Here is a 72,089-nt window from a genome sequence, read left to right on the forward strand (position 1 = left end):
ATGTTTAGCAAATGCTTTCTTATTTTAATCTCTCATTATGATTTATAGAAGGATTCAAAGTTTGTCCCAGCGACCAGGCCCAGCAACCCCAGCCTGTGGAGATAAATATCCTTACTGACTTGTAGCTGCGTTTGGCAACCTATTCATGGCTAATTTTTACTGCGCCCCTAAGGAAATAAGAGCACTGTGTATTCTAGGGAAAAAAAACACTCCTTTCAAACACTCCTTTTTCCGCGGCCATGTGTGTGTGTTGTGCGAGCTTTACTTGGTGGCACGGAACAGTGTGGCTTTCTGTGCAGCCGCCGCTCCTGTCTCGGGCTGCAGACTCCGTGTCTGTGTGGGGAATTCCTGCCCCTGGCCCAAGCCCACAGGCCCTGCTCGAGAGCAGCCAGGGCGGCCGGAGCACACACCCTCTTTCTCCTGCTTGGATGAGGATCTGTGCTCCTGAGACTCCTCCACACAGCCCAGCAAGGAAAAGAGAAAGCAGCTTTCTCTCCATCCCTGACTAGGAAACTCAACTCGGTCTTCTTAAAGCAAACTTTCTTCGGGCTCCTTCCACTGGGTAGTAGACACAGATAAAAGCCGACCTAGTAGCCTTTGCGTTTCTTGAGACTGAGCTAGCTATGGAAACCATAATTCAGAATTCATGTCGACAGCCCTGGGAAGGCTGTTCTCACAACATGTTTCGCACTTTTTCCTCTCCCCAGGGCCGTATCTGAGTGACCCTGCTCTCTGCAACCAACCGAGGCCCTGTCTAAAGAAGACTTCTTGGCTTTACATTTAAATCGACCCACCCGGGAAACCTAGGGCTCCAGAGCTGCCTATTCCTGTCACAAAAGAGAGTATGTCTTTATGAAGTGGAGGGCTTTGGACATAAGGCAGGCGTACATCTTTAATCATCTGTGGCTTGTAAATAAAACACCTCCAACCCCCTCTTCAGATGAGATTATTAACCCCTCATGGGCAGCGTGCTAAAAGGGACACAGGGCTGGGGGTCTGGAGTCAGTTTCCGCCGGTAGGCTTTGTTGGTAGCCAACTAAAAGATAAAGAAATCAGGTGAGACTGTGGCTCCCAACATTCTCTTGGCTCATCAGAAGTATCTGGGGACTCTTTGAAACATAAAGTCCCCTAACCCCTGAGCTCAGAGAGTCTGATTAACACACATGGTTGTGAAGTCTCCCAGGAAAGTGCATTTCATAAAAATTCCAGGTATGCTTCTGCCTCCAGCCAGATTTGGGAACACTTTTATTTTGATGAGTTCTGATGTCCTGTGATAAACAGGAGACAGGAAAGACCCAGAAGAGGAATCCTTCTGAGTCCAGCCAGAGCCACATGTCCCTTTCTATTTGTGATAAACTGTTGGAAGCATCATAGATGCAAAGCCTAAGTAGCCGATGGGCTGCCATTTCCACGGGGACCCTTATGTCTACTGACCTGAAGAGCTGGGGTGGGGGGGCTCTTCTGTCTGAGGCTCACTTGCACTTCCCTCAGCACAAGAGCACTGGGGGTGTTTATATGGAGACTTTATCCTGGTAACCTTGAGGAATGCACTGATTCTTACCTAAATTTTAGAAATTCCTCTCTGCAGACCCTAACACCTTGAGTATTCAAAACAAAAAACATCTTCGTTAAATTGAATTCTTTTCCGAATCTTGTTCACATATACTTTGTAAGACACGACACCGACTCTCTGAGAACACACCTGATATGTTTCAACGCTTCTCTTACCTGTACATTAAGGAGACATGGGGAGGGGGACTTCTTGTTAGATAATGAGTTGACTGCTTTCAATAATCATTTAAGTTTACTGGTCCTATTTTAGTAAAATGTAAAGTACATTTATACAAGCTCTTGAGCCCCCAGGCAGAAATAAAAGAGGCAGCAACAGGGCACAGTGCTGGACAGATTAACTGTAACGCTCACTAATATGTATTGATATTGAATCAAAATGCATTGATCCAGTAAGCATGTGACCTGAGACCCAGGGCAGCTCAGTTTAAGTATTTGACTTATTTGTATTTCTTTCCTGACGTATTATTTAATGCAACTTATTTGTTTAGGGGAGCTAGACTGAATCATTCATTAATTACCCTGATGTATTTAGGATTGTTTGGTTGAATTACTAACTTAATGTCTCTCTGCTTCATTCAGAAAATTGGGAGTTCACTGTAAAACTGGGAAAATATTAATTCCTTACTTCTCAGAAACACCATGACCCTTGTTTAGAAAACAACAAGTTAAACCAAACAATCAAAAACGAAAACCCGAAATCCACTCGCACTGTGAGAGGAAGGGGTGGGCAGACAGGGGAGCGTGACTGGCAGTGGCAAGCTGGACCGCGGTTGCAGGGTCCCTCTCTAACCTGAGGCATGGGAAAGAAGACGTCTCCTCTCTTCAGACCTTATTTCAGGAGGATGAATCAGATGTACTTTTTCCTTTTTCTCCCACCAAGTACGGCTAAAGTTAATAAGCATTACATATCAAACAAACACAAGAAGACTCTGGAAGGTGGGGAGAAAGCTGTAGATGAGCTGGGCATTCAGGACCAGAGACACGATGTGCTGTGAGTTCCCTGGGTTTTCTTTCTGTTTCCCATGGCTCAGATCTGGAGTAGAAGAGCCTGGGAACCTGGAGGTGCAAGTGAGGACCAGGGACGGGGCAGCTTACCAAGACAGAAAACTTTTAGACAATGACTACTCCCTTCTATCTAAATGCCACAGAGAAATCACAGCCCAGCCCAGAAGCTGAGGAGGGAGCTTGGACGTTCACCCTTGCCAGGCTGCAGGGGCCCTACAGGCTGAGTCGATGCCACAGAGAGACATTTGTGTCACTGCCATCAGAGCCTCAGGAGGACAGGAGAATGAAGGCAGGGCAGAAGGAGAAAGTAAAAATGGGGAAAACACAATATGCTCTCCTTCTCTTACTGAGTTCTCTAAATTATACCTGACAGTTGAAGCAAAAAATATAAAACTTCCCAATATGTCTTTAATGTGAGAAGAGGGAATATTTAAGACAACTATGTTTTTAGAGAAGAAGGAATAGGTAATATAAAAGAGAGGCACGCTTTCCACACCTGACTCAGATTGGTGAAATATCTATACCAGTCGACTGCGGGGAGTATATACACATGTCTGTAAAAGAGATGCAAAGAGACACATTCGAACTGGAATTCTAGGAATATGTTTAAGTAAGCTACAGGAAGATGGGAGACGGGAAAATGAAAAACAGAATAAAAGAAAACAAAATAAAATGGAAGGCTTAAGCCTTAGTAATTCAACAATCACATTAATTAAATGATCTAAATGTATAAATTAGATTCTCAGAATAATTTTTTAATGACCTCACTGCATACTGGCTGTAAGAAACTAGTTTCAAATGAGTTAGGTAAGTAGAAAGAAAAGAGAGACAATATGCAAACATTAAAAGAAAGGAGCTATCCACATTAATGGCCAAGAGACAGCAAGTGAGCAAGAGAGAGAAAAACAAACAAAAAAGAGAACAAACTGATGGTTACCAGAGGGGAGGTGTGTGGAGAGATGGATAAAAAAGGTGAAGGGGATTAAGAGTACACTTATCTTGATGAGCACTGAATAATGTACAGATTGTTGAATCACTGTATTGTACACTTGAAATGAATAAGACACTGTATGCTAACTATACTTGAATAAAAAAATAAAAATTCATATAGAAAAAAATATATATGACAGTATCCTGGGTCAGCAAACAAAAGCAACAGATGTAACAGGATTGAAATCATATGGATGTGTTTGTTGTCCACATTGGAGTCAAATGAGAAATCAGAAATGGAAAAATGTCCCCCAAACACTTAGAAACTAACCACTGCACTTTTAAATGTCCCTCAGTCAAAGAGGAGTCAGAGAAATAAACCATACATTGCTCTTAATGGGAATGAAAATGCCACCTATAGGGGTGCCTGGGTGGCTCAGTAGGTTAAGCGTCTGACTTCAGCTCAGGTCATGATCTCATGGTTCAGTTCATGGGTTTGAGCCCCGCATCGGGCTCTGTGCTAACAGCTCAGAGCCTGGAACCTGCTTCAGATTCTGTGTCTCCCTCTCTCTCTGCCCCTGCACTTTTAAATGTCCCTCAGTCAAAGAGGAGTCAGAGAAATAAACCATACATTGCTCTTAATGAGAATGAAAATGCCACCTATAGGGGTGCCTGGGTGGCTCAGTAGGTTAAGCGTCTGACTTCAGCTCAGGTCATGATCTCATGGTTCAGTTCATGGGTTTGAGCCCCGCATCGGGCTCTGTGCTAACAGCTCAGAGCCTGGAACCTGCTTCAGATTCTGTGTCTCCCTCTCTCTCTGCCCCTCCCTGACTCATGCTCTGTCTCTCTCTGTCTCTCAAAAATAGATAAACATAAAAAAAATTTTTTAGAAGGAAAAAAAAAAAGAAAATGCCACCTATAGAAAGCGTGGGACAGGGCCCCAGCAGCACTGGAGGGAACAGACCACACTAAATGTAGACATTAGAAGATAAGCATTTTCACGTCAGAGACCTAGGCTTCCACCTGGAGAACCTAGAAAAGTCAACACAGAGCAAGCAGAGGGAAAATTACAGAGAGAACAGAAACCAGGGAGATTAAAAGCACAAGAACAATAGAGGAAATCAATGAAATGCAAAGCCTTTCTTTGAGAGGATCAACAAAACTGACATCTCTCTGTCTCTGTGTCTCTCTGTCTCTGTCTCTCTCTCTCACACACACACACACACACACACATGCACAAAAGAGAGGGCACAGAGAACCAGTACCAGGAATGCAGCAGAGGATATTACTATGGATCCTGTGGATATCAAGGTGGTGACGAATGAGTAAAATGGACCATTCTGCACACATAAACTTGACAACTTAGATTGGACCAATTAGAATGGACCAATTCCTTGAAAAGCACAAACTACCAAACTTACCATTATGAAGTATGTAATGTGAATAGCCTTTTAACTATTCAGGAAATCTAATTTGTATCTAAAAGCAATCCAAAAACATAATCTCTAGGCACAGATTGTTTCCATGGAGAGTGCTACCAAAACTTGAAAGAAGAATTAACACTAATTGTATAAAATCTATTCTAGAAGTTACCCCTAGGCAGAAGGAATAGCAAAGTCTGAGCAAGTGCCAGGTACCAAGAAGACACAGGCTTCTTCTGAGTTCCACAGCTTCAGGAAGCAATATGCTAGGCCTCTTGAATAACTAAAAGTAATCTCAGGGTTTATTGAGAAAGGCAGATAAAGAACACAATGATTAACACAGACTCTGATAAGCATTCCAAGGTGAGAATGGTACCTATAGGGATATGGAGCAGATAGGGATAAGATCTGAAATAGCAAACACTCTGGATTATAATAATTTTTTAATGTTTATTTTATTTTTGAGAGAGAGAGGATGTGAGTGAGGGAGGGACAGAGGGAGAGGCAGACACAGAATCCGAAGCAGGCTCCAGGCTCTGAGCTGTCAGCACAGAGCCCGACACGGTTCTCAAAACCATGAACCATGAGATCATGCCATGAGCTGAAGTTGGTCGCTGAACCAACTCAGCCACACAGGGGACCCTGGATTTAATTTCTAAACAACCTTAGTATCAGTTCTTTCAAATGATTGTACATCAAATAATTTGATCTGTTAAAAGGTTGGAGGATGTTAATGAATAATCAAGTCTACACTGTAATGAACACATTGATTTTGAAGAGAAGATATATACTGAAGGACACAGAGATGTTTTCTTCAATATACTCTGTGTAAGCCCCAAGCCCTGCTTGTGTATTAATTTTAAGCAAATAATTCCCCTTGTTAAGTACCAACTTAAATTTTAGCCAAGCTCTGTGACATAAAGCAGTCTGACTCGATGAGGTTTTGTTATCAACAGATTATTTTTTGGATCTATTTTTAAAAAGATGATTCCTTGCTACTAAGTGAGGTCAAGTCTAAGGCATAATATATAATGTGATAAAGCATACAAAGTAAACAAGTATGCTCATATACCCTCAAGTACACAAATATATGTTTATTTCTCAGATATATAGATTTTACTCTTCACCTTTAACTTCTCTTTGCAGAAAGAAGTCTGCTTTATAATGCACATAAGTAATATAAATAATCTTCCCCTGAGCCAGGAAGTCAAAGCATTTTACAAAGCAGACTCAGAGCAGGACCTGGTGCTCAAATCACAGCACATCCATGTCTGCTGAAAACACTCAGCAGAGAGGCGTGTGGAAAAAGAACACTCTCTTTACCCAAAATGCAGTGTCCACATCCATCTTCCAAGGGAAATAGCTTTCCAGGGACCGTAGGCTGATAAGAAATGGCACGTGATAAATGAAGCACTAGCGTCAAAGGACAAATGGCCCCCCGAGGATGGGAAAACGAGTTAAATTCTGACAGGAGTTATGCAGGCACATGTGTGCTTGCCAAAAACATCAAACACACATGTGCATGCACACACACACACACACATGCAGTCAGGCAAGCGTACACATACACACACATACATACAGCACATAAACAATCAGTCCATTTGGAAAGGAAACTGAAGCCCCCTTTGCGTGCAAAATTAAAGCAATTTACTTAAGCACCTGAGCCTCGATTTCCTCAAATGTACAACGGAGAAAATAATATTGCCTCCCTCATAGGGTTCACATGAGGTTAGATGCTTTAAGACATATAAAACGCTAAGAACAATGTCTAGCCTACAGTAAGGACTTAATAACTTTAACTCATTCTTAAAAGCAAGATGTAGATTTTCACTGCAAATTTCCTGGTGTCCATCCTCCACCTCCAACCTTCTACCTGTTAAAAGAAGAGTCCCTGATTATAAATGCTAGTAAATTCCAGTTAATCAAGCTCAAAATTTGTTCTTAAGACAAACCGTTATCCTTAACCGACTTGTCCAGTCACCTCGGCTGTGTTTTCGGACGCTTGCTCAACACTAACATTTCCAACTTAAGCAAAGAGGGGGAGACCCTCCCTTCCTGCTGGGCTCTTTGTCCCCTCTACCTCCAGGCATAAATATCTGGGCACCAGCAGAAATGAGGAAACCCTGTCCGGGCAGTTCCGGAGGCTAGCGGGCCTCCTCCCTCCTGCAGGCTCAGGGGTGGTGGCCCGCCTCCTTCCCAGCCTTCAGGAGCAATGCATCTTAGGCATGAGGTGAATGGCTAACAGTTCCAAGTCTCCTCTTGGAAAAGCACCAGCTATTTTTGAAACAAAGTACTTCCTCAAGACCAAGAAAGTCCATATTAGTAAAAACACTGGGGAGCTGCCTCTCTGGCTCTTCCTCTAGATTCTCTCTCTGGTTATTTTAAGTAGTTCCTTTCTCCCCGACCAAAAGTAAGGAAGCGGGGAGTATTCCCAGGGCGATACCTCTGACTTCACATCTCCTGGTAGCTCTGGGCCATGGCCAGGATCTCAGTGGCCACAGAGGGTCACAGTGAGAGGCTCAGTCTGCAAGCATGGGTGGAAACCCCGCTCCGCTGTTTATGGCATCTTGGGAAAGTCACTTTACCTCTGTAGGCGTGGGTGTCCTCGCCCTGTTGTGCTGCTCTGCCCAGTGCCAGTGAGACCTAAATACGGGTTTTACATTTAGTAATGGTTAGTGTTCTGCCTTGCTACTAGTTATATAATACTCACCCAGGTGATCTATTTGATTATTTTCTAATATAGCTGGCCAAAACCTGAGGAAGTAACCTTAACAAGGTGACTAGCACCTGTGAGTTCCAAATGAATGGGCCCCAGCACTTCTAACCTTGTCATTCTCATTTACTCTCTAAGTGGACAGGCTTAAAGGTGGCCACAGTGATCTGTCCCACCCTACCAAAATGACCCTTGCAGTGTGGCTTGGCCACTCCTCCCAATAAGAAGTGCAACTTACTTCTTCATCCCTTGAGTTTGTACTGGCCTGTGTGTGACAATTGCAAAGTGGCAAACAGAGTCTGGGGGACTTTGGAGGTGTGCTTGGAGAGCTAGCTCCTCCTGCTGCTGGCCACATCTGTGTCAAGAAGCCTGAGCTAGCTTCATCGAAGGTGTGAGACCACCTGGCCAACAGCCAGCACCAGTCCCTAGCACCATCCCCATCTCAGACCACCTCACTCCTGATGAGCCATCACTTCATGAGACCAAAAGGAAAATTGTTTGGCTGAGCTGAACCCAGGTTGCCAAACCACAGAATTAGAAACTAATAATCATTTGTAGTTTTAAGCCACTAGGATTTGAGGTGACTTTTTCCATAGAAACAAACAGCTGATACAACTCTGCTATATCAGAAGGCACAATGGCCTCCTCGCAGATTCACAACCATGCCAGGCTTCATTCTAACTCAGGACCGTTGCACTGGCTGCTCTGTCTCCCTGGGGTGCTTTCCTCCAATGTGTCTTCTTCATGGCTAGCTCTCTCATGTTCTTCAGTTGTGTATGCAAGTCTCTTTCCCAGTGAGACTTCCCCCTACTCAGTCTAGAATTGCCATCCTTTCCTGACACCTTTATCTTCCTTTCTGGCACCCAGGTCCCCTGTGACACTAAACCCTATCTAACTCAGCACATATCTAACTACTTGGGTCATTTGCTGTCTGTCTCCTGCAGGAGCCTGAGATCCCCATGAGGGCAGTTCCCATTGGTTTGATCCTAGAACACTACCTAGCACGGTAAGCTGTGTTAGCTTGGCCAAGCTTGCTTACTGTAACAAAGAGATCCAATGACAATCTAGTGACTCCAAACACATCTGTAATTATTTCTTTCAGATCTGAGGTGAGCTTTCCAGGCCAGCAGTTGTCTGTGTTCCACGGGGCCCTTCAGGCAACTAGAGTCTTCCATGTAAATGCTCCATCAAACTCCCTGCATAGTTCAGTTTGGATGGCAGTCATCCTCTCTGTCCCACTCATGGCAAGCAAAAACTGAACCTTCTTGGATCTCTTAAGTCACAGGCCCCAAGGCAGTACTAATGTCTCCTGCTCATAAGGTCATTCATAGTCATATGAAAGGCTGAGGTCAGAGTCTGTCTGGGCAGGCTTGTGCCCAGTAACAAGCCCATTACATGTGGAGGTAACAAAGAGGCTTAGTGTACTAGCAGTGGGCTTGGCCACCATTCCATCAGAAGTGGACGGTTTTCACAGGAATTGTTCTTAAGAAACTTATACCACAATAAAGTTGGAGTAAACAGTTTGGAAGGAGAGATAAATTACATGCATATGCCACTTTTTCTGAGGCTCCTCAGGCTTAGCTGAGAGACATAACAGATTAGCTGGTGAGATCCACAGCAGAAAGAAAACAAGCACCAATCTCATACCAGTCAGGGAATCGAGGGACAGAGAAAGCTGTGATGCCGGAGGTGTGTGATGAACGCATAGCACACTGGCCATGCTCCACCCAGTGTCTGCTCTGAGCAAAACTCTACAGCCCAGTTGTGGAAGAGACATGCTGAAGGCCTCACCAGAGCCAGCTAGACGGCAGCCTCCCTGCAGAGAAGTTTACATTTCCCTTTGAGGTTCTCATTAAATAATTATTTTTCAGCAACTGTAAAGAGACTAATCCCAAAATGCATTTGCTTACATCAAACTCACAGCTCTACTACTAGAGCTGGCATTATTTTTAAAGCAAAGCCTTACAGAAGATCATGTGCAAACCCCAAAGAATGGAATGTGAGTACATTTAACTGTGTGCTGTCGCTAAATAAGTCAGTTTTTCTTTTGCTGCATTTGTCCATTATCTGGATCTTTGTTAGCTTTGAAATGAACCATTTTTAAATCTAAATAAGAATAACATGTTTATCTAGTTCCTGTTATATTGATATATGTGTACACAATGATAAAGTAAGTTTTAGTATGAGTATGAAAGATACCAACAATTCAAACAAAAGATTTTGAAAGAAAGGCATTTAAAAACTTGAAATCCAAAACAAGAAGAAACACTTTAGAATTTAATTACCAAAGAGGCTTTTCAACACTGGCTCAGTATTTGTTTAAATGCAGGGCTTTCTGACCACTAAAAACAGACAGTATTTAAGTTCTTAGATTTAATTTGAAATTATAAGATCTCTAATGAACTTACTGCAGCACGGGAAAATCCCAAAGACCTTCTTAGACCTTAAACTGAATCACTGTCTTCCCATCGAGATCTACTGGTCTCCTCTCATTCTTATCCAACTAACTCCACATAACTTATCAGGTGTCCACAATACCCGATAAGCCTGCCCATTCCCACATTCCCAACCACAATTGCCGGTTTCTCAAAAGCATCGTTGTCACCTGCAGAAAACCCATCAGTTAATGCCCTAGCGATTATAAAACAATGCTTAGTCAGTGATTTGGACTTTCTGTCCTAAATCATCCCCAGCCGTTGTCTTGTTAACCATGTCCTCTAAAAGCAGCCTTAGTCACACTTAGTTTCATCGATCCCCAGTTCTGCTCCAGGGGATTCCAAAATGATGCATCAATTGTGAAGTTTTACTGACACAGAGTCAGTTGATACAGTTTCCCACGTGCTGGATACTTTGAGGAAAAGCAGCAAAAACAACATCAGTCTTTGGACCTTGACCTCCTGCCTATTGTGACTCTTGAACAGTCATGTGCATGCAATCAAAGCTTTAATAAGAGACTCTTAGATTTGCTCAAGGAAAACCTTGATATCAATCAGGAACTGATTTCACCAGAGATGAATGAAGAAGAAAAATGTATTTGAATCTTCCTAAGCTCTCCCTAAACAAAATAAAGTCAAATGTGTAAAACTGATATTTTATTAAAGAATCTTTCGGCTCTAACTCTTGAAGTGAAGCTAAACTGTATATATGGCTATAAGAAAACAGAAGACCAGCAATGCTATTTCTCTTCATGGTAGAACTCATTCTGAAATATAAAAGAGAAAGTGAAGGTCTAGTTTTTCTTAAGGCTAACTTGCCACCGAGGCCTAAAGAATAGATGACGAACAACTACAAAATAGTAGGAAACTAATTATCTACAAATTCAAACCAAACTTTGACATGTCAAATGATGTCATTATAACTAAAGCTCTCTTTGGAACATTTTATTGTTTAACATGATATCTCTTTAGCACAGGACATGATATCACCTAACAGAATACAATAGAGTTCAAGGTAGACAGATGCTCAAAGACAATAGAAATGAAAAAAAAAAGTAGAAAACTAATTTCAAAGTTTCAAGGATGTCATTGAAAAGCATGCTTTAATAGGAGCTAAAAAACTGAAGGGAATTTGATATGCTTTTTCGGAATATTATTAAGATTATTCTTCTTGTCAGAGAGAAAATACTTCTTCCCTTAGACAGGAAAGAAAGAGTAGATGAAATTTCTCAGGGTAGGAGGAAAAAAGGTAATGAGTTAGAAACTTCTCATAGGATACCCTCTATTTTCTGTTTGAAGTAGGAAAAGAGAATGCAGGCACAGAGGTGTGATACCTACAGAGTATCATGAACAAAGAAATGTAGAAATAGATCTCAGAAATTACCATGAAGAAGAATTTCCCCAGGATGAGTTATTAAATTAGAATTGTGTTGTTGTGAAGTACATCCTTATGCAGGTTCTCAAAATAATGTGCTCTGGTTGTAGAATAGTCATGTGAATATTCTAACACAGGCATTCCAAAAAAGTGGGGGAGCTAATGGTGTCCCCTTCATTTGTTTATTTGCTTTTACAGTGTCATGGGTTTTGGAGTTGATCTGAGCTTAGTTAAGCTAATTTATGGATTAAATTATCTGGTTTTACTAAACTATCCCTGGATAAAAAGGGCCAGTAGGTTAAAAATCATTCCTTCATAGAACCCACATGTTGAGGGCAATACTATTAAGGAAGGCACACGAGCACCAGGAGGAAAGCAGAGCTGCCCCTGCCCCTTCCCGGTCAACCATACGATAACCTACAGCCTGCAGTGATCTAGTCAGATCTGCAAGAGCTAGCCAGGAAAAAAATGTTAATTAGAAAGGTTATTTGAATTATGAAATTACAAATGAATCATTGGAGAGGAAACTTGAATTTAGTGTGCATTGTAATTTAAAATATAAACTAATGGTGGCATGATGACTAAGATGATTAGAAATAAATATATAGAATATGGAGAAAATATAATTATAATAATTACAATTTTTATATTATTTTACATTAATAATATAAAATTATAAATTTTATATTATGATAATTATAATTTTTATTTATATTTAAATAAATATAAAGAGACATTTAAGGCTGTGAATAGTCAACAAAGTACTTTAGAAATTTTTAATTAAGGTAGTAAGAAATATTTGTGACTGAGTCTTGCTTGGTCTCTTAAGAGTGAAAGAAAAAAAAAAAGCCAAGTATCTTTGGGAAACACTTGCTCTCCCTTCTGTTGTAAAATGTGTTGCAGTAAGACATGGAAAAAAAATAGGTCAACAATATAGAAATCATTTGTTCTTAAGCAAAAGTACTAGGAGATGCTTATAAAATAGGATGTTGATTTAAAACATTAAGAGACAGTGAATCCTGTCACTGAGTTGGGAGATTTGGCACATCGTGTTGTTACATAGATTTATATTAGTCAGATAGGTGATCTGTATCATACAACTCCCAATCCCAACGTTGTGGAACAATGGGGATATACTTCTTATTCATTCAATGTCCACCGAAATTCTTTTGACAGGACACTCTGTCCTCCAAGGATTAACTGTGAAGGCCCAGACTGCTAACATTCTATGCAGAGCAGGAACCAAGCAATCAAGAGAGATGTTGTGTGGCCAGGCCTAAATGAAGTTCCTTTCAATTCTGTCTATGCTTGACTAAGATCTAGCTAATTGTACACCTTGATGTAAAGGAGCTGAGGAGCTGAGAAGTATAGTCTACCTGTGTAATTAGTAGGGAATATTATAAGTGTGTCTGAAACTGTCACGATATATTTCTAAAAGGTCTAAGCCCATGTGTTTTGCCAATTCTGCTTCCAGAAAGAAATTTAGTAAGCCTCTAAAAAAAAAACCCAAGCATACCAAAGTATCTATATTCTAATACAAAAGGAAGTAAAATATTTTTAAAAAATATTTTATTGAAAAACTGTGAAGCTTTTACCAGAATGAATAAACAACACAAAACAAAAATCACCAAGTAAGGCTATCAAGATGGCATAAAATGAATCTATTGCATAATTCACAGGCAAAGTACTTCAGTCAGGAAGTCAAATTCAAAGTGAACAAAATCAGTAATTTAGCCAATTTTATTAAAAAAAAAAAACACAGTCTTTAAAATATTATGAAACCCTGACAATTCACAATGAGAGGGTGAGTGGTTACAAACCCTTTCGTGCCACACTGATGTTTACTGATCAGAGCATGGCAGTGTGTACAAAAGGTGTCAAATTTCAGAATGAGTTGTGAATCATTTATTTTACAAAAGACAAGCATTCCAGATTTGTGAATGTGTTCTGTGATATGCAGCTCCCACCTAAGAGATGCTTGTGCCACTTCCAGCAATGGTGGATGAGCAAAAAAAATATTCAACAACCCACTAATGATAAACACTCTCAGGAAGTTTGAAATGGAAGACAACTTCCTAATCTGATAGAGTATCTGTGAAAAATCTACAGCTAACATCATATTTAATGGTGAAATATTGAGCATGTTCCCTCCAACACAATGAAGACAGCAAGGATTTCTACCTCTACCACCCTGACATTACACTAAAAGTGGTAAAAGTAGAAATCCTTGCTGTGTTTCATGTGTTGGAAGGAATGTGCCCAATATTTCACCATAAAAAGGAAAATCAAGAAAATAAAAGTCATAGAAATTGAAAAAACAGTAAATCTTCCTTTATTGGTAGACAATGTGACAATCAATGTAGAAAACCTTAAGTAATCTACAAATAAGCCCATAGAAGTAATATATAAGTTTAGCATTATAAACATAGTAAATACTATAAATATAGTAAACATTACATTTATATTAGCATCAAAAATATTTATGAAAACAAATAGCAAAAATGCTCAGATGTCTACACTTAAAACCTCAAAATAATGCTGAGAGAGAAATTAATGAAGACCTAAATAAATAAGAGGTATACCATGTCCATAGATCAGAAAAATCAGTATTTTTAAGATGTCAATTCCATCCTAATTTCTATACAGGTATGATTCAATATCAATCGAAATCTCAGCAGGATTATTTGGGCCTTTTCAGGATTTTTTTTGGAAAGTGACAAGCTGATTCTTTTTTCTTTTTTTTTCTTTTTTAATTTTAGAGAAAACAAGAGAGAGAGTACCCGCGAGTTGGGGACAGGAGCAGAGGGAGAGAGAATCTTAAGTAGGCTCCATGTGTAGGGCTCGATCCCATGACCCTGGGATCATGATCTGAGCCAAAATCAAGAATGAGATGTTCACCCAACTGAGCCATTCAGGTGCCCCAAGCTGATTCTAAAATCAATATGAAATGAAAAGTATACTAGCTAAATCAAAACCATTTTGAAAAAGAACAACATTAAAGAATTTACACTTCATGATTTGAAGACTCACTATAAAACTACAGAAATCAACACAGTGTGCTCTTAGCATAAAGATAGACATAGTGATCAATCAAACAGAATAGAGAGATCAAAAGTAAGCCCACACTTATATAACCCTTTGAAAAACTGCTAAGGCAATTTGAGAGAAAATGGAGAGTATTTGATATAAATTGATATTCATATAAAAAATAATGAATATTAACCTTTACCTCAAGAACATGCAAAAATTAATTGATGGGACCAGAGATCTAAGTGTAAGAAACAAACCATAAACTACATTAAAAAATACAAGAAAAACATCTTTGTGGCTTTGTAGTAGGCAAATCTTCTTTGATAGGACACAAAAAGCAGAAACCATAAAATTAAAATTTGATAAATTGGATTTCATCAAAATTTAAAATCCTGTTTTTCAAAAGCCACCAGTAACAGAATAAAAGAAAACTAATTGACTGGTATCTAATAAAGGTATTCCATCCATAATGTAAAAAGAACACTTAACTATATTCAATTAAAAAAAAAAAAGAACATGTACAACCCAGTATTAAAAAGACATACAATCCTCTAGTTAATAGGCGAATGCACATTAAAACCACAGTGGGGTACCAACACACACCCACTAGAATGACAAAATTAAGAAGACTGGTAATATTAAGTCCTGGTGAGGATTGGGAGTAAATGGAACTCTTAATACATTACTGGTGTGGATACAAAATATTATGGCTGGCATAGAAAACAGTTTAATAGCTCTTGATATAAGTAAGCTTATATTTATCATATGACCTGGCAGCAATCCCTCCCAGGTGTTTACCCAACAGAAATAAGCACATATGATCTCACAAACTTTTTGTTTGAATGTCCATAGTGCCTTTATTATAATAGCCCAAACTAGGAACAGTGTACATGTCCATGGACTGCTGAAGGGATGTTCCATACAACAGAACCATTCAGCCATAAAAACAAACAAACAAACAAACAAACCTGATATCTGAAACAGCATGAAAGAAAAGCAAAAACATTTATGCTACGGGCGCCTGTGTGGCTCAGTGGGTTAAGCGTCCGACTTCGGCTCAGGTCATGATCTTGCAGTCTGTGCTAACAGCTCAGAGCTTGGAGCCTGCTTCAGATTCTATGCCTCTGTCTCTCTCAGCCCCTCCCCTGCTTGCACTCTGTCTCTTTCTCTCTCACTCAAAAATAAATGTTAAAAAAAAATTTAAAGCATTTATGCTAAGTGAAATAAGCCAGGTACAAAACTATATGGTACCATTTATATGGCATAGAGGAGAAAACAATGGGACAATATGCAGATCAGTGTTTGGCACGGTGGTAGGGAAGTAGTTCGCTGCCAAGGGGCAGGGAGGACTCTATGGGGTAACAGGACATTCTATAGCATGGTTATTGTAGAGGATCACATGAACACATCCATTTCAAAATTCATTATATACTTAAAATTGGTGATTTTTATTTTCTGTAAATTACATCTCAATAAAACTTTTCAATATTTCTTTGGGATTTGGATGTTTATTATTTTATTAGTACAACGCCTGCTAAAGGTTTTCTTAAAAAAATTGAAAATGATGCTATATTTATTTTCTATTGCTATGTAATACATTACCACAAACTTAGCAGCTTAAAACAAGAACACAAAGTTCTGGCAGGCTCCACCGGGTTCTCTGTTCCAGGTCTCACAGGTCAGAATGAAAGTTGTCAGCCATCTGGAGGCTCCGGGGGAAAATCTCCTTCCAGGCTCTATCAGGTTGTTGGCAGCATTAATTTCTTCATGGTGTAGGGCTTTGGGTCTCATTTCCCCAACACGTATCCACCTCCATCTCCCAGCCAACAATGGCTCATGCTGTCCTTACTGTGCTTTGAATCTCTCTGCCTTCCCCTTCCATGTCCTCATCTGTTTTTAAGGCTCCTGTGATTACATCCGACCTACCTAGTAATCCAGGGTAAGCTCCCTGTTTTAAGATCAGCAGATTAGTAACATTAATGACATCCACAATGCCCCTCTTGCCATTTAAGGTAATGTATTCACAGTCCTGGGATTGAGATGTGAATCTTGGGGACCATGACACTGCCCCCACAGAGAGGCACTACCACTGATAATGGTGACAGCTAAGGGGCATTGAGTACAGCCAACTGTGTGCCCGACAGCAGGCTAATTGCTCCAAAGTCATCACTGCAGTTTGTGTTCCTGCCTGCCTTACGAGGTGGGTGCTATTTGTGTGGTCATTGTCCAGTGTGGCAAACGAGTATGGAAAGCTCCGAAAAGTGCCAGGATCACACATTAGTTAATGACAGAACAGACATTAGATTAAAATTTATCTGGGTCCCAAAGTGCTAGACTAATGGTGGCTCTATTTTGGTCACTGTTTTTGTTAGCTGATTTTATTTTATTTTATTTTTTATTAAAATTGTTTATGTTTTATTTATTTCTGAGAGAGAGAGAGAGAGCATGAACAGGGGAGGGTCAGAGAGAGAGGGAGATACAGAATCTAAAACAGGCTCCAGGATCTAAGCTAGCTGTCAGCACAGAGCCCGACGTGGGGCTCGAACCCACAAACTGTGAGATCATGACCTGAGCTGAAGTCAGATACTTAACCAACTGAGCCACCCAGGCACCCCACTGATTTTATTTTAATAAAAAGTAACTACAGCCTCACACCAGCATCCAGAACTGCTTGTATTTTTCCTTCATAAGATGTTGCACCACGTGTTGTTATGTATGTTTTCAATTATTTAATGAGCAGCTGTCTTTTCACTAAGTGACAGGTGTTTTCATCTAGTATCTCCATGTCCCAGCTGATTCTTGGTTCATGGTAAGGGCTTAATATGTGGCTATTGACTGACCAAATGAATGAATGAATGAGCAAGTGCATAGTATGTAAGTATACACCCCTCTTCAGCCATCTTCTCCAAATGCTGACCATTACTCTTTGCCTTTAAAATGACAGGACAGAAGGATGAGAGTAAGTGCAAGCTAAAGGCATGCATTGTGTGCAGGCTTGCTTCCTGCCAGATTAATTGTGACCTCCTACCAGTGCATCTCTGGAAAGGACTGCTAGGGCCCACTATCTCTCTGTGCTACTCACTTCTGCAGACAGCCCTTTGTGTCATAATAATACAGGTCATATCTCATAATCATATTTGGATGAGTGAACAAATTGAGCCCTTCCTAATGCTAGATTTTAGGAATTACTGCCTGGACTAGCATGTCCCAGGGAATGAATTTCTTTACGGAGGCACACAGCTCAGAGTACATCTTCCCAGACTAGCACATCTACCACTTTACTGAGTGACTTTATGCCATGGATGTTCAGAGCCTACCAGGCAGGAACTGGGCATAGTTCTGGAATACCTACTGTGATGCACCTGGCACATAGTGGGCACCCAAAATACTGATTAAATGAATGAATAAATGCAACGAGTATGCCACATGGAAACTGATACAAATGAACCTCCTGGGATTTGTGTCATTAAAAAAAAAAAAAAGCTCTCCTCTCTGAAACAGAATGAAAAATATCCACAAGTATAAATATAATAATGTTGGACAAATCCTTTCTACAATTTTGAGAGTGAAATTGCCTTTCTTGATTTGCTTTTGTTTCTACTTCTACAAAGACAATGCCCTTTTGATGTTCCTAAATGTAACCCCATGTCAACGATTAGATCAGAGCAGGAAGGGTTTTCTGTGAACATAGTTGCAATGCTCAAGTGCTAAACCAAGTGTGTTACAAGTGGCTTGATTGCCTGTTAAAATATTAATTTTAATGAAAAACCAGAAAATACCTCTCTGCAGTTGTCTCTGTCATCCCCAAGCAGTGAGAACAGAGCAGTGCCTGCTGCAAGTACAGCCTATCCTAGCTCAGCACCAATATGGGAAACAAGTTTAAAGAAAACTATTCCAAATTCCTTCCAAGAGCATACCACCAATCTAGAAGAGGAATCACAGAGAATTTGGATGACCAAAAGATGATGTAGCCACTTTGACTGTACAGATGAAATCTTGGTTTTTGCTTAGATAATCTGAAATATTGAACAAGCATACACAGATATCATGGCACATTAAATTGATATGGGATCAGTTTTTTTGTTAGTCAACAAGTTCAACTGCTAACATTTTCATAAGGTTCTGTGAAAATAGATGGAAATCAAATTTTATTTTTGTTTCAAGAATCTCAGAACCAGAAGGATCTTTAGAGAGAAGGAATTCCAACTTTCTTATTTTAAAGCTTATGTTTATAGGATTATTGACTGAAAGTAATTGGAAACCAACAAATATCTATAAGATAAATGAGATAAAAGTTTCTTTTACATTCCTGTTCAGGTAATGTAAGAGAGACAGCCCCTTCTAGTTTACCCTTTCACTCTGAGTGACCCCAAGTTCCCAGTGAACCTCATGGTATAAGATAGCTGCTAAAGGTCCAGACATCAAATACATAGGGACTGGTCAGAGAAAAGGCTTACATAATAAGCAGAGGCCAGATCTTGTAGAGTTATGGAAACTGTACTATTTAGGCATGGACATTGTCTTACGGGCCCTGAGAATCATTGAGCAGAAGGAAGACATGGTAGAATTTGTGTAAATCCTCCTGGCAGCCCTGTGGGTGTCTTGGAGAAGCATGGGATGGAAGAGAGAAGGCTAATGCAGTAGCTGGGTGGGGGAAGAGCCAATGGAAGAGACAGGAGGTGCACAGCGAGGCAGTGAGCACAGCCTGCACTTTCTGAAAAGGAAAGTCCACTTTCTGAAAAAGAAAGGAAAGAGCAATACAGTAAGGAAGAGATGATGCTGGCCAACAGGACTGACTTCCTTCTGTCGGTGAGCAAGTAGGCATGAGAACACAGGCAGCCTGTTCTGTGGGTGTCTACAGAAGAAGCAGGCTTCAGAGAAGAAAAGGGGAAAATAAGGCTCTGTGCACAGATGGATTTTGTAAGATGAACATTCACAGTTGAAAAGAAATTTGTTGAGCATGGGTCAAAGGTGTTAGAGAGATCTAGGCCAAGAAAGAGAGTCTGAAGGGGGTAAGATTCTTTAGAGATAGGCAATTCTTGGAGATTTCTTCTCTCTCTGAGTGATCAAGAACAACAGAGGTAGAGAATGTGGTTCCAGGGCCTGGTTTCAAATATTTGGATTGGCTCAGGTCATTTTCTGGTCAGTACTGGCTCACAGGGCCAGGGGTGCAGCTGTGGTCTGAGGGAATAAGCTTGGCCCTTTTTGCATAGGAGGTGTATGACAGCTGCACAGGGCCATGATTTGTTCCAGAATGCCACCTGGAACTTCTAGGATCCCTTGGAAAGCAATGAGCATCTACTGTTCCTGTTGTGGTTATGTAAATAGTACAGCCCCCATGACCTAGCTCTGTGTACCTATGACCTAGAACTCAGTAAGGAGCATGGCAGGTCCATTGGGATTTCTTGGTTAGCTCTACAAGTTGTAGAGAAACAGCTTCCTTATTCAACCTGATGACATTATTGCTGTTGCAATGATTACTTATCATGTGCCACATCTTAATTTACAACTTCATAAGTTCTATGTAAGAATAAGATAAGAATCTATCCTTAGTAAATCTTAGGCATTTGTATTACCCACCAATCACTTGATTGTGTTTTTTAAAAAATCTTATCTAGAAATGTGTTAACATCAGTGAATACAACTGTATTTTGGGAAAGTTTTTCTTTACTACATAGCCCACTTTAAAGGCCCTGCTATCTCTTCAAAAGGGCTCTTCCTAATGGGGTGTTCCAGGGGAACTCAGGGCTCATTCCCTACTCAGGTAAATTCTCACACCCCCTCCCTTAATACAGACAATAGAACATTGACCGTGTTGCCAAACTTCAAATATATAGATAGAAAAATGATAAATACAGAAAGCCAGAGACAAAAATAGACATGAGTATATATTTAGAGAGAGATTATGTAATTTACAGTCTAGTGGGGAGGAGAGATCAGAGAAAGAAAGTAATCACTCACTGTAGTAAGCACTAGAAAAAAAATGGTCCTGAGGCAGTGAATGGTCCTGGGGTAGAAAGGGATTCACTTTACACACTGAAGTCAAAAACTCTTCAAGGGGAGTTGCCTTTGGAGATGGGTGAGGCATGTGCAGAGGTCCTGGGGCAGAGAGCTGGGTGGTTGAGGTACTGAAGCCAGCTGGTCACACAGAAAACCAGTAAAGGCAAAATGGCAAGGACAGTAGTAGAGATTTAACACTCAAGCCGTTGGTCAAAATCACCTCTGAATTTCTCATCATTCTCTGTACATAATAAAATTGGAAAAATTGAATTTAAGTTATGTAGACAACTAACCTTTATATTTTTCTTGCATTAAAGTAATTTCATAATAGATTTGTAATTTACTTGGAAATCAATTCCATGATGCCATTTCCTAAACAGCTTCCAAATGCCTTTATCATAAAAGGTCCACATGAAGTAAAAGACTTTCATCAATTCAAGGTTCAGGTTATTTATCCTGGCAAAATTCCAATTAATTGTGAGTCAAAGGGAAGACTGTTTTGCACACAAAATTAAAGGAAACATTTATAGAACTGATAGTCAGTATAATGTACTTTTTTATTTATAAAAGCATCCATCTCAAAGTTGAATTTTGGAAAGTTCTGTCATGCGCAGCAAAATTTGTATACAGTACAGATTAAATGCAGTTTTTAAAAATTATTCTATTATTGATTGATTTGATATGAGGTAACTGTTGGGGTTTAATTGCCTTACTCTGAAAAAGCCCATGTGTCTACTCAACACAAGCAACTAAAAACTGCAAACAGGAATTTCAATTTGCTTTGAAATGTGATTAACTGACTCTATCAGGCCTAGAGCTTGTTTCTAAAGTCTAAAAATATTAAATTCAAAAACGTCACAAGAATGTAATGAACCCACTGAAGTTTTCCAATATGTTGACAAAACACTCTCGTAACGAATATCCTGCCCAATGTCTTAGAGAAGTAAGTTTCACATAATAATGCCTTGGGAAATTTTTCACTAAAAGAACAGCATGGAAGAAAGAACTTGGGGAGGGGGAGATTTGGGAGAAAAGTACCTCACAAAGTTTTCTTTTCAGGTTAAAGAGTTTTTGCCTGGTAGAACAGATTTGACTCTTTTAATCTCAACCTTCTGTCGTATTGCCCTTATACCATTTTTTCGACTTTAAGGGAAGATGGTCCTAATTAGCTCTGATTAGCTCACCCATAGATGTTCACCAACGAGCTCTCAGTGCATGATGTCTGCAGAAACATCTGGACATGTCCATCAGTGTTCTCCCCACTGCTGGAGGCCCACTCCCAAGATGTGCCTGCAGGACATCTGGTCAGAACACATAAGGTGGTTTTTAATAGATCTGCCAACACAACACAGATGGGTCCCATGGAATCTCTTAATTTCTACTTACAGCCACTCTTTTGGCTCCTTGTCTTTTAAAATGAGTCCTGCAATAATCTCTATACATGAAATATTTGCTATCATGCTGTCATCTAACAAAAGCCACTACTGTCTCACAGGTGAGTGTATATTAGAATATGTCTAGTCCTTTCAATTTATTCTTTACAATCAGATTAGAAGTGTCACAGCTGGGGACACCTGGGTGGCTCAGTCAGTTAAGTGACTGCCTCTTGATTTCAGCTCAGGTCATGATCTCACCGTTCGTGGAATCAAGCCCTGCATCAGGCTCTATGCTGATAGAGCAGAGCCTTCTCAGGATTCTCTCTCTCCGTTTCTCTCTGCTCATCCTCCATCCCAAAATAAATAAACTTAAAACAATAAATATCACAGCTGTTAGAAAAGAGGACATAAAAGAATACTATTTAACCAGAGAACTATTGCAAACTGATAATACAATCATTTCATACTGTTCTCGGAGAATTTGTTTTAGGATAATATAGTCCCTGCCTTCACCAAGCACCCTTGACTCTGGTTTCAAACACCATCCCAATCCTTCATTTGATAAACAGAGAGAAAATCAGAGACTCCAACCCTGGAACTATTTCATTCTGGATTGTTATTCATGGTAGGCAGAATTTTTCTGCTTTCAGCGAGACAATTACATTATACATATATATTATGAAATAATTTGTTTTCAAATGCATTTTCCCCTCTGGTGTAAAACAAGTAGACGCACTGGAGAATACTGGAGGTTTTGTGTTCCTGACTGGGCTAACCCATTTTATTGCTGTCTTAATTCAAAGAGGGTATCCCATCTGTGATTAAGAAGAGCAGAAAACCATCCCACATTAAAGGACACAGAACTTGTCTTTCAAATAAGTAAAGGACCAGTTTTACTGGGATATTTTTCAGAAAAGCAAGATTGGGTTTTTACCCCACAGCCAAGTGGCAGTTGTCAACCCGTTTGTTTGGGAAGCTGCCTCTTTAACTCGCTTAAACATTGCCGGTAGCTTGTTTCAGATTCCCCTGACAGCCTCCACCCCCCACCTCCAAGAATGAAGGAGGGTGGAGAAAACTTTTCCAAATTACTTTTGCTCCCAGTAACATTACCAAAATCGTGAAGATATCTTGTTCCAGGCTCCCTCCGGGCATTACAGCAAAAAGACTGACAACCAAGAGCGGCTCCGCTTTAAGGGCAGGCTCCTCACCCTCCTACACCCCGAAAAACATTCGTTGGGATAACACACCTGCTGATTCTTGAGGCTTCTTCGAGTTTCCTCAGATCTCCCTGATGATCTTACGCCTCGCCTGGTGTAACGCGCACCATCCCAAACACCCCTTTTTGCAGCGTGCACAACATATTTCTACACTTCGGTGATTCGCAGTGCAGTCCATCAGAGGGACTGTGAACCCAAAAGACACCAACAGAATTAAAACACCGACGTCAACAAACAGAAGTCTTCCAACTCCCCACTTGGACCCTCCAAGTGGGACCGCGCGCCCAGCCCCAGGAGCCAATAGGTAGCGGTCCGGCCGTTGCCATGGCCACGGTGTGTGTTAGGGCCGCGCACGCACCCCGCGCGCGCCCGGGAGCCAATCAGCAGCCGGCCCAGGCGTTGCCATGGCCCCTCTGTGTGTTAGGGCCGCGCGCACACCAGGTGGGGCAGAGCTGGCCCAGCTGCCCCAGGCCCAGGGCAAGCAAGGGTCCAGGCAGCCTCGCGCCCCCAGATAGCCTCCGCGGCCCAGTTCCCTAGAGCCCAGCATGAGCCGCAAGAAGATGCAGAAGTTGACCGACACTTTAACTAAAAATTGCAAGCATTGTAAGTAAGAATAAAGTATTGGAGGAGCAGAAGCTCCTGGGAAGGGCTCCTCTCCTATCTGGTACTAATGTCCTAGCTGGCACTACCTGCTCAGTCTGCTTTCCGTCTCCAGCCTGAATGCCCGTGGGGCCCCCACTTTACATCCCTTAAAGAGAAGTCTGGAAGGGAGTCCCTGAGGCTACCTTGAGCTGGTGACCCATGCTTGCCCATGATCTTAACGACTAGTATACAGGTATCCAGACGTCTAGAACTACACTCCCATAAATGCACTAACTTGCTTCTGAAACTCTCTTCTTACCTTGCCTTTCCGTTATACAAATGTTACTTATATACTGACAGGACACGTGTGGTTTTAGCCTCAGACACATGTATAAAATAAGTACTGAAACCCACCAGGTTAAAGAAAACTAGTACAACCAACTTGTACCTGCTTTCTAGCTCTTTTTAGAGCAAGTAAACTGGCGAGATCTACGTTCTGGAAACTTACCAGGAAATCCGTAAGGGAAAGACAGCTGAACATCCTTAGGAAAGCTGAGTTGAGTAGCACAAAAACCTCAGAGCAAGGAAATGTGTCTGGAAACCAAAGAGCTCCACAATGCTAAACACACAGTAAAGAACCTGCCCCCGACTCCAGACTTAGACTTTGCAGTTGCTGCTGGGGTTGCAAGGTAAAAGGTGACTGCAGGCGACAAAATGAGCACTTAATAAAGAGAGCTGCTCCGATCACACGTTCTAAAACATGGCCCTAGAATTTCACAGGCAACTTTAGAATTGTATCCAGACTGGAAACAACAACAACAACAACAACAACAACAACAACAACAACACAGCATTGTACTGGAGCGAGGAGGCATGGAAGCTATAGAGATGGTTTACAATGAGAAACATATGTCTGATGGACAAGCTTATAAATTGTTTCGCTGATTGCAAAACTAATTGCCGCTTGAGAAAACAGGAGACGCCATAATCCCAGGACCACCCCCATTGTGCAAAGGAGGAGCAAACAGGTTTAATGTAGTCCTAGAGATTTAGGACCTAGTGTCTTCTAGTTGTATTTAGTATCTAATGTAATGAAGGGTGAGATATGCTCCTTTACTGGACCAGCACTTAACTACAAGTTAGTGTGTGTATAAACATCTGAAGTTTCTTAGGAAAAAAGCCATCCTATAATGTAAGGGATTATTATGGTTATTATAATCTGATGAGAGTTTTGTTCTGTTGTTGTTTTTCTCAAAATAATTCCACTTCAGGGGGGAAAAACAGATCTTAAAACACCTAGTGAACATTGTGAATAAGCAATGCAATGACTGCTATACACAATGCTGAATTTGATTTAGTCTCTGTTCAGTAAGTTTGCAGTGTACTGGAACAGTCATTCTGTGAACAATCAAAAGGTGGGATGTATTAAAAGGTAAGTGAAAACCTGGCAGGTAAAATAGTCATCTCTTTTTACTTTTGTCCTTACATAAAATTTTTAAAATGAGCCTTAAAAACCTTGATGATCACTAGTTAAATTCTATAGAAATAGTTACAAGTCATGGACATTATAATTAAAACGTTGTTTTAAACAGAGAACCTTTCCCCTAAAGTCATAATTTCTTTTACTTTCCAGTTGATAATCTACCAGGATGAAATGGAATAATTCTGTAGAATCAGAGAAAAAAATATCTTAAGTGATTGCCCAGCTAACCTCCCATTCTACAAATATGATGTACAGAACACATATAGACCAATCCAAAAAGATGAAAATCAATTCTTGAATCTCCCTCAGTTTCATTTAGTATTTTATTCTAGAATTTAAGAAACATTGCAGCAAGAAAAACTTTCTTATGGATAATCTTGGATCTTTTGGGTAATAAATTAAGCTAGTATTCGTTAATTTTTATTTCACCCATAAATGAAAAAATGGCTAATCAACATCCTCTCTGCTAACATTTCATATACATGAACATTATTCTTCATGCATGCTTTTCTCTGTTTTTTTTTCATGCTTATTTGACAGAGAGACAGAGTATGAGTGGAGAAGGGGCAGAGGGGGGAATCCAAAGCAGGTTCCAGCCTGTTTTGTCAGCTGTCAGCACAGAGCCTGACATGGGGCTCAACCCCACCAACTGTGAGATCATGGCCTGAGTTGAAGCACGTAACCAACTGAGCCACCCAGGCACCCCTATGAAGGCTTTTCTTCTCCAGCCACTAACAGCTCTTTATTTTTAGAGGTTTATGTGTGTGTGGTTAAATATATATAACATAAAATTTACCATTTTAAGTGTACAACTCTGTGGTGTTAAATGTGTTCACATTGTTGTGCAGCCATTACCACCATCAATCTCTAGAACTTTTTCATCTTTCTCAGCTGAAACTGTATCCATTAAACTATAGCTCCTCATTTCCCCTTCCACCAGCCCCTGGCAACTGCCATTCTACTTAATGTGTCTGAATTGTACCACTCTAGGTACATCACATAAGTGAAATTATACAATATTTGTCCTTTTATATCAGACTTATCTCAACAGAATGTTATCAAGTTTCATCCACCTTGTAGCCTGTGTCAAAATTTATTTCCTTTTAAAGACTGAATACTATTCCATTGTATGCATACACTCCATTTTATTTATCCATTCATCCATCAATGGTCACTTGACTTGAGGTCACATAGCCTTTTGGCTATGGTGAATAACATTGTTATGAACATTGATATACAAGCACCTGAACCCCTGCTTTCAGTTCTTTTAAGTATATCCCCAGAAGTGGAGTCACTGGGGCACATAGTTTAATATCTATATTTAATGTTTTTTTGAAGAACTGGTATGCCATTTTCTATAGAAACTAACCACTCTTTTTTTTAAGATTATTTATTTTGAAAGAGAGAGAAAGTGGGGGAGGGGCAGGCAAGGGAGAGAGAAAAAATCCCAAGCAGGCTTCACACTGTCAGTACAAAGCCCCATGACCTGAGCCTAAATCACAAGTCAAACGCTTAACTTACTGAGTCATCCAGATGGCCCATAACAGCTCTTTTAAAAGTTATAACCATTATATTATTTTCTACTATTTAATCAATTAAAGAAAAAAATTTTTAACATTTATACAGGGAGACAGAGCATGAGAGGGGGAGGGGAAGAGAGAGAGAGAGAGAGAGAGAGAGAGAGAAGAGAATCTGAAGCAGGCTCCCGGTTCCTAGCTGTCAGTACAGAGACTGGCTTGGGGCTCAAACTCATGGAGCACCGGATCATGACCTCAGCCAAAGCTGGACATTTAACTGGCTGAGCCACCCAGGTGCCCTCTAAACAACTTTTTACCAAATTTTTTTTTTATTTTTGAAAAATTTTAAATGTTTTATTAATTTCTGGGAGAAAGAGAGAGAGGCAGTGTGGGCAGGGGAGGGTCAGAGAGAGATGGAGATACAGAATCTGAAACAGGCTCCAGGCTCTGAGCTGGCTGTCAGCACAGAGCCCAGCGAGGGGCTTGAACCCATTAACCGTGAGATCAGAGCCAAAGTCTGACGCTTAACCAACTGAGCCATCCAGTAGCTCCATAAATATTTAATTTCTCCTAATTTTCAACATTCCTCCTAAATTGTGGTACCCAAAACCAGATATCATATATCCTGTCTTGACTTGTAGGATGAGGGCATGATTTTTCATTCCTACCTGCTGTCTTCCTTTATATTCAAACAGGTTTCATCCTTGTGTTTTAAAAATGCTGAACCATAATTTTGTTTTGTTTTGACATAGATCTTTCTCATCCTCCACCTATACTTCATTTTAAACTCACTTTTATATTCTTTTTTTTTAATATTTTATTTATTTCTAGGAGAGAGAGAGAGAGAGAAAGAGAGACAGCGTGAGCAGGGGAGGGTCAGAGAGAGAGGGAGTCACATACTGAAACAGGCTTCAGGCTCTGAGCTGGCAGTCAGCACAGAGCCCGACGCAGGGCTAGAACCCACGAAGCGCTAAATCATGACCTAAGCGAAAGTCGGACGCTTAACCGACTAAGCCGCCCAGGCACCCCTAAACTCACTTTTATATTCTTAATGCCAGGCAAGAACACTTCTACCTATGTACCTCAAATGAGAATTAGAACACAAATAATTAGCTGAGGATTTATAAACACCCTTCATGCAATTTTATGCCTGGGCCAGTATACATGTCTGTGTATCTATTTTAAATCTATTTTAAAAATTCTCTTCATCCAAAATACTACTGAATACTTGCATGTTAATTTTCAGATCATATACAATAAGGACCATAATGAGTGCTAGAAGGGTAAATGCTTCTTTATTGTGATTCTGATGTCCAAAATTCTGGCTTAATGATTTCACTAAGGCGGATGTGAAGTGAAAATTATTGCATGGTGCTCAGGAGCCTGGTATCTATTTCCAGGGAAAAGTTAAGTTATAAATCTCATAAATGCCTATAATAAAAATGCTAGGGAAAAATTACCCTTCTTAAACATTACCTTGCTCACTTTAATTGCACCTCTGCTACCTTTAAAGTTTAAGATCTGACCCCACAATCGTTCTTCAGGTAACTTGACTAATATCCTTTTCTTCCTATACATGACTGAGTTTACATCTGTTTAATATTCAAGTCCTATTGGGTGGGAAGGCTGTTTCTTTTCTTTTAATGAAGAATCCTGTGCAGTGGCCATCGCTATTAATTTAAGTGTCATGAATCTTAAAACAGGATAGTTTGTTGAAACCTAAGTATTTGATGGCCTCGATGTTGTTTATAAACTCATTAATACAAAATTTAAGTTAGAAATTAAAGATTAAAATGCATTTTTGTTATATTTTAATTTTATTTTCTCACAGTTAATACATTTGAAGTCGACTGTCTTATAAATCTTTTTTATAAGTTGGTGGGTGATGTAACAGAGCGGCAAGGTATGGTAACTGGACTAGATCGTAATGCATTTCGAAACATCCTACATATGACATTTGGAATGACAGATGACATGATTATGGACAGAGGTAAGAAGACACAATATTCACATCTAGCCATAACTGGACAAAAAAGTTTGGGTTTGGACATATTCTTGGTAGAAAGCTTAATGTTCTGAATCTGCAATTTCACTTAAATGTTAAAAATTAATTTGTATATTCATTGGGATGGATCATAAGAAAGGAGATTCTACCCTCTCTGTCTTTTTTAGAAAAGGGCAAAGTCTAGCTTGAACAATTAGGTTTTCCTTACTTTATATCGGAAAACAAAACTATTTCTATTTATTAAATATAATAATGAAAAGAATAGTTTTAAAAGACATACAAACTTCTTTACATCATGAAAAGTATTTCAATAAAGATTAAGTTATAGTCTTAATGTCATGTAATAGCATTACTGTTGAGTAAGAAAAATATAAAATAATGTATTTTATCTTGCTAATATATCAACATATTTAATGTACTTATATATTCATATGTTAATAATTATTGATTAATATATATAGATACTCAGAATTTACTTTGCTTCCACAAAGTATGAAGGGAAACTGTCAAAGTTTAAATAAAAGAGTTTCCAATATTATGTCTTAGCTCCTTCCTTTGTCAAGTGAGAATGTTGGACCATCTGATCCTGAAATTTTGTCTAAATTTTAAAAGTGAGTACCACTAGTGTAAATATACTACTGAGGAAAAAAAAAATACAGCATAAGTATAATGTTGTGCTTCTCTCATCTCTCAGTATTCCGAGGTTTTGATAAGGACAATGATGGCTGTGTAAATGTATCAGAGTGGATTTATGGATTATCAGTATTTCTTCGAGGAACTTTGGAAGAAAAAATGAAATGTAAGATTTATGGTTATTCTATTGCTTTGGGCATTAGGATTAACATATCTAAAGAACTTACCTCTATGTCTTCCAACCTGGCCAGTGAAAAGGTTTGTCTTTTGGTTGGTTGGTTTGAATCCCTCTTAGTAAGTTTAAGTCAATGCTAAAGGCTGAGAAAATTAATACAAAGGAAAGTCAAGAGATTCTGAGGAGTAATTCATGCTGAGCAAGTGTGCATAAGCGAATACTATACTATACATGCTAACTATGTACATATGCATTTATGTTCAGGGTATTAAGTATCTACATATTTAATTACCTGAGTTGTTAACCATAGAAGTAGTGAACATTGATTCAAGTGTTCTGTTTCTTAGTTAATTCTTAATTCATTCTGATAAACTCTGCTTAAGGATCATATTTCAATCAGTTTTCCAAGAGTTTCAAGATGAAATGTTCAAGTCATTGTTCCTTGGCACGGTTGTTCCTTACCGAAGGAGTGTAAGGAGTTACTTTCTAAGCGTTGTTGACTATATTCAGCAAGTGTGCACTAAGCATTTACTATGGAAACTAGATTGCACCCCGGCCTGCGGGATTAACATGAACATCCACAATACAGATGCTGGCCTTGAAAACTGTAACAGAACAAATGGTTCCCTTTTGTTCATAATTGGTTATTTTTTTAAAAGATTGCTTTGAAGTGTTTGATTTGAATGGTGATGGATTCATTTCAAAGGAGGAAATGTTCCATATGTTGAAGAACAGCCTTCTCAAACAGCCATCTGAAGAAGACCCTGATGAAGGAATTAAAGATTTGGTTGAAATAACTCTTAAAAAAATGGTAAATATGGGAAATTTAGGATTTTATGTTGAAATTTACAGGCCAGATATGGGATAGAAATAAGAATTCAAATTACAGTAACTATCACTTTCCTGCTTGGTAAAATAAAACACTTGTATTGTTGCTTTTTTATTATAATATTAAAAGTTCTTTTCAATGTCATTATTTAGTCTCTCATTTTCCCAACACCTTTCTTCTATTTACACTTGACCAACAAGATACAGTTTGTGTTTGCAGTAAGTATTTTACATGTTGACTGATGTGTGGCTGGTCACTCCCTAGGACTATGATCATGATGGGAAGCTGTCTTTCTCAGATTATGAACATGCTGTGAGAGAAGAGACCCTTCTACTGGAAGCTTTTGGACCATGTCTACCTGATCCGAAGGTAATATCACTTTCACTGAACAGTGACCAAGAGTGACCGATATATAGTGTATATATTATATATATACTTGTAGGTTTGGTGAGTGAAGGATCAGATTAATTATATTCACCTACAAAGAATAGCTTCTAAGTAGAGAAAGCCCACTGAAGAAGAACCTGCTGGTTCATCTCATAGTACTGTTGTAGCCTAAAGCTATTTTTCCCATTTATTAACTCATTAATTCATGTAAGAAACAATTATTGAAGCATAACATATTCCAGAAACACAGATAAAAGGCTCCATGTCTGCACTCAAGGGCTAATATTTTTCTGGGAAAGGCCAGCATGAAAATAATTACACAACAGTGTGATAAGTATTACTATAATAATAATGACTTGTTCGTGTTTCATCAAGGCCAGGCAATGTTTTAAGCACTGCCCCATATTACCTCATTTAATCTCCCCAACAATGCTATGAAGGAGGTAGTATTATTATCCTCATTTTACAGATGAAGAAACTGAGAATCAGAGAGTTTAGTCAAGTTGCCCCAGGTCAGTCTCCAGTTATGGACTACCGTGGGTGCCCTGGTGCTCAAGTCCATAGAGATATGTGCAATAGAGTGTCACGGTGGTCAGGGGCATCAAATCCAGCTGGATGGAATCACTGGTGAATGGCTGGTGGGACAGAGAAGGTTTAGCTGGGTTTTAAGGCCACAGTGGTTAATAAGATCAAAATGGAGAAGAGCAGTCTAAGGAAGGGAATGGCATATGCGTGAGAGGGGAAAGAAGGGGAGAGAAAGAAAGACTGTGTCAGAAGAGCATTCAGTGTGGTATGAGACTGATGTTGAGGCTGGACATGCATAGAAGAGCCAAATCCTATGGAGCTTAGAGCTTGGATTTTGTCTTGAAGATCATGAGGATTCATTGGAAGATTTTAAGCAGGTAGAGTGACGTGATATATAAACATTACCATATGCCCACTCTCCCAATCTCTAGTTGGTTTTTCCAGCTGCCTACTCAACATTCCAGTAGATAATCTTATTGCCATGTAGTATCCATTGTATAGATAATCTCAATGAACTCTTGATTTTCCTCCAAAAATCATTTCTCTCCCATATTCCCTACCTCAACAAATGACATGGCTGTACCCTCAGTTCCAGTCAAAAACCTAAGTCACCTTTAATTTCCCTCTTATAGCAGCCCCTTCTTCAAAATATGTCTTTGGGGCACCTAGGTGGCTCAGTCAGTTCATGATGTCAGTTCATGTCATGATCTTGCAGTTTTTGAGTTTGAGCTCTGCATCAGGCTCACTGCTGTCAGCAAGGAGCCCACTTCAGGTCCTATATCCTCCTTGCTCTTTGTCTCTCTCTTTCTCTTTCTCTCTCTCAAAAATAAAAAAAAAAAATATGTCCTTGAATATAACTTCTCCACATGTCTGATTGCCAACTAAATCAAGCTGCCACCCTGACACCCAGCCTAATTCACTGGCTTTCTTGCTTCTGTTGTTGCCCCCTACAAACTGTTCTCCACAACATCCAGTATATTTGAAAATACAAATGCTGTCATGCCCCTCTCTTGCTTGGAACCCCCAGTGTGTTCTGATGTCTGTTCAGACCCCAGGTCTCTCTCTAAACCATGGTCTCCTACTACCTTCCCAATGGATGATTCCTGCCCCTGGAGCCATTCCAGCCACCTAGCTGCTTTCTCTACAGTAGGTGACTCTGCACTTGCTGCAGCTTTGTCTGAAGCGTCCTGTCCTCAGACCTCAATATGCCTCAGTTGCTTACTCCACTCAGTTTCTGTGCAGATGCTATCCACTGTCTTAACTACTCACTCCTCCCCCTCCTACCCTGACTACTGCTTCTTTTGCTTTGTAGTTCTTAACACTATATACAATATAACTACTCATTTATTTATTGTCTATCTTAACACATGGATATAAGCTCCATGAGCACAGGAAGTTGGTCTTTTTTTCACCATATTTCCCCATGTGTAGCACATGTTATATAGTAGGTGCTCAGTAAATGCTGAGTGTATGGATGAATGAATGGATGGATCTCAGAAATGTTCAATAGTGAGCTCTAGATCTACCTCTTTCTATCTCCTCAGGGACTACTTTATCACTTACCATTCTCTTACCCTATATCTTCAACCTCTTACCTCACTACTAAATTTTTCCCTTCAGAATTTAAATTTAGTCTCATCTGAACAATGGAGAGAGAGAGAGAGAGAGAGAGAGAGAGAGAAATAAGGCAAGGGAAGGGAAAGGAAAGGAAAAGGAAAGGAAAAGGAAAAGAAAGGAAAGGAACGGGAAAGAAAACATAGAGGGAAGAAGGAAAAGAAAGGAAAAAGAAGGAAGGAAGGAAAGTACTTTAATCCCACACATATTTCTATTTCCTGTCCAATGGCTTTCTTTTTCACAGTCAAATGTCCTGAGAGAGTGGTCTATATTTGTGACTTACACTACCATGGCTTCTTGTAGCCTACTCCTGAAACTGCTGTTGCTGAGGTCACAACACCCTACTTGTTAGTAAATCCCAAGCATAAGGCTCTTGGTTTCTTGTCTTGCTGACCCACATCCATTCCCCACTCCAGCTCTCAGTGCAGCTTTTTAGCTTCAGCCACAGCCTGGCCATGACACCACGAAGCCTCCTGGACTCCAGAGCCCCCATGCACACACCCTATAGCACTGTCCTGTCATGAGTTAAGCTCAGTTCCTGGCCAACTGCCCACCGGCTGGAGGCTCCTTGAGAGCTGTGTCATGTGATCTTGCTCATCTCTGTGGCTCAAGACCAAGTGTCATGTTGGAAAACAATCAGCACTGTCCCTGCCTGTGAGTGGAAAATGCATGAGTGTCGCATGTTCTTGGTCCCCACTCTTCTTCAGTTATCCTGTAGCTCTTCAAATATTAAGGAGATATACAGAACATTTTGTTTTTTCTTACCTTTTTGGAAGTCTGTACTAATTAGAGCCCATTTTTTACAGAGCCAGATGGAATTTGAAGCCCAAGTTTTCAAAGATCCAAATGAATTCAATGATATATGAATACTTAAATGTCTGTATTGTCTCAAGTGAGAAAAAAAGGAGGTGCATACGTATTGTTTATTTTTTCTACTTAGCTCAGAAAGATGATGTTAAATTGTGTGTTTGGGGTGGGGGATAAGGCTCACCAACACGTGTCATTCTGCTTTGGTGGAAGATGCAAGTGAATAAATGGAAGACAAGAAGCCCCATACTAAATGTTGGGTTTGGCAAGACAAGTTAACATTGCCAGATATCTTATCACCTAGCCTATCTGTTGAACTATGATAAAACAGAGAAATTACATAATCATGCATTTTGAGGCAAATATTCTTCATGTCAGAAAGATGCTGGGTATACATTTAAAAATCAGTGAGACTACTGAATTTCCTTTGGAGCACTAAATAAAGACCACATCAAAAGAAGAAAAGGATAATGGCATTTAGCACTTAAACACCTCTATGCTAGGCATGGAGGGATGTTCAGAGAGCTGAGAGCAACATGGAACCCACTTCAACATGATGCATATTATTGTTTGAGGCTTTGCCAGAATAGCCTGTGGAGACAGTAGGCATCTGAAGACAAGGGTCCTGCACCCATCTTTATGTCTGTCACAGCGGTTAGGACAGTTCCCTGCACAGAATGGGTGCTCAGTAAACACCGTGGATGGAAAAGTACAAAGTGCTACAAGATAAATTCAAACCCTTGGTGAGCAGAGAATGAAGAAAGGGATATTTCTGTACATAGTGCATGATGTTGCCACAGCTTTCAGTCTATCTCTGGAGTCACCCCGAGACTCCTCACCCCATTATAGTTGGTTGCAAAGCTCTTCCCTGGCTCCCTCTGCCTCTCCACTTCAGCCCTGTCCCTGTCTCCATGTCCCCACGTGGGTGAACCTCAGTGGATCCCCCCACCTCTTGGCATCCCATCATGCATCCCTTAACAGGGAGCGCATCACATTGCATCCTACCAGCCATGAACTTCCGAAGGCAAAGCTGCTTCCTCTCTGCCTCCTACTATCCACCAGGTGCCTGTAGGCACTGGATGCAACATGAGAAAAGGGGCCCACTTAGGCTCTGGTAGCTACTGTTCACCATTTCTTATATGCATGCAAGCAGCTGAGAGAGTATTATGCAGATATCCGCTATGTCCATATTTAAACACCCAGAGGCTACTTGGGGCATTAAATCCCTTTTGTTAACATATGTATTAAGTTTAAGCAAAAGAGTACCTTGTGTAAAAAAAAAAAAAATGGACTGTTAACAAATAGATGGAATAAGTGACTCCATGAAATAAAAGGTATTTTACTGACTAAGTATTTTCTTAAAATTTTAGATTCTTACATAGATGGACTTGATGCAATTTTTCTGTCTTGAGTAGGAAACGGTGGAACACATAATGCTTTGAATTTTTAAAAATTATATTTTTCCCGGGGCGCCTGGGTGGCTTAGTCGGTTAAGCGTCCGGCTTTCGCTTGGGTCATGATCTCGTGGTTCGTGGGTTCGAGCCCCGCGTCGGGCTCTGTGCTGACTGCCGGCTCAGAGCCTGGAGCCTGTTTCAGTCTGTGACTCCCTCTCTCTCTGACCCTCCCCTGCTCACTCTCTCTCTCTCTCTCTCTCTCCTAGAAATAAATAAAACATTAAAAAAAAAATTAAAAAAAATTATATTTTTCCGATTACAAAGCAATAGAGCTTCCCTGAAGACTATTTCAGAAGTTTAGAAAATTAAAAAATAAAATTAAAATATTCGTTAGTACTCTGGTATAGATTCTTTCAGGCTTTCTTAAGTCATTTATAAGTACAGCTATAATTTGCCCCGAGTATACCTATATTTTTTTAGATGATAGCATTGAAAATGCTCTTTTGTAAGCTGCTTTGTTTATGAACCACATCTCATGGCATTTTCTCAGATCAACTTATATTTGTCTACAGCCTGACTTGTAATGGACACCTGCTTCATCACAACACACTTGATTAAGCCTCTTCCTGTCATTGACATTTCGATTGTTCCCACATTTTTTTTTACAAATAATTTCCAAAGTGAACTGTCCTCATAACTGAATCTCATCACATGATCAGTACTTGCTTCCTTAGGGTAAGTCTGTGAAAGTGCATGTTAGGTTACAAGCCTGGCTTTGAAGTTTCTGCTGTGCATGGCACACGGGCTGCCAAGTCTGCTTCTCTGTGGTACATATTCTTCTAACGTCCTTGCTGATGTTGTGGACCATAACTGACCACAGTTTTAATTTATCATGTAAAGAGCTAGTCTTATACATCTGCACCTGAACTTTTTGTTGTAGATTGTATAAAAATTGACTTCCTTGTGAATAACCCTAGTTTATTACTTGACGTTATTTAACACTTTTTTTAAAAAAGCCTTTTTAGAAAAGTCTAAATAATTTTAGTGAATGTTAAGATGCTGCCCGTACTTGACTGTAAGAACTTGTGAGATCTGTTTGAGAGCTTCCCCTAATATTATAGAACACCCCCCACCCCAGCCCCCCACTGTTGCTCTTCCTATCTGCCCAAATAATTTCCTTCTGTAGGACTATATCTGGACTTCCGGATTCTCTTAATTGTACTACTGTAACAACTCATAAATGATTTTAACACTGAAAATTCTCTCAACTTAATAGCAGGGTCACCCGAGTACACAGAGCGCCTTTGAGGAAAAGCCCTCTTTCCTCTTGCTCTGAGCTTGGCGGCCTCCTCTGGGCCTTGCCTGCCTGCTGCCAGCTTGCCCTGACTCCAATCCCCAGGTATAGCCAACTTTGCTCCATCCCATTTTGCCTGCCTTTGGGTGGCTCGGATAGGACTACGGATGAGCAGTTTTAATTTGGAGGATTTAATATAGCTTTCCTCTCTCTGGCTTCTCAAAACAATGGCTTCCCTTCTCCCAGTGCCCTAGGACGACCAGCAGAAAGCCAGCCAGGCCCCTCTGGGAGAGATACACATTGCCTCGCTCACAGTGTGGAGAGAGTCTGTTTGAGAAACAATCAAGTACATGTTTTAAACTACAGGATTTAAAAACTACCACTGAAAACTGGTCATCCTGCATTCTTCACCTGCAGATGTCTTTGTGTACAAGATTGCACTTGTTAAGAAGCCACGCCTGCAATTGCCTGCATCATAAAGTCATCCAAAACATTTACCAGGTTCCCACTTTGTGAGGCCAAGCACAGCGAGAGTTCGGTTACCCTGCCCTCACCTGACTTGTGTTGTAAAAGGAGGACTCTATGCCATGTGATGGCTGTGTCATCCCCTTCCCTGTCTGGAAGCACAGTGACAGTCCCTCTCCTGCCCTTCTCCACCCCTCCAAAGTTATATCATTTTTAATTAAAGGATGTTGTTAAACGGAATTAAAATGAAATATACTTTGAAACTGTGGAGACAACCATGTCTGGGAAAGGCTTTCTGAACCACTCCTTAGAGTGGTTAGATCAGTGGTCATTCAGAGTGGATAGAAACATTCCCTCGGTCATCCAGAGTGGATGGCAACTCTCCCACGGTCATCCAGAGTGGATGGGAACTCTCCCACAGTACTCCAGAGTGGATGGTAACACTCCCACAGTACTCCAGAGTGGATGGTAACTCTCCCACAGTCATCCAGAATGGATGGTAACTCTCTCCTAGCGTGGCCAAGAAAGGATGGAAATTGTATTTGACATGGAGAGATTATTACAAACAATCCATAATAAAATAAAAATTTAACCTATGCATATGTTAATTATAATTTAGCAAACCTTGAAGATTGGCTGGTAATATTTCAAAAAGAGGGAGAAATGATACATGTCTTTCCTGATTCAGTGACCATGTTCTCTGTTAGAGTGAAGCAGATCATCTCTTTAAATGTTTTCCAGTCTCAGTTACTATTGAAGGAGAAGCCAACCGAAGTACACACCAAGCAAATCAAAGTCCCCTTTTCATGAGATATCTTCTCAAGGAAACTTGCTCAGTTTCAAAGAGGAGGGAAAAAAAGGAAGGAAATTTCCCACATGAAACAAAGCATGCTTCCACATTTGAAATGTCTTTATCAGTGTGCCATTAACCTGAGCAGTGGTTAACTGCTCACAGTTCCATCATTGGTAATTTGTGGCTTTCTGTGTACCTCCTGCCTCCTACCTAATCCGTCAAGAAAATATTCCTCCCCCTAAAACACACATCCTCTTGTTTATTTTTACCTCCCTCCCGCCTGTTGAGCTCCACACTACCCCTATTATGTGGCCCCAGCCAGACTCACAGAGAGTTCCCTGGGTGAGAAGCTTGTCAACTTAAAGGGCATTTGAATAAATTGGGTGAAATACAGGCCTCCCCTTAACCTGAGGTGCACCTTCCTGTCTCCTGTCCCTGTCTCCAAAGGCTTCATGTGGACCAAGGCCATACCTCAGTAAAGAGCCAGGCAACAGTGAGCCTCAAGATGGAGAATGGCTTGGAAGGAAGCAGAGGAATTTACAAGTTCTTCCTTGCAAGAGACATTTAGAGCTTGAGTCACTACCTCCTGGTAGGAGTGATTAGCTCTGAAGCCCAAGGCAGTCCAGAAGAATAATTAAACCATTTGGTCAAGTCTTCCTTAATGATTCCTTCAGAAGTACAATATAGTTGGGAAGTGGGATATAATCATCCCTGCAATCTCAATAATACATTATACAAAAATCCAATGAACACTTTTGTTCTAGATTTTATGCTAAGCACTTTACATTTATTATCTCACTCATTTATTACAGCTATCCTAAGAGGTAAACATGAACATTACTTACTTCTTTATCCTACAGGTTGTGGAAAGAGGAGTTTAAGAAAATGAAAAAACTTCCTCATGTCCTACCCTGGTAAAGAACAAAGCCAAGACTCAGGCCCTCACTTAGTTCTAACATTGAAGATCGTTCTCTAAAGCAATATGTGTTCTTGCCATACATCCCCCTGAGGTTTGAAATAACTGAGCACCCCTGCTTCCTGAAGAATCTGCAGAGCCCCCTTCATGGCTCCCTGGCAGTGTTGCGTATGTGGCATACCAGTAAGTGAGACCACTGACAACTCATCTCCAATTTGGATGTAGAGGTGTGCCTGTGTTTGGTACCAACAGGAATCTAGACATTGGGCTGGGACCTTGCCTTGTCAAAGTCCACATATGGTGAATGGGGCTCATGAATGGTGGCCAGGCCATCAGACCTTGTGACTCCATGGTCAAGACATCAGAAAAAGTGAGGTGAGGGTCATCGAACCACAGAAGGAGAGATCAGAGGCTGAGACCATTGCTGGTTTGTGAAGAGAAAGAAGTCTTTCTGGAAGTACAGGAAGGGCAGGACTCCTCAAATGGAAAAGGCCAAAGAATGTTTCTTGGGCCATCTTGAGTGGTGCCACAGAAAGATGTCCATCTGAAGAGGATGCCAGTGATGAGAGGCTATGATTCAGTGACAAACACCGGCAATTTTGATATGGCCTTTACTAGGTGCCAGTAACTGGCCCAAGGATGCTAGTCAAGGTGTAGCTGGATTTGTAGCCCAGCCCCAACTATGTTGTAGCTCCAACCACCTCTAATTGTCACAAGGTATCACACGGCCTTGCACAGGCTGCATGAACTTAAAAAGTCTGATGTAAATAGAGATGCCTGGGTGACTCTCTCAATTGAGCATCCAACTCCAGCTCAGGTCATGATCTTGCAGTTTGTGAGTTCGAGCCCACATCAGGTTCACTGCTGTCAGTGCAGAAACCACTTCAGATCCCATGCTCCCCTTTCCCTCTCTCCCTCCCCTTCTCACACTATCTCTCAAAAATAATAAACATTTAAAAAGTCTGATATTAGTGAAAAGTAGTTTATATATCGGTGAGGATCACCATAGCTATCTGTCATCCAAACCAAAGATACTGAGAGAGAAAGGAGATACTAATAATTACAGTGGGACAGTGTAATCCCAGGCAAAGCAGGACATATGGCCACCCATTTATAGGCTATAGGTTACTCAAATTACATTTCATGTAAAACGGAAATAATACCTACTCTTGGTGTCTCTACCTCACAGGGTTTTTGCAAGAATTAAATGAGATAGTGTCTATGGTATCATTTGGTAAACTGTGAAGTATGATATAAATACATAGATTGATATGGGTGTGCACTGGACAGTGGAGTGTGTGCCCTGCATTGGAACATGTTTGTGTTCTCAGCAGGAGCTCATACATAATGATTCAGTAAGGACACCAACAACCTGGAAATGAGGCCCATTTGATGAAATGTGTGACATTGCTCATGCTACTTAGCCAGTTAAAGAAAGTTTAAGGATATCTCTAAAAATATTTTAGTAATCTAATGTATTTGTAGAAATGAATCTCATTAAATTAGGATAAAACTTCAGTGTAACCAATACTGGAATTTTCATGATTGGAGTTGGTGAAATTACCTGTCCTGTAAACACACACACACACACACACACACACACACACACACGCACCCACCCACACACACACACACACACACACATCTCATAACAAACTCACAGATATACACATGGTAGTTTATTCTGTTTAACAGACACATTGGAGTGTCTTGAATTTCTCTCTCATCCAGTCAAGATACCACTAATTCTAAAGCAGTCGATACCATACTGTTAATGACTACAGTCCTGATTAACTACGTTCAAGGCTTTATGTGTTTGTTATCCTGGCTCTAAAGTGCTAACGTATTAGAGAAAAATTAATAAGATGCATGGTTTGTATGAAAGTGCAGAAGTCAGAAATCCATGAGTAAACATGAACTTACATCCAAGTTATGTGAACTCCAGCTAGCCAAATTCACACCTTTGTCTACATGCTGTGTTCTTAAATTGGATAGTGTAAATTTGACTAAGGGCAGAACAGGCTGCTGTCCTCCTTGAATTTCTAAATATTACTATATTTTGATTCATGCACATGCAGAAAAGAATTACAGCAGCCTTAGGAATTACAGATTATTAACTAGGAAGTGGGTGCACCCTCCTTATTTCCAAGGACCCTGAAATCATGTTTGGATTTACATATGATGTGTGCATGGTACTACCTCCAATATCTGCAGACCACATGCAGGCAGCAAAAGGGATATGGAAAAAAGGACATTGTCCCTACCTGCAAGGAGCAAACCATCTGGGAAATCAGACTTGCTGTTGTCCTGGAAAATAGGAGAAGGAGGTTGTGGAAAGGAAGAGGAAGAGATGGAAACTAAAGCAGATGAACTGAGTAGGAGCAAAGGTTTTTCTGACATGACCTTTTTTTTTTTTTTTTAAAGAAAACAGAGGTAAGTGGGACAGTGAGGGGGTTAGTGCTTGTCTCTCTCTTGTGCTGTTATTACAGAAAATCACAAGTGGGAGGGAGGAGGGACAGCCTCCCTGGCGGAGTGTGTCGGGAAGTCAGTGGAGTGGAGGAGCTATCGTCAGGGCAGAGCAGGATGTGGAGCAGGCCAGGGCCTGCACGCCCAGCGCGAGGTATGTGACTGAAAGGCAGGGAGCTGGCCCGCGGCAGGTGCAGCACAGCCAGTGCCCGTCGGCCCCAGGAAAGGAAACCTGCAGGTGCAGTTGGGACATGTCCTGAGCCTCCAAAGCCACGCGTTTTTCTGAATAGCTGTCCTATCTTCATTGTCTGCCTGCAAGAGGATGGTTTGCTGTGGGAGGGGACAGGCGGGAGGGAGGGAGGGGCTTGGTGGAGTCTCCAGTCCTGGCGGCTTTGATGACACATGCAGGCTGCTCTGCTCCAGAAGTGAGGTGCAGTCAGAGGAGGCTGGGACCCGTGCACGGGCAGTGTTGATGCGGGGGTGGGGGTACGTGCCCCGCCAGCCCCACACAGCCCCTGGTTGCCCTGGGAGGGCTCCCTTTCCCCAGAGCCTGTGGTGGAGCAGGAGTTGGCTGGCTCCCACTCAGCGCTGCCCTCCTGTCCTCCACACAGGACAACTGTCCCTCCTTCCTCAATCATCCTTGGGCTGAGTGACTCCCTTAACACCCCAGGACTCTGTGTGCTCGACAGCCCAAGAACATCCGATTGCCACATGGATTCTCTGCACATCCCAGGAAACAACACAGTGTCATAGCCATGGCCCGGGGCTCAGTGTCTTTTTTTAAAGTTCCTCTCAGCCATTCTCATGACCTGTAATCAGAGGCACTCTTGCAAATAAGCAATTGTCATGTTCAGCTGGAAATAGCAGAAAGATATGGAGCTATGTGTCTTTTGCAAAGTCCCCATACGTGGTCAAGGAAAAACTCCCACCCCGTTCAAACAAGGTCTATTAGAAATGGGGGGGCAACAGGATGTGTTAAATATGAGAGTGTTTTATAATTTTGGAAATTTGAGTCAAAGGTATAGCAGTTGCTGGAGCAATGCCCATGACCAAAGGAATAAGGAGCAACAGATGTAAGGGTAAGGGATTGCTCTCTGACTGGATGTGCAGCCAGGAAAAAGATCTAGAGAGCCAGAATAAGCAGTGCTGTGGCCTGAAGAAGCCTCCAGAACAACAATTAGAGAAAACAGCAAGGAACCACCTGGGCCCTTGGTACCAGTGAGCACAAAGTCATGCAGGCCATGGCATGGCCCACAGCACTGCATCTGGAGAGGCCAGAGGGCGGAGAGGGTAAGCAGTGTGGAGGTGCTGCTCGAGGGGGCAGAGGAGATCACCAGGACAAGGAGAGGCGGGCCGGTGTCCTGTGGAGCCGCGGGCTGAGGGATCTGCACGTTTGCTTGGACGCTTCCTCCCACTTCCTAGCCTGTGGAGCCCTGGGAGGGCAGGCAGCGTCTGGGCGGGTGGGGAGAGGAGCACCCACAGAAGAGGGCCAGGGATTACTCCGGGTTGAATTCCTCCTCAGGTGACTGCATTCTGGCCGCCCCACACCTCCCCCTCTCATTCTTGGCCTGGCTCAGTCCACCTGGGGCAAGCAGGCGGCTGCTGCAACCACATGCCCTGTCGGGACCTGTTGCTTCGAGGGGAAGAATGCAGGAATAGCAGATCCTTTCAACTGCTGACAGGGGAGAGCCCTGCTTGGGGCCGGTGGGAGTGTGAATAGTTATAGCACAAAATATGAATATAGAACAATTTGAGACTGGACCCCTGGACACAGGGGGGTTGGAGCCACCGGGAGTTGGATTGAGGCTTTTTGATCCTTGAACGCAAAGAACAACAGGTGGTGGAAATCCTTTGTCTCCCAACCCCAGGGGAGTAGGTGCAGCATAGCACCCTTCTCTGTTTATTGTTTTCCATTTTAGAGTGAGACAGAGCACCGGTAGAGGAGGGACAGAGAGAGAGGGAGACACAGAATCCGAAGCAGGCTCCAGGTTCCAAGCTGTCAATGCAGAGACCAACTTGGGGCTTCAACTCCTGAACTGAGTGATCATGACCTGAGCCGAAGTAGGACACTCAACCGACTGAGCCCCCCAGGTGCCTCATAGCACCCCTCTTTAGCAAGGCCTTTGCTCCTGTATGAGATGGAGGGACACTGGGACTTGTGCTTTGTCCAACCCCAACTCAGAGCTGCATCCCCAGGATCGAGCAAACATAACTTCTGTGGAAGGGCTACCAAGAGCCATGCCAGGAAATGGGGTACCCTCCTTCAGAACCCATGTACAGCACCCCTACCCCAGTAGTCTTTGCATATACCTGGAAAGGCACACAGCCAGGGTTCAGGGTGGGCTCTACAGCCAGACAGGGCTAAGCACTGCTCTCACCATCTGCCCACGTGGCCCAGGACAGATGCCTTGACAACCCTGCCTTACTTTACATGACTGTACTGTGGGGGTCAGCAGAACACCTGCCACATGGGGTTTAAATACCTGAATAGATTAAAAGCACTTAGAATGGTGCCTGGCACATCATAGATGCTCAATAAATGTTAGGTCCTATAATTATTAGATACAGATGACTTACTATGTAAAGATTGTATGGTTTCCCTGTATTTCATGAATCTTGGACCTGTCTTCTTATTCAGTGTCACAATTTCAAGAGTAGCTGTAATATCAGTTGCTCCCTTGGTTACCCCTTATGGCATTCAGACAGCATTGAGTAAGTGACACTGGCTGCTGGTCTGTTGCAGCCACTGAGTGGAACTGGAATTCCTCCGGGGGTCAGCGCCCTAAGTGGGCATGCCTGGAAGGCGCCATAGCAGGTGCAGTTCAGTTCCCATTGAAAAGTGATTAAGATTCCTCAGTAAACGAGGCAAAAATACCTTCCCTGCAAAAATTCTCAGCTAGGAATGGAATGGAGTTAGCATCCTGTGATGCTTTATTCTTGGCCGTAGTGAGAATCCCTATGGGCTGAACATGCAAGGGACTTCTCCTTACAAATATAGTATCTGACAAACACACAGCTACTTCTAAGGAATCCTTTTTCTTTCTTTTTAAAATTGTTTTAATGTTTATTTATTTTTGAGAGAGAGACAGAGATAGAGTGTGAACGAGGGAGGGGCAGAGAGAGATGGAGACAAAATCCGAAAAAGGCTCCAGACTCTGTACCATCATCACAGAGCCTAACACAGGGCTCAAACCTATGAGCTGTGAGATCATGACAGCCAAAGTCAGGTGCTTAACCAATTGAGCCACCCAGGCGCCCCAGGAATCCCTTTTCCTATCTGTTATAAACCACCAAACCACAATCCATTACTATATGAGTTTCAGTGTGCTTTCTTATCTGGCCTTAATTTAAGCTACCGTTGTGTGTGTGTGCGTGAGCACACACCATGAACGTGCTCGTACACACACACCTGAACTCACCTGTCCACACAGTGAGACTTTCTTCTCTCCAGATCTCTCAGGTCTTCACTGCCCAGCTCCACCTGTTTTCGCACTGGCTTGCATGTCTTCAGTTTATCATGTGCTTTTCTCTTCCTGCTGATCTCTCCCCTTGTTAACCATTTCTAGTTACTTCATGGAAGATGATGTGGAAATAAACCCCACGTGGGGCTCAGAAAATAAAGGCGAGCTGGACAGTCTTGGGATCACAGTAACTGATATGCCTCCAGGACTTAGATTACAACCTTCAGACCAAAGTCTCTCCTGATCACTGGCTCCCTGAGGCCCATCCACAAAAGCAGTGCCCTTCTGGGTTGCAACAGTGGCAGGTGTGGGAGGTGAGCAAGCTCCTCGTGCCCAGTGCTGAGAGGATGAGGAAGGAAAACCTGAGTCAGCCAGGCCACACAAGTGTATATGGTTATGCAAGTGGGTCCCTTAAATCCTACTGCTTAGAAGAAACCCATATCCTTGAAAAATAGAAGCAGTTAACAAAAGAGTGCCAATATGGGACTACAACAGGAGTCCATATAGAAGCATAGACAGCCAGCTGTCCTTCCATGGGTAATACCAAATTAAATTCATGTGAGGGGAAGGAGGAAGGAGATAGGCAAAGTAAAGAGGAGATGAGGGGAGGCAAGAGAGAGAGAACTAAATGAAAAGAAGAGGGAAAGAACAGCATGAGACTAAGCCTTATCTAAGGATTTCCAGGTGTGTGGCAAAGGAAAACAGAGATGTGTTTTACCTTCTCTAGGAAAAGCCACTTCTGATGGACATGAGGGGGAACTAGCTAAGCGCAGTCTCCAGGAATAATAAACAAACCAGACTTGAGGCTCTGTAGGGAGCAGGAAGTGTCCGCCTTGCTCACAGTAGTGTCCCCGTGCCTCCCACACTCATGGCACATGGCCCAGCTTGATAAACTGGGGGCGGGTAGGATGACAAAGAGCCTTTAAGAATGGACGACCTGCTTTCAGGTCACCCTTTCCCCTGGTCATAGCAAGAATGACACGGGTGTTGGAGGTGAGGGTAGGGATGGGAGGAGACAGAGTGAGCACCTCAAACGCAGGATGGAGCACCCCTGTTTGGGGCCTATGCTTCAGCATGGGTGCAAGTGTGTGTCCATCCCACAGAGCTCCCTTCTCTCTAGAGGGCATATCTACACATACTGAGGACCCATTTGGCTGCAGAGCATCTGTAGTCCACTGCCTGTAGAACGGCAATAGTTCACAGACACCTGGTTAGAATGCAGAGTCTCGGGCCCCACCAGCCCTGCTGAGTAGGAACGCTCCTTTCTCTAGATCCTGTGGTGAAGCATAGGCATGAGTGAGAAGCTTGACTCTGGAGATCGACCAAGAATGACCCTTACTACTAGTAAAGACTTTACAAACATCGCACATTGCAAAAGAAATCACTTATCTGACCTACAGAAATGAAAACCAGGGTTTGATTTCATTGCACTGAGTCCTAAGTGAACAACAAAAATGGGGAGATGATTTAATCCAAATGCCAATCTAACTTTACTCATATCCAAAAAAGTTAAAAAAAAAAAAAAAAAAAGAATGGTCTTTCTTGCAGCCAGAAATAATTTGGTAAAACATGAAGAAGAACGCCTGGATAGATCATCAGTCCAACAATAGCATATGTGTTTTCCCTCATTGGAATGTTTGAAGCCAGCCTAAGGACAGCAGTCTGAATGGCTGAAAAGATCATGGGCTTATAGATGAGGAAGGAATAGAGCTGATATGATTTCGATCTCCCAGTAGATCTATTATTTAAAAGATTTTACCTCAATGTGTACATCAAATGGACACAGTGTCCCTACTTGGCTTTCATCCACACACATGGACACTCACTTGGAAAGGTCAGGAGCAACATGGGGGTTGGTGAAGACGTCCCAGAAACCCCCTTGGTATGTCATATCTTCAGTGCAATTGCCAGCATCCTTTGGTGTGTTGAACAGCATGGCCCTCATCCTCAGTAATTTGTGGCTTGCTATGTACTCACGCCATGATTTAATCCCTCAAGAAAATATTCCTCCCCCTAAGACACACATCCTCTTGTTTATTTTCACCTCCTCCTGTCTGTTCAGCCTACACTGCCCCTATTATGTGGCCCAGCCCCTACACAGTGGTTCCTGCTTGAGGGGTTGTCAGGCAAAGGGACATTTGAACAAATGGGTAAAACCTGGGTTCCTCTCTCCTCCAGCTCTGTGCCACCATCTCCAGGGACTGTCCGCACCTGCCAGGCATGCATGTGTACAGTGTTCCCCCAGCCCTACACAAAATGGAGTTCAAAGGAAACACAAATGTCTAAGTAAAAATAATTCCAATGAAGCAGGAAACAAGACTTTAACCTCCTGTCATTGGAGATTATTTTCATTACTTTAATCACTATTTGGGCCAGAAAATTTATGGCATGTGCTTAATCATTAATAGCAAAATCTTCACATTGTTCTAGTACTAAGTAACATATCACAGATGCAATATTATTAAAAGCCATCCAGTCAAATCCTCACTAATGCGTCAGACAGGTAGTTAACAGAGCTCAGAGGAGTGGGGCCATCTGGGAGTTAGTAGGGAAATCCACTGCCCTTCCCTTGTGCATGCACATGGCTTCTGAGTTTTACACTGCTGGTTCTTTCTTGGTGTTTCCCACCTTGTTTTTCTGAACAATCTCATTCCTGTAGATTTCTCTTAGAGTTTGAAACAAATTATTTAACTTTTCAAAGAAGGTAGAGGAGCAAATAGCACTTGATTTTTAAAAAGCCAATGTATGAGTTCTGATATAGAAAAGCACCACAAGCCCCCTCCTCAAAAGAGCCTGCAAGCCCAGCCAAATTCCTGCTTCCCTGATTGGTGTTATCTCTCTTCCAAGATCACCCACTGGTGTGTACACAGCTTAAACCCATGTATATCAGATCGGTTTGCTTCTTGGAAAACCATAATAAGGCCAGGAACTGACGAGCAATGAACTGGATGAAGGCAAGTGAAGGCCCACCATGGGCTATGGCAAGGAGGGGCCCAAGAGAGCAGTGCTTGTCTCTCTCTTGTGCTGTTATTACAGAAAATCACAAGTGGGAGGGAGGAGGGACAGCCTCCCTGGCGGAGTGTGTCGGGAAGTCAGTGGAGTGGAGGAGCTATCGTCAGGGCAGAGCAGGATGTGGAGCAGGCCAGGGCCTGCATGCCCAGCGCGAGGTATGTGACTGAAAGGCAGGGAGCTGGCCCGCGGCAGGTGCAGCACAGCCAGTGCCCGTCGGCCCCAGGAAAGGAAACCTGCAGGTGCAGTTGGGACATGTCCTGAGCCTCCAAAGCCACGCGTTTTTCTGAATAGCTGTCCTATCTTCATTGTCTGCCTGCAAGAGGGTGGTTTGCTGTGGGAGGGGACAGGCGGGAGGGAGGGAGGGGCTTGGTGGAGTCTCCAGTCCTGGCGGCTTTGATGACACATGCAGGCTGCTCTGCTCCAGAAGTGAGGTGCAGTCAGAGGAGGCTGGGACCCGTGCACGGGCAGTGTTGATGGGGGAGTGGGGGTACGTGCCCCGCCAGCCCCACACAGCCCCTGGTTGCCCTGGGAGGGCTCCCTTTCCCCAGAGCCTGTGGTGGAGCAGGAGTTGGCTGGCTCCCACTCAGCGCTGCCCTCCTGTCCTCCACACAGGACAACTGTCCCTCCTTCCTCAATCATCCTTGGGCTGAGTGACTCCCTTAACACCCCAGGACTCTGTGTGCTCGACAGCCCAAGAACATCCGATTGCCACATGGATTCTCTGCACATCCCAGGAACCAACAGTGTCATAGCCAGCCACAGCCAGGGGTCAGGACTTCAACCTCTCTAGGAGGGCTCTCCTCTGTCCTGATGTCTACATGACATTGGAAACTTACACAGGGACCCTTACCCCTAACACACAGCTTCATTCAGCCCTCTGCTTCTCCAAAAGGCTTTGGTCCTTAGACAGTGTTTAATATTTCTGTCTGCAATTTTATGAGAAAATGGGAAACATTGCCCTAAGCTAAGCTACCTAAACTTGAGAAGGTAAATGTTAAGTTCAATAGCATTATCATCACCATATACCCTCTGAACCACCTCAGTACTATAAAAGGGAAGATCAGGCTTATGACCTTGGACCTCAGAGGGGAGGACCAGAATGGCCTCTACATGGTATAGTCTCCAGCCAGGCCTCAAATCACCCTGTTGTCAGTCTCTGCTATTTTCTCTTTTTCTATTTACTTCCTTCATGGGTTTTTCCCTCTACCAGCATGTAAATGCATGAATATGTAGACCTTCCCAGTGTGAAAGTTGTCTTCACTGACGTCACACATAGTAGGAACTCAATAAATATTTGTCGAATGACTGAATCCCAAGACAGGTGCTATGGGAAAACCATTCTTTGTATTGGCTCTCAAAAGAGTTTGTGTGTTCAGGGTAGCGTTGCCTTTTGAGGAAGCTGATATGACACTATTGTGTATTCCACAATACAAAGTGAGAGATGAGCTAGCATTCCTTGGTCTGCAGCATCTCTGAGCACCTATGATTTGTTGTATAAAATCATGGGCAGGAGGCAGTGTTTTTATTCTACCCATCAAAACATGAGCTTCAGTAGCATCTTGTTTATTTGACCAGCAAACAAAATTGAACATCGCCCCTTACAGAATATAGTGAGTTAACCAGGGACACTCATATAACTGGGAAAGTTACTGGGATAAGTATTTCTTTGCCTGGATAAGAGTAAGAGCTGAGTCAAAACCTTTACTAGAACTTTACACATGGAAGTTTATTAAATGGAATGTATCTTCCAAATAATGGAACAAAAGTAAATAGACTACAACTGATAGGTGGCTTAGGCGGTTAAGTGTCCAATTTCAGCTCAGGTCATGATCTTGGGGTTCATGAGTATGAGTCCCACATTGGGCTCTGTGTTAACAGCTTGAAGCCTGAAGGCTGCTTTGGATTCTGTGTCTCCCTCTCTCTCTGCCTCTCCCCCACTCGCACTCTGTTTCTGTTTGTCTGTGTGTCTCTCTCTCAAAATAATCATTAAAATAAAAAAAAAACTCCAAATGAAGTGTAGAGTAAGTTTGGTCTGAAATAAAGTTTATTCTATTGATACAGCTACAACTCTGAGTTGTGGCAATCTGTTAAGGAAAAAACATTGTTGTGAAACTTAAAAATTGGCTTGTCAGATATTCTTTGATTGCTAAGATGAACCCCCACATGGAGGGAACTGATTGCTTCCAGAGGATGATGACTCTTCTGCTGCTCCAAGTCCCGGGTACAATGAAAATGTTGAGACTTTCTAATCTCATAGTTTTCAGTGGATGGCTAGCCACAAAATCTTAACTCTCAAAATAAGGGAGTGTATAGGTCAATAATATTAGTGATTATATGGTAAAGGCTTCACTGAATGGGGAAAATCTTCTGTTCTTAGCAGTCATCTGTTGCATTTTAGAAATGGACAATGTCTAAAGGTAGGAGACCATGCGAGGGCAGTTTGGTGTTTCTGAAAGATTGCCCAATTCTCGGCATGTCCTGGAGGGCTTTCATAAGGCAGCTGACTTTGGGAGTTCCTTCAGGCTGCTGTTGCCATGATGCTCACACAGCTGGCCCACCGGCATCCTGTCACCTCCACTCCTTCTTCCGAAATGGCCTTCCTTCCACCTCCTCCTGCCTGACAAATTCCACTTACCCTTTACATCAAATTTTACCTCCACTGTGAACCCTCCTGCTCTCAGCCAAGAGGTCTGCACCCCACCCCACCTCCATCATGGAGTCTATGGTGCAGACCTCTCTTATGGCATCATAGAGCATTAAACTCATTTATCAACTTTGATTTCACACTGGCCAGGGACATAATTCACTTCAGTGCCTTCGCCTGACATATGATAATTCTCCATTAAAGTGACAGATACGTGAAGAGTGTTCTCAGACCAAATTCATCAATTCTATAGAGCTCTGACATTTCCCCAAAGGTACTCAGAATCCAGAACTTCTTCCCTCATGAATGACAAAGGTCTGTGTAACTATCCATCTTATACTATCCTCAGGGTACCTGGCCCTCTAAGCAAGCAAGCCACACCACAGACCTGGCCATCACTGGACTACATTCTCCTCTAAAAATTTCATCTGGATTGTTCGGAACTTTAAATACAATCTATTAAATTCCTGCCTCTCAAACTTCAGGCTCATTTCACTTTATCACCCTTAACATAGATTACCTCCATCATCTTATCCCTACATCTGTTCCCAAATTACCAACTGGCACTGTCCTTACTTTCTTCTCTTTTCCTGACATCCCCTGTCTTTTTTTTCTATCTGGGGAACTCTTGATCATGCACCAGACTTGCTTCTGACCTTGTCTCTGTCAAGAAACTGTCCTTGGTAGTTCTTAGTGATATGTTAGCACACCCTCCTGACACCCCATGCGACACTCAGCCACTTACCATACAACTTGCTCCTAGTGCACCTTTATATTCTACAAAAGATAAGCTCCTCCAGGAATAAAATGTGCCTTACTCATCTGCTATTCCATGCTATTCCATATGACCTGTTAATATCTCACCAGTGTGAGGGTTCTATATGTAGCCTGGGCAGGGTCTACAAAGCTGGAGGATTTGCAGAGGACAGAAGAGTGCCTGCATCCTCTAACTTAGAACACTCCAGGAGTACTGCTAAGATCTAAAAACAACAAAACCTATTTGAATCCTTCTCTATGGGGATTAACATTCCAAATGGGAGAACAAAACACTTCTTCATTCAGGAGCCAACATATGTTAAGAATTTTGCTTCCCACTTCCCCTTTCACCCATAATGCAATGCAACCACCAGCTCCTTGAAGATTTCTGTCTGTCTCAGGTTAATTTTGGGTTTTCCTACAATTTACAGTCATAATGAGTGCTCATCACATGTACTATGGAGTGTACAGACACATAGGGAAGCAATAGGTAGTGAGTATCTTAGGGCAAATCCCAAAATATGATTAGCATCAATACTTCAATGTATTATCTCATGAGTCCATCTTTCCTCCGTTGACTAAGAGACTGTTCATCCTTGAAGGTGCACATCAAATTCTACTTCCATGGCACAACTCCAACCCTAGAGTCATCTGCAAATAGCAAAAATTGAGAATGAGAGAGGTATACAGGAATTCCCTCCTCTGTCCTTTGAATTCCTGATACCATCTTTGTATTTACCACCAATTGGTGCAGTTTGATAGATTTGAGGAACTTCAGAGACTTATATTCATCATTGTCCCCATACATATTCATATTTCAGCATTAACTGGCATAGTGCTTTCCATGTTACAGGTGTTCCATAAATGTTGATCAGTTGATTAATGAAAAGAGCACACTGATCACTGATCTGAAGGGAACATCTCCCTTCAGGAAGCTGAAGACCAGAGTTTCTCATAAATAGGACTGTCATTTTTTAGAGTTATCCTGGCCACCATGAAAACAAATCCTGTTTCTCAAAAGTATTCACTGAAGAGCCAAATCCTGAGTCAAATGGTTGTCAGGGGTGATTAAATCGTATCCATGCCCTAACCCAGGTAACTGTAGGATTTTTATTATTTGTGTGGTATTTTTATACTTTACAAATCGCTTTTATATCTGTGACTGTATTTGATCTTTACAGCTTTCCTGGAAGTGGCTGGGGCAGAAGTGATGATTAATGGATGAATAAACTGAGGCACAGAGAGGTCAGCAGACTTCAGCTCCAAAGTCTGTGTAAGAGAAATGACTGTGGACAAGATTGCAGTTCTGGCCCCAGAGAACCCCAACAGCTTAGTAGGAGAAACTAAATCTGCATGCCACCAAATCCAAGAGTGAACGAATGCAAAAGCAGAGGTCTGACTACAGTGTAATGTAACATAGAGGAAGACCCAAAGACCAAACTCCCAGACGTGTACTCTCCACCCCAAGAGAAGTCCTCACCCTGCAAGGGCCTGTGTTTGTAGGACCTGAGCAAGCGCTCCAGCACACAGACCTTCCCAAAGGCTGCCAGTTCTGAAGGGATGAAAGGGGCTTTGAATATGCACACCACAGCAATGGTGCTTGTTTTAATGCAGCAGTGCCTGCTTCTGCTGTGCTGTGGTGTAAAGGCCTCATTATTCAAACTCGGCCATTAGTTCCCACACAACAGAGATGACAGCAGATGTTATAAAGATAGCATCTCTTGGCCATTTGCCCACCAAGCCCAGCCACAAGGACACTTCAAAAGCAACAGCAGCTCCTGCCAGGAGCATCCCACCACATGTCCTAAAACATCAGAGTCCAGAGTTGACTTGAGACACCTGGAGGGAGATAGGGGTCCATGTGGCAGCTACAGCCCTTCCCCCCCCACCTCTCAGGTACACAGGTGGTGTCTGGGCCTCGTCAGCACAGAGCGACCTGGGCTTCCTGGAGCCCTGTGTCCAATGGTTGTTTTCATGCAGACAAGCAGCTCCCATGAGGACACAGGGCCTGTGTCAGGAACTCATTTCAAACCTACAAGGCTGAAAGGAAATCATTCATTTGACTGGAGAACAAGATGTGCCCAGAAACCCATCCAACTTCTCGCTGCCACCACCAGGAAAAATATATATATATATAACGAGTTGAGTCTGTGTGGTATACTATTGCTCAAACTTGAGTGCTCAGAAGCAGGCTACAGCCTGCCTGCATTTTTCCTATCCCGGCCCTATGAGTAACAATCAGGAAAACACAAAGGCTTTAAAAAGTTCAAAGAATTAAAAAAAAAAGTGACTGCATCATTATCATCACTGAACTGCTGAACATTTAAACTTCTGTAAACTAAAATTAAAAAATGTTTTTAATTGAGAACCCATCAGGGATTTTTTTTTTTTCTGCATCAACCATAGCGAGGAGATTTCCTGGAAGTGGAGTCCCTCAAGGCCTCAGTTTGTTTCCTACACATCTGTCATGCACACATGCATACACACACACACCTGTCTCTCCAATAATTGCCTGGAAACATGAGCTGTGGAGAGAGGAGAGAGAGGGCTTGGAGCAAGTACTCCTTTTGACAAAGAGTTCTGACACCTTGTGTTTGAATCACATTTCCCTCTGGCGTCTCTTCTCACATCTACCAAACTGTAGAAAAGATACTGCCTGTAAAAACTACAGTGCAAAGGGTTCTCAGTTTAAAAAAAAGGAGGCGGGGTGAGGGTGGAATTCTGTTGAAGGAAACCACACTGGATTCCTGCTAGCACAGAGAAGGAAGCCAAGATCTGCCATCACATGGAGACTTCCCCAGCGGAAGTGGAAGGAGGGGGTGAAAAGTGCTAAGGTCCTACAGGATGCCCTTCCACAGCAACATGTTGTGAAAAACTCCTATTGGTCAGGGGTTTCCCAGTTTCAATGCATTGTGGGGGTTCTTTCCCAAGGGGAGACGTAATAGAAAATCTAAGTAGGAGGGAATGAAGTCAAAGAGTTTGCTTCTCAGCTCAGGAAGAGTAATATGAACTTCAGAAAGACTTGCAAACTCAAGAGGGCTCTGGAAGTATATCGATTTGAAAAAATAAGCATGCACAGTAAAAAAAAATTTTTTAATAGTCAAAATAGTAACAATGAGAAGTAGTGTGAGCCCATCGGCATTGCTGGCTTTGTACAAGCTGAAGCAAAGGAAGGTCAGTTGTGGCCCTTCACAAAGAACAGAAGGAATTTTACACATCTGAAAAGGACCTTGAAATAGCACTTAAATTGGTATTTTTATATCTAATTTTATTTTCTTTCACTTGCAAATTTTTACATAAGTTCTAGTTGGTTAACATATGGTGTAATATAGGTTTCAGAAGGAGAATTCAGTGATTCATCACTTCCATATAACACCAAGTGCTCATCACAAGCACCCTCTTTAATGCCCACCACCCAGCTAACCCATCCCCCACCCACCTCCTCCTCATCAACCTTCACTTTGTTCTGTATCATTAAGAGTATTTTATGATTTGCTTCTCTCTCTTTTTACCCCCCTTCCTCTGTATTCATTTTCCTTCCCCTGTAGTATTTTAATCACTACTAAATCATGAGATGCCACCCTGGAGTTTGGGAATAGGTGGAGACAGTGGAGCCCAGGTAGATCATGGGCCCATCCTGTAGACAGGAGAGTGTGGCCCAGGTGGTGCCCAGCTTCATAGCTAGCTCATAGATGGAGGACTGAGGATAAAATGACAGAAGTTTCTGTTATTACCCCATTTTACATATAAGGAAACTGAGTCCAGGAAGTAATGGATCTAGGGTAATTCGGCAAATAAACAGCACAGAAGAGCTCTGACACACAGGTGGCTGTCTTCAGACCCAGTACCCTCAACTTCTATACAAAAAAAACTCCACGGAATGGTGGCCTCAAGTCTGGATGTACAAATGGAAGATACACAAGGGAATGAGGTGTGTCTTGGGTCCACACTTGCAAACCCTTCAAGCAAAGCAGCTTCCTCTGTTGTCCAAGTCACAGCTATGCCTGAAGCACCGCCAGGAGCCCAGGGTCAGGATCATGGTGTGATGACACTGCTGCCTTTAGTGCAAAGAAAAGCTCAAACCTCTAATGCCACCCTACAATCAATATTTGATTCCCCTGACATGTCTCTTCTGAGCAAATATTGTATTCTACATTTTGTCTCTTCACTTTCCACATGAAAAGTGCTAAAGCAAAACCAGAGCAGATGCACCTTCCACAGGAAAATAGTAGAGCTATGGGCAAGACTGGCAACAGACTTTTTAAGATTTCGATGAAGAAACCAAAAAAGATGCTGCACGGCCCAGCTCACCCAGCCTCAGTGTGTGGCCCTGACAGCAGTACTCATGAGGGCTAGAGTGCTCACTCTCTGAGAACCATGACCCAGGTAATCCTCTTTAGGACCGAAGGCCAATCCACACTCTTGTGTGGGACATGGGACTCTTTTGACAAAGAGGATCATTTTCCACCGTCAGTCTTTGTAGGAAGAGGCCAGTCTTGGGGTGGGTTGAAGTAGGGGAGTATGTCCTCCTTTGTCAGGTGTCAAGCCCAAGGGCCCCTGGGTGGGGAGGAGGTGAAGGCTGAGGGGTGGCAGCGAGCTGAGGGATGTGGGACTTCCCATCAATTCTGGAGTACACCCTTAGCTTCTTTGTGCGTGGACCACTTTGGCTTCTGTGAGGCCTATAAGCTTCCTTCTCAATATAATAAATACACAAAATAACATAAACCTGATTAAAGGAAAGCAATTATATTGAAATAGATTGTATCCATGTACCCCTGGGTTAAGTAGTCATTAGGGAGCTCGAGTGATCTAAATTTTGGCATTAAAAAGTACAGGTGGAAAAAAGAGATACGATGAGATCCAATTTTGTAGTCTCAGACTGTCATAGGCCATTTGGCCACCACTTCTGCTAAAGGACACCTGATTCCTATAGGATTCAAGGGTCACAGCATCCAATTCAAACCAGAAGAGGCCTCTGAGTGTCTGCCGTGAGCCACTTAGGCTTTGTATTATACAGGAATGCCAAAGTACAGCCTGAAAGATAAATAAATATGACTTCTTAGTACAAAAATGTTTATGTGGAATCATATCTCTAATAAACTGCATTAAATAGATTTGTTTTTATAGGACATTCACACATTATTTTCATATTATATTACTTCTCTTATAAATGAACCCAAGGATAGTCTCTCAGCAACAGATAAATACAGGGGACCCAAGACTTGGTTTTCATTTTGTTTTATATATCTTCAGAGTGGTGCTCTAACAGCAAACACTTGCAGTTCCTCAGAAGTTTTTCAGTGGAGTCTGAGAGCAGCCCGTCGCACCTTGGGCCCCGGGGGGTCATGCAGAAGCACATTTACTGGGCCCACGCACCTGCTCACCTGCTCCTGAGAAGCTCTGCATCCTGAGAAGGGCATCTGCACTTTCAGAGGAGCTCAGTCATAAGCGAGTCTGGGCCTGCAGCGGGTTGCCTCCAGTAATCACAGACCCAGACACATGGCTCTGTGGAGGAGCCAGGGTGCAACCGCCACCCACACCTGGCCCCCACCGCCACCGCCGGGACCCATCACACCACCACCCTCACCCAGGGCCAGCCGCAAGGCGCTGCCTCCCTCCCACCCTGACTGTTATTTCCCATACTCTGTGGACCACAGGTCCCTCTGCCAGCACCACCCTCAGCACAAGGCAAGTGAAAGGAGGCTGTGGTGGAGTCTCTGACCTAAGGTGCAAGCCCCTCGGGGTCCCAGCCAGGTGGAGAGTTGAGATCTCCTAAGACTTCTCCACAGCAGTTCTCTCAAAAGAGCCTTTTTTCAGTTCATGGTAGTATTCCTCATTTGCGTATTAAATCCACTCTTCCCAGCCCTGCTTGCCCGAGGCCTGAGGTCCAAACTGAAGTCACAGAGCAAACCCGCTTTCTGATGCAGCTGAAGCCAGTGTGAGACCCTGCTGTGGCCTGGAAGAGCCCCCACCTTTCCTCGCCAAGGCCAGGCACTGCAGGCCCAGACTGCTCTGCGCAGGCCTGAGCCCGGTGTTCTCCTCAGGATGACCTCCCACAAGTGGGGGGTTGCAGCCTGAGGGTTTCTCTGCCCCTTTCCTGAGTCCCAGTGACTTCTGCACCCAAGCAATCCCTGTGTAAGGTGTGTCCCAGGTCTCAGGCAAAGCACTGGTGCTTCATACACTCAGGAACTTAACAAGAAGCACTTGGGGGAAGAATTCAGAGAAAGTCCAAGCAATGTTCACATGTCAGGTGTGTCCTTCTTTTGTTTTGAGGGAACACGTGCCTCATCGCCATGACAATCAGGTTTCTGAGGGAATGAAAAAGACTAACAGAAGGCAGGATTCTGAGAGCAGGTTGGCTCAGGGAGATATTGTGCTTCTGTACTTTATTCCTCTGCAGAATGCAGCCACACCATCTGCCTCTCCAGGGAAGAGAGAGCCCCACAGTCAGTGTGGACCTCACACTTTGCTATCTGTCAGCTTTACGATGCGGGCATATCTGAGGCAGGCGGCCCTCACCGAGAGTGAGAATAGACCCTTAACCTGTGGCTTCTGACACTGTCCCCTGGGGCTCCCAAGGTAAGGCCCAGACACCTGGGTGCCTTCGAATAGTGTTCTAGATAATCCTTGCCTAAAACCCCAGCTCTAGAACCTTGGCAAAGTCCACTTGGCTTCCAAACATTCTTTTGTGTGTCGCCGCTCTGGCCTGATGCTTCAGAAGGACACACGCTCGGAGCTCTTTGTGACAGCTCTGTGGCTGAACACTTGGCAAGACATTGGAGGGTCTATTTCGTACTGAAATATACATGCAGAAGTGTGTGCACGTGCTGTACTGAACGTGGGAATGTGGACATGTCTTCGAGATCCTAATATCACTTCTTTTGTCTAAGTAACAAAAAGGGGTATTTCTGGATCAAATGGGAACTCTATTTTTAATTGTGGACAGAGCAGTCGTGGTGCATACATACAGTGGATATCAGTCAGCGTTTAAAAAGAGAAGATCTTGTCCTAAGGGACAACATGGATGAAACTTGAGGACATTACACTAAGTGACATAAGCCAGTCACTGAAGTGTAAAGACTGCATGAGTCCCCCTTCTGTGAGGTGCCTAAAGTAGTCAGACTCACAGAACGTAGAGTGGCAGTTGCCAGAGACTGGAGAGAGTGCAGGGGTCATTGCTGTTCAGTTGGTGTAAAGTTTCGGTTTGCAAGATGAACCACATTGTGCTTACAGTTAACAATCCTGTACTGTATATTTGAAAATTTGCTGAGAGAGTAGATCTCATGTTTTTATCTCACACACACACACACACACACACATACACACCAAGCATATGGAGGGATAGCTCCTGGCAGAACTTGAAGGCTTTCTCTCACTGTTCTCTTGGTCTGGAAGACCCTTTCCTCGTGCTGTTCTTCCTACACCTGTGAGGTGCATGGGCCCTGATGCTCTGTTATAAATAGAAGGTACCCAAGGCTGTCAGGTGCTATGTCTCCAAGACCCCGTCTACTGTGTAGTGCTGGAACACAGCAGGCATCCTACCCTCTGTGGCTACCCACCTTAACGTCTCTCTGACTTGGGGAAGAGGAAGATGCTCTTGATGTCTGAGGGTTGTTTTTAGGAAAAAATAGGTAATTTATATTAATATGGTATGTACTTAGGGCAGTGTTAACTATTATTTATATTGTCATTAATATTATTAGTATATAATTTCTTAAAGGCATTTTTCCCTGTTATATTCTGGTTCCCCTGGACACTATTTCTATATGTTTACATTATTTTCCATAGGAAGGTTTAGTTCATTCTTTGTTTAACCAGAGTTTAAGTGAGCAAACTTTCTTTTCATTAGCATCACCTAAAAACCACAGTCATTGAATAAAATTGTTGAAATGTGGCAACCACCGTGTGAAATGGACACTGCAAGTTTGCGGTGACCCTGCCTGTTCTCCAGTGCAGATATTTGTGTGAGCTTATTTAATTTTTGTGGTGTGTTTTGTTTCAGACTGGTGGGTCTGAATCAGGATCATTTTCTGGGGGCAGGGATTACTGGTCTGTCCTTGGACCTTTTCCTACAACAGGCTCCAAGTTGCACCTCCTATTTCAATACTTGGAATATATGTGTGCAGACCAATTAAAGGCAACGGCAAGATGCCCTATGGTAGAGCAAATCTGGGAACCCTGCGTGTAGCATGGGAACTGAGCAACCAAGCTTTTCACAGTGATTGAAGCTGCAGGTTTAACAATGCCAAGGAGGGATGGGCCCCACCTCCCTGTGAATTCATTAATTGTGTTTATTGTACATATTGTCTACCTGTGTCTTTGAGGCAAGGGATCATAAAGTATGAGTGACAGCACCTTGCTATGGAGCTGTTGTTCCTGCTCAGGTCAGGTTCAAAGGAAATGCTGTTAGCGGCCCAACTCCTAGGATGTCAGCTCTTCCTACCAGGCCAGCCAATCCAGAGAAAACCCAAGCAGTGCATCCCACCCTACTGGCAAAGTTTATATCCAATTTTATAAATATAAGCAGATCACCTGGGGGGAAATGTGAGTAAAGTTAAGAAGAAAATTGTGCATCTTTACTAAGAAAAGTGAACTAAACATTTAAATCTGACAGTGGAGGACACTTGCACAGATGACGGAGGTGGCCAGGTCACAGGGCAATGATACCTCTTGGTCCCTGCTCCAGCTACAAGCCAGAGGGATGCTCCCTGGTATGCTGATGGCCCTGGTGTGCTGATGTCCTTGTCCCCATGCCTGGCCTGGTCAGCTTTTTGGGGAGGTCTCTGTCCTCCCACAACAGCCATTGGGGTGCTCTGCATCACACACTATTTATTTATTCATTCCTTACTTTCTGTCTTCTGGAGAGTCATACGTTTGTGCAAAACAGCAGCACCACACACTGGGCCTTTGCACAAAGGACACACAGTCATTCTGATTCATCATGAAGTAGCAGGTGTCTTAGCAGGAAGCAGAACAAAAAAAAGTGGATATTGAAAGTAGTATCTCACTTTAATTTCACCTGAATAATTAAGAGAATCCCCCCAAATTTTACAAGTAACCTAGAGACCCAAAGTTTTCATACTAGGATCACATATTCTGTATTTTCCTCATATCTATCTTTACTCAATAATAATTTGGGTCCAAGTTCTACTTTATAAACCTCATGAACAGTTTTACCTGTGTTAAGTGGTTTAAATACGGATGACTGACACATTATCATAATGATAGACTATAATAATTAGATGCAAATTACCAAGAATAATCCATATTATTTTATAAGGATTTAGAGGGGCTCAGTTCCCACACCCATGGAATTTACAATCTGCATTTTATCTCCATGTTCACTGTTAACATGCAATCCACAATATCTACTATTAATAGTTAGGTCAATTAATTGGCTCACTATTGCAATCCGTATATCTATTCTGATATATTTCAATAAAAGCTACCACATATGTTATGAGCTTCAAAGGTAACTCCATGAAAGAGATGTAAACAACTGATCTTGTTAGGAACCAGTGTTAAAAGTTCTGCAAATAAAATACTACAACTTCTTAAAAGGCTCTTCTAAAACTATACTTATATTTAATGTCAATAATTGAAACATTCGCCACACTCAACTGGGTAATTAACAGTTTCAGTGGGAAACACGTTTTGCCAAGAGCAGCAGTGTGGTGCTTCAAGTTCATCATGGCACGTAAGAAACACCTGTTAAATTTTCAGGAAGCTTTTTGACTGCTCAATTTTACCATTATTAAATATTAAATTATGTAAACATATCTTATGATATTAAATGCAAGGTAATAAGAGCTGAAAAATTATCACTTCTGAAGCATTTTACTCCATTTTGTTGTGTCCTGTGTTCTTGAGGTGTTTGTCACTCCTCACATCAGGGCGGTGGAAGTCCTCCCCAATGCTGAGCTCACATACACCCGGTCCCGGGTCCATGTCTAGTCATGTGTCACTGGTAACACCACATGGGCTATGGTGAGGGTCTTTACACCACAGAAATCAGCAGATGTCACAAATCAGGGCTTGATTTATTGTTTTTGTGTCTGCCGAGGCTTATAAAGATGTCAAAGAAAATGTTTATAATGCAGATGAAGCCCGAAAGTGTGTTGTGTGTATATCTGATACCCTATAAAGCAGCACAAGAAATTGAGAGCATATTCCTTCAGTGTTCAAAACCCATGATCCAAGTTCACTCACGTCATGAAGAACCCGCGAAGACCAGCATCCGTTGTCATTATTTACCATCTCTCTGGCTTAGTTATGCAAGTGTTACCCACGGTCATGTCAGACCCACGTTTGTACATCTACCGCAATGCTGGGTTGGCTACAGACCTAAGACTTCAGCAAGTCAACAAAAGCATTCTTTGAGAATCAAATGGAATGTGTGTATTTTATTATTGTTTGTAAAGTGTATGCAAATTATCTTCATATCAGGAATATTGATAATAGAGAGGCACACATTTTTTTTCTTTCTGGAGAGCTGGTTGCTAAACATTTACCAGTACACCCCTGGCCCAGTGTCTTTATTGGCTTTTCTCGTATGTATGAAAATTCTAGCCAATTTGAAGGAGATCTACTTGCCTATATGTTTTTCCTAAGGAAGTAGTAAGGGATATTTTGTTTTTATAGAAATAAGTAAATAAATTCTGATTAAGAAATAAATTTCTTTGGTCATAATCACCAGAAGATAATTTACCAAAACAATAGTACTCAAAAATGGTTTAGATACCCTCACGTCAGTATCATTGTGAATTTAAAAATATAGTCTGTTCACTGTTCATCCATATAAATAATATTCTTGTCTAAGCATATAATAATGGTATATACCTCATGACTTAAATTGTTTTTTAAATATTTTTCTCCTAACATTTTAGTTACGATTAAAAAAACTCACACACACACACTTTGCTTTTTCAGAAGAGACATCAGGGATACACCAACACCCTTAGTGTTAAGTCTCTTCCCAGGAGCTCAAGCTGGAAGGTCAACCCAAAGAGGCAGTGAAAGGGTACAAGATCCCATTCCTGGATCTAGCACCAATCCCACAGGGGCTTTGCCCAAGAAAGCCCCTGGAATGTTCCAAAAGCTGCTATGAGTGCTATCATTCAGGCCATGCCAAACTGAGATAAGATATAGATTATGCCAAGTAGGCAGGGTACAGTGTAAGAGGCATTTGAGAAACCTCCAGAAGCCAGAAGTAACAACTGAAGTGAAATAATAGCCAGTGTCTCTGGACAGATTTTTTAAAAATAAAGCTATATGTTTGGGAGCATTCTTTTTTGCACCTAGGACAGTGTTTCACCATAGTTGGGTCCAATATGGAATGAATGAATGAATGAATGAATGAATGAATGAATGAATGACATGCTGAGCTGCCACCAGGGTAGGCATAGTTGCTTGAGGGCTTTATGTTTGAGAAAACATGAAGTATGAAAATTTGCTTATGGCACTGAATTTAAAACCAGAGATCCGTGCCAACCCTTAAAGCAGGAGCAGGAAGCGACAGCGTCTGCACGGAATCTGGCCCGGCACCCGTTTTGTAAATTAAGTTTTACTGGAACACAGCCACGGTCATGCATTTATGTGTGTCTACAGCTGCTTTTGCACTATAATGGCAGAGTTGAGTAATTGTAACAGGGACAGCATAGCCGGCAAGGCCTGAGTATTGAGCATGTGGCCCTTTAGAGGAAAAGCTTTCTGATCCCTGCCCTAAAAGAATTAATGCAATAGGTAGAATTCTTCCAATGTTTCTTGCTTTCATATGGCTCCTCAGAACCAAAGAGTGATTACATGATAATTCATTTGTCCAACTAACTTTTGTTGAATACCAACTTTATGTCATTGGACATAAATTTGTAAGACACCTCCTCCTCCCCCCAATTGGCTGGCCAGAAGTTCTAGTTGGAAAGACAGAAATATAAATGATCAGTGTCAGGTCTGGAACTTGGCCATAAACTTAAAGGAGATGCTCCCTCTCAGGATATTACAAGTGAAGTGTCAGGTATCACAAGGCAAGCACTGTCACTCAGCTTTGATATCAATGGACTGTTGGAACAGGGATGAGAAACTAAGGCTGACCCCAATGGGCCTCTGTAGTGGGAAAAGTTAGGAATCCAACTTAGACTGAAGAGTGCCTTGCTTTTCATTTGACAAGCAGCCCTGGTCCATATCTATTGTCTCCAGGTTCGGGGAAGAGGAGAGGGACGCTCAATGCTGCCGTGTGCATCAGGCACTGTGCTAAGCCCTTCAGAAGCATCACTTCAAGCAATCCTGGCAACAAATCTGCACTGGTCCTGCTGATCTCTCACACTGCAGTGGGGAGATAAGGCTCAGGGTGGGAAAGTTTCTCAGCATGCCAGTGGTAACAGGTGGTGGAGTGCAGACTGAGTCACTCCAACTTCAAAGACAAGGTGTTAGGCATTCTGCGGGAGTCTGAAACCTGAGGGAGGAGGGAGTTTCCAGAAGTAGGGATCAGGGAGTGGTATACACAGTGGAATGTAGTAGAAAAGTGAAGAAGGCTCCGATCCCCTCTGGACATCACCTCTTTGGCATCACTGGTGAGCGTAAGTGTGGAAAGAGACCCCCAGCTTCTGTCTGGTATCTGCCTTCAGTGCTGCCCTCAGTCAGGTGATTTTGGAGAATTGGCATTCTGGACTCTGTCTCATTCTTTGTATCAAAAATCAGCCTTAAAGGGAAAGAGAGTCATAAATGAACAGTTTTATGATGAAGTTTTACACTGAGAATAAACAACTGAGAAAGGAAGTTACTCAAAGATAACAGAAAACGTATTTGTAGGGCAGAACTACGCATCTATTTGGAATTCTTGTTCCCTGATTAGGGAATCAGGTATACCTGGGTGGAGATTCAGCTACATCAATTAGTAATTACTCAACCTTGAGCAAGTGTCATATCCTCCTAGAGCCTCTGTTTCTTAATCTGCACACCAGGGATAACAAGGTCTGATTCCCAGGGCGGCTGTGACAATAAAATGAGGTCATGCTTGTAAAACAACTTATTATGATGCTTGGCACATAAAAAACTATCAATAATGTTGCTGTTCCTGCACTAATCTTTTTAAGATTGATAATATCATTATTGGTATTCAGTGGGTCAGGTTCTATGCTAAGAGATCAAGATACAAAGGCGAGTATCTGTATCCCTGCCCACAGGAAGATCTTGGAGGTAGGCAGAGTAACAGGTAACAGGAAAGATACAGGCTGTGGATTCTCTCCACTGCCACTGAGAGTTAGGCATTAGAATATATATTATAATATTAATTATTAAAATATTAACTATTAAAGAACTCAATGAATTTTTGTTGCTTCAGTTTATTTTTTATATAAAGGAAAGGAGAGTAATACTTACCACAAGAGTAACTTTCAAGGATTGTTTGAAGCTGCTCAGAAGAACATGATCTTTAAATAAAATGTAGAATTATATTACCTGCTGATGAAGAAGAATGCTTGTGCACATCCTCTGTGCCCATTTGTGAATATTGCACAACCTCCAAAACAGGTAAATTCAAAATATTGGGAATTTATTTTCTATATACATACAAAGTCTACCCTGCAAATGAGGATGGATTTGTAAAGAGGAAATATTACTTATGTCCAAATATCTCTACTAGCAAACAGATATAGACATAGTTGTAACCAGTGGTGTGCTGGTAAATTTAAACAATACATTGTGGAGGGGCAAAGAAGGGGTAAACCCCTCTGCCTGGAGCTTTGCCCATGTCAGCAGTGTAAATACTTCCACCAGGCTGAAATCACTGCTCTGAGAGCTGGGGGAGAGCCCCAGTCAAGCTCTGTAGGGCTGATCCAAGCAGGCCCAGCAACAATGGAATCATGAGCTCTGCTCTTAAGGTTCAGCAGCAAGGAAGAATGGAGAAACTCTGGATAAGATGCTGGAAAACGTGGCTATAGTCTTAATGCCAGGTAATTCCATGTAAGTCACTCATCCTTAGAACCTGAATTTCCTCATCTTTAAAATGGGTTGTAATAGCTGTCCTAGAGCCTCCATGAGATTGTCATGAGAATGAAAGTTTACTGAGATACTTTAAACTCTAAAATTCCAGGTCATTATAAGATCTTGCTATTTTTGCCATGGCATTCAGCACATAGCATGGCAACTATATCTATCTATCTATCTACAACACATATCTTATTTAGAGGGCTAGAAATCTCTAACTTCCATCTGACACCTCAGAAGTGTTTGCTGAGTGTCCAGGGCACTGATCTAGCCTAGATTGTAGTAGTTTTTCTTTCTCACTAGTAAAATTTGAAATCATTCATTAATCTATTATAGCAACTTTGGATTATTCCAGGTACTCTAAGAGCCTCCCCCTGCCCAGTCATTTGAAACAATAGCTATATACTGTCATGAGGAGAAGAAAGCTTAATGCCGAACTGTATGGAAGCTCCTAAGATAAAAGATAGGGCTCCATGAGAAGACAGAAGATGAGAAGAGCTCCTTCCATGCTTACCTGACTAATAAAATGGATTCTTATAATGTTTCCCATGGAATTCTACTTGAGAACAACATAGCATATGACAAACTTGACCCCAGATCTCATTAATTCATTTCAGTTAAGGCCTTCAAAATACCTGGAAATTGAATCTGGAGCCCTACTGGACACATGCTCTTAACACTCAATCTTCTCTAAACTAGGAAGGATGAAATAATCCTCATTCTTAAGGCGCTCATGAGCTATTAAATCAACCAACCCAAAACTTGTCTTATTTCTGGACTTCTTTTTTGTGAGATCGTAAATGTCTTTGTCGTCAGAATTTTCTATTTGCAGCTCACTGAATCTTTACTAATTCTTTTCCTGATATCAAAGATCTTAAGGATATTAAAAAGCAGGGAGCCTAGCTCATCTAAGAAACTATATTGCATCTTGAATAGTTTAGTGTGAGACAAAGTGCTATCACCATTTGCAGGATCAAAGTCAAAGAAGTAGAATCTCTTCCACACTGGAATGATGTCACTTACCACTCCAGGGACAATGTAGCCGGCAACTACCTATGGACATTTGAACATGGTGAAGAGCTGTCTAATCTTTCATCTGTAATTACTTGAGAAAAGTTCCAAGCAGAATGTGTTTCCAGCTCATTCCTTTGTCTTTAACTCTATCTGAGTGTATTTTTCTAAATTAATAAAACTCTCAATAAGGAATGGGAAAATGAGGTTGAGAAAATTATATCACTTGCAATGTTTGTCTGGTACACATATGGTACCAGTCCCACGAGGTCCCACAAGGATGACCCCCCCAAAGAGTCCTCCATTATGTTTAATAATGATATTTGATAAGGATGATTTCATGTGTCTCATAAACTCAATTAATTATGTTGTTCTAGTTCTAAAATATAATGGGGTTAGGGAATGTGTCAAGAAAGCATCAGTATCATATCAGAAGCCAGAGTTTCAAAAAGTCAGGCAAAACAAAAAAATGTATTTTTCTTTAATAATGAAAACCACACTGTCAAGATGAATTCAAGTAAGTGTACCAAGAAACATCTATTAATATAATAAAACTTTGAGGAATAAAATAATGTAGTGTTAAAGCATCAAGGAAAAACATTTGCATGTTCCAAAGATGCAGGAAAAATTGAAGACAGTTCATCTATATAAAATATGACCCTCTGAGTATTGCCAAGGTCGATGAGACCCAGAAAAGTCAGCTTGGTTTAAAACTGGGTTTGTTCGTTTTTCTTATTTGTGCTAGTTCCTCCCTTTCTTGTATATCTGCCACTTTCTTTTACTTCCCTGCCATCCTCCAGCTTTACCTCCCCCAGAGCATATTTTTCCTTGTCCCAGGAGAGATACACCACATGTGTTGAAAAACAGAGGGAAGATAGTATGTTCAACCCCTGTTTTCAGGGACTTATTCTTCTTCTGAATGCCTATTTCTTAATTAGACCTCACTGTCTCTTTTTCTTTATGGCCTGACTCTCAGTGGTAGTGGGCAGGACAGATGCATGTTCTCAAATAATCTGAACAATTTTGTTACAAATTAGTCAAGTGTTCTCTGGCCACAACTTGTCTTTCCATATTCCTATTTCCCTTGGAATTTGTTACAAGTTGTTATCCTTCCACAGGTGAGATGCTCACGCAAAAGAAAGTTCATTGGCAGTTTATGGAGTATATTTTTTTGACTAAAGTTTAAAGTTATATGTTCCCAGTATTGAGGAAGTAAAATATTTCAGTCAATAGATTTTAATTTTAATTATAATTGAATTTAATTTTAATGGATTAAAAAAATATTAGCAAACATTAAGGTAGTTTAAGCTGGAGATGGCCTCTTGAAGCAATTATCATAATCACTGCCTGGGTGTACAATTAACAACACTATTCAACTTTCAGAAACATTGATACTTTTTATCTCTTCTTTAAGTTTTTATTTAAATTCCAGTTAGTTAACATACTGTGTAATGTTAGTTTCAGGTGCACAATGTAGTGATTCAACACTTCCATACAACACCTGGTGCTAATCACAAGTGCACCCTTTATTCCCATCACCTATTTCACCCAGCCCCCACCTCCTCCCTTCTTTTTTATTTATTTATTTATTTATTTATTTCTAGGAGAGAGAGAGAGACAGCGTGAGCAGGGGAGGGTCAGAGAGAGAGGGAGTCACAGACTGAAACAGGCTCCAGGCTCTGAGCTGGCAGTCAGCACAGAGCCCGACGCAGGGCTGGAACCCACGAACCGCGAGATCATGACCTAAGCGAAAGTCGGACGCTTAACCGACTAAGCCACCCAGGCGCCCCCCACCTCCTCCCTTCTAATAACCATGAGTTTGTCCGCTATAGTTAAGTATCTGTTTCTCAGTTTGCTTCTCTCTTTTTCTTCCCTTTGTTGGTTTGTTTTGTTTCTTAAGTTCCACATATGAGTGAAATCATTTGGTATTTGTCTTTCTCTGACTAACTTATTTTACTTAGCATAATACTGTCTAGCTCCATCCATAACATTACAAATTTCAAGATTTCATTCTTTTTTTAAATTTTTAATATTTATTTATTTTTGAGAAAGAGACAGAATGAGAGTGGGGAAGGAGCAGAGAGAGAAGGAGACACAGTCTCCAAAGCAGGCTCCAGGATTTGAGCTGTCAGCCCAGAGCCTGCTGTGGGGCTCAAACCTACAAACTGGGGAATCATGACCTGAGCCAAAGTCAGACACTCAACTGACTGAGCCACCCAGGTGCCCTGATTTTATTCTTTTTTTAATGACTGAGCACTATTCCATTGTGTGTGTGTGTGTGTGTGTGTGTGTGTGCGCGCGCGTATGTGTGTGAATATATATATAGCATCTTTTTTTCTTAAAGTTTATTCATTTATTCTGAGACAGCATGTACCCATGTGCTTTCACAAGAAGAAGAGGGGCAGAGAGAGAAGGAGAGAGAGAATCCCAAGCAAACTCCGTGCTGTCAGTGCTAAGCCCAACACAGGGCTCAAACCCACAAACTGTGGGATCTTGACATGAGGCTTAACTGACTGAGTGACCCAGGCACCCTACCACATCTTCTTTATCCATTCATCAGTTGATGGACACTTGCACTGTTTCCATAACTTGGCTACTGTAGATAATGCTGCTATAAACATCAGGGTATTCATATCCCTTTGACTTAGTATTTTTATATTCTTTGGGTAAATGCCTAGTAGTGCAATTGCTGGATTGTAGGGTAGTTCTATTTTTTTTTTCACTTTTTGAAGAAACTTCCACACTGTTTTCCAAAGTGGCTGTACCAGTTAACATTCCCACCAACAGTGAAAGAGGGTTCTTTTTTTCCCCACATCCTCACCAACATCTGTTGTTTCTTGCGTTGTTAATTTTAGTCATTCTGACAGGTGTCAGTGATATATCATTGTAGTTTTGATTTGCATTTCTCTGATGATGAGTGATATTGAGCATCTTTTCATGCCTATGTTGGCCAGCTGTATGTCATCTTTGGAAAAATGTCTTTTCATATCTTCTGCCCATATTTAATTGGATTATTTGTTTTTGGGGTGTTGAATTTTAGAAGTTCTTTATATATTTTGGATACTAACCCTTTATCAGATATGTCATTTGCAAATATCTTCTCCCATTTTGTAGGTTGCCTTTCAGTTTTGTTCATTGTTTCCTTCACTGTGCAGAAGCCTTTTATTTTGATGAAGTCCCAATAGTTTATTTTTGGTTGAGTTTCCTTTGCCTCAGGAGACATATCTAGAAAGAAGTTGCTACAGCCAATGTCAAGGAACACTGATACTTTTTAAAAAACATCTTATGTAGTCATGGAAACAAGAATAGAATGATAATAAAGAGAGTTTTAAAAATCTTTTAATGCAAAGTAAAGCAGAGTTTCAAGTCAAAAACAAATGAGCACATATTACAATATGTAATTCTGTTGACAATAATTTTAAAAGCAAAATTTGCAAAAAAGACAAAGCAGCATTATTATAGTCATCCTAGGAAGAGAATGTTACAGTTGAAGTTACATAAATATATTTTCATCAGAACTCCCATTTATCTCATTTTCCTTCATGTATGATTTTCTGAAAAACAAAGTATTTTTTCCTGAAAGCTTTCCATGCTATGATTTTCTCTTTCTCCAGGGTTCACTTATTTACATTTTGGAAAAATCTGAAGAACATCTGTTCAAAGATTTTGGCTTTAGGGAAGAATGAAGTGGAAGAAGCACAAAATAATATACTTGTCCCTAAAAACTATCCATTCATTTTGACTTTGGATCACAAATCAATAAGGAAAAACAGCTATACTTATTCACAAAGCTCATCAAGAGAAGTAATTATATAAAATAATTGAGGCTAAATGAAAAAAGTGTATTAGATAGTGGGTTTTTCTCCAAATACATTGTACTCTTTATAAATCACTCCCCGGAAGTATGTGCTGGGCACTCTATCTTTCCCACAGTTCTTTAGCTTGAGAGAGCATATTAATTCCTTGAGGATAAATACTGAGAGGTATATAGTCTTGGATTAGCATTATGCCATGTAATTAGGGCAATACTTGAATGTGTATGGCTGTCTGTCCTCTGAGGACTCAACATCCACTGACATTGTACTACCACACTGACTCCTAAGTGATGCCCAGGAAGCACGTGCCAAGTGGCTGTGCCAGCAGCTCTGGGAGCCTGGTTAAGTGCATTGACAGCCCTTGAGCCTCAGAATGGTGCACAGAGTCTTGCTATCCTCCCTGATCCTCTGCTCACCTACCTCATGTTTTCTTCTAGAACCAGGAGACACAGTGGAAAACAGTGGACCTAATTTACTGACTTTACATAAAGGTTACCTGCACTTTTAACATCTTAGAATTGGAGAATGGCTCTGCCTAGTGACTTGGTGCCAGAGGTCACTACCAGGCTTACTAAGCATGGCTAAAAACACAGCACTTTCCTTTTCTCTGAAATTCGCTACAAATTTAAATATTAATTCTAAGTTCTAAGCTATTTGTATTTATATCATAATCAACCATGCATTTCCTGTAGAGAGGGTGAATCCAATGCTATCAAGTGGTTTGTAAACAGCTGGCATAAGAGCATTCCTAGGAATGCTGGGAGTGTGTGTAAGAATGGCCCTCAGTCAAAACACAGTGGAACAACTCATCCAGGCTGGAGAACAAGAGTGTCATAGCCAAAGTGGGGATTTTCTTGGTAGATAGTCTATGTCCTCATAGCTGCCATCTATGTTTCCGGGGCAAGAACAAGGTGTCATGGGAGCTCATGACAGAGGAAACTGACCCGGGTTTGAAGGGCAGGAAAGGACCAAAGGAAGTAGTGTCAGATTTATGGATGGGTTCATCGGCTAGGGAAAATGAGGGAAAGCCTTCCAGGGATGGAAAAGCAGAAGCGTATATAACAGCTTCCATATAAGACAGCCAGCACCAAGAACTGCCGCAGCTCAAGACTCCATTAATTCTGAAGAGTGTTTCAAAAGAACAGCAAAATCTGAAATTGGAGAGTTAAACAGAGATCATCACTTGTGAATAAAAAATAAACGATATCTCTGGAATGTTCCTGATGTGGGATTCAAAGCAAAGACTTAGAATCTCTTCACTGGGTAACAGAAAATGCCTCATTGTGAGACCACTCATCTATTTCTCATTTAATAGGCAAAAATGCATTACCCACAGGTTGCTTCCTTTTGTGTAAGAGGCCTCACTTCCTTTCCATAATGGGACAGATTTTCCCTTTGCACCAAATCCCATGGCCTCCTTGCCCAAGGGCCAGTGTTTACACAACCATTATAATTTCTTTTCATTGGTGATTGTTGGCCCTGGGGTTATATTTCTTACACTCACAATGTTTTGAATGTGACATTTAAACCTAACTTAGCCCTTTTCTTCCAAAGCTATGTTAATATAGTAGAAGGCTTAACAGAGAATCCAGGCAGAAATGCCTGCAAAAGTTCACTGCAAGTGCCACAAAACGTAAATTGTTTTCCTCTGCATATGGGGATTTAGTGTTATTGCAGAGTTTCAGATTTTTATGAGCACTTAAAATTTTGGATCTGATTGGGATCTGGCCTCACATTAACTCATTTCAAATTATTGAAATATCCATCTTCTAGCTAAAATAAAAAGGTTACCAGATCAGAGCTATTAAGAGCCTGAGTGTGGAGGAAGAGTAGGTTTTCAGATATCTTAACAAATAATCATGAAATCGTCATGGAAAACTAATCAAAATATACACAGGTAAGTGGGTCCAAAATAACATGATTGTATCAAATAGTACTAATAAGATTGCATGATTCACCTGAAGGAAGGACATCACCTTTTACAGCACATTTACTCTATTACCTAAGGAATGAATGGCTTTAGGAACCATGAAGCCCATCCCAGGTGTCACAGCCCTAGGAGGTTTGTAGTGATCAAGATAAGAGTAACTCTCTGAGCCTATGATCTGTGAAGAAGCATGCATGTTGAAATTTTGCAAGGAGCCTATATTCATTTTTCTCAGCAAGGCTCCTAATTTGGGAGCTACACATGAGAGTGGTTGTAAGTTGTCCTTTCCAGCTGTCCCACTGCATGGTCCCTGCAGACACCCAGGTGCCACATAAACTAGCCCTCATCCCTACACGTTCAGACATTATTTTATTATTTCTACATGTTTAAAGGTAAGGTTAGATAACACTACACTCAAATTCCCTCTAGCATGCAAAATACATATTAAGGGATCAAAAAATTTTGTTTAAAAAAACTAGAATTTTCAACTTTCTTGGCATAAAGAATATCTGATGTTC

At 41.7% G+C, this 72,089-nt stretch overlaps 1 protein-coding gene and 1 long non-coding RNA gene across 2 annotated transcripts; one reads left to right on the plus strand and one right to left on the minus strand.

The window, feature by feature from the left end:
- Positions 1–20,359: 20,359 nt before the first annotated feature.
- On the minus strand, positions 20,360–23,351 carry LOC120221783. The gene is made up of 3 exons (XR_005525893.1): positions 23,108–23,351; positions 21,669–21,785; positions 20,360–20,725 (listed from the first exon to the last, which is right to left on the minus strand). It is a non-coding gene; the product is annotated as an uncharacterized LOC120221783 (long non-coding RNA).
- A 157-nt stretch (positions 23,352–23,508) lies between these two features.
- On the plus strand, positions 23,509–33,734 carry EFCAB1 (EF-hand calcium binding domain 1). The gene is made up of 6 exons (XM_039219357.1): positions 23,509–23,680; positions 28,491–28,649; positions 29,359–29,463; positions 30,132–30,283; positions 30,566–30,670; positions 33,634–33,734. Exons 1-6 carry the CDS (start codon positions 23,623–23,625, stop codon positions 33,691–33,693), a joined length of 639 nt encoding a protein of 212 aa, XP_039075288.1. The 5' UTR covers positions 23,509–23,622; the 3' UTR covers positions 33,694–33,734.
- Positions 33,735–72,089: the final 38,355 nt, after the last annotated feature.

The sequence above is a fragment of the Hyaena hyaena genome, unplaced genomic scaffold (genome assembly GCF_003009895.1).
Source record: "Hyaena hyaena isolate Hyena2069 unplaced genomic scaffold, ASM300989v1 scaffold_811, whole genome shotgun sequence".
NCBI lineage: Eukaryota > Metazoa > Chordata > Mammalia > Carnivora > Hyaenidae > Hyaena > Hyaena hyaena.

Coding starts and splice junctions, on each gene's coding strand:
- EFCAB1 (XM_039219357.1), top strand. CDS start 23,623: ATGAGCCGCAAGAAGATGCAGAAGTTGACCGACACTTTAACTAAAAAT. Junction 28,650..29,358: donor TGACATGATTATGGACAGAG/GTAAGAAGACAC, acceptor CTCATCTCTCAG/TATTCCGAGGTTTTGATAAG. Junction 29,464..30,131: donor TTTGGAAGAAAAAATGAAAT/GTAAGATTTATG, acceptor TTTTTTTAAAAG/ATTGCTTTGAAGTGTTTGAT.